The sequence below is a fragment of the Phyllobates terribilis genome, unplaced genomic scaffold, assembly GCF_046119375.1.
Source record: "Phyllobates terribilis strain yellow unplaced genomic scaffold, ASM4611937v1 Scaffold_7__3_contigs__length_470593459, whole genome shotgun sequence".
In the NCBI taxonomy this organism is placed as follows: domain Eukaryota; kingdom Metazoa; phylum Chordata; class Amphibia; order Anura; family Dendrobatidae; genus Phyllobates; species Phyllobates terribilis.
In genome coordinates this window covers 191,646,280-191,717,387 of record NW_027362767.1, presented here as the reverse complement: position 1 = coordinate 191,717,387, position 71,108 = coordinate 191,646,280, and the positions used below count along the sequence as shown (strand labels likewise).

General features: G+C 52.0%; 1 protein-coding gene across 4 annotated transcripts; it reads right to left on the bottom strand.

Annotated features, from left to right (window-relative positions):
- Window positions 1–26,718: 26,718 nt before the first annotated feature.
- Window positions 26,719–70,507, bottom strand: LOC141154139 (serine/threonine-protein kinase Nek1-like). Of its 4 annotated transcripts, none has more exons than XM_073639627.1 (4): window positions 70,389–70,507; window positions 45,021–46,165; window positions 36,552–36,737; window positions 26,719–27,791 (listed from the first exon to the last, which is right to left on the bottom strand). In XM_073639627.1, the coding sequence occupies exons 2-4, from the start codon at window positions 46,150–46,152 to the stop codon at window positions 27,619–27,621; spliced, it is 1,491 nt and encodes a 496-aa protein (XP_073495728.1). In that variant the 5' UTR covers window positions 46,153–46,165; window positions 70,389–70,507; the 3' UTR covers window positions 26,719–27,618. The 4 variants fall into 4 exon arrangements, with proteins under 4 accessions (XP_073495728.1, XP_073495727.1, XP_073495729.1 ...); XM_073639626.1 differs by lacking the exon at window positions 70,389–70,507 and adding an exon at window positions 55,113–55,461; XM_073639628.1 differs by lacking the exon at window positions 70,389–70,507 and adding an exon at window positions 54,941–55,078.
- Window positions 70,508–71,108: the final 601 nt, after the last annotated feature.

The following is a 71,108-nucleotide window of genomic DNA, read 5'->3' as shown; positions in this document are numbered from 1 at the left end:
CGGCCGCCCGCGTCTCCTGCGAGAACCCCATGAGGTCCTCTCCTGTCGGGTACCACTCATATTGGACCTCCTCAACCGGGAGCTGGGGAACTTCAACAGGCCGTAGATCAAGCGGGAGTGGAAGCAGAGGAGCTCCGGGTGTTTTCGGCAGTGCGTGGAAGCTTCAGCGGCTCCCGGGACTTCTGGCTCCACGGGGGGATCCTGGGGTAAGGCTACGGTGTCACGACCCGGGGCAAGGGTGTCCGCCTTACTTGCCTCTTCTGCAGCGTCGTCCTCGGCCTCCGGTCTCCTTTCTCCGTCCTCAGGGGCAGGCGCGCTGCCGGGTGCTGGCAGTGTCTCTTGCTGCCGGGTCGCGACCCGCCGGGCTATCTCCTCTCTCCACCCGGCGATGACATCCCTCTGCGCTCGGACCATCCTCCGGTCCAGCTCCTCCAGTGCAGTCCGCAGGAACTCAGGGTCTTCTGCGGGGAGCTGAGCCATCAGCTCTGTGAAGCTGCACGGGGCCGCCTCGGCCTGCAGCAGGCCGCTTGCCAGGGTGCTGGAGTTGACGCTCCTCTCCATCTCCGGGTGTGGTCTGGCGAAACTGATCCAAACCACACCCTGCCCCGCAGTTTTCTTCTCTTTCCGCCCCTGTTAGGGGTGGTCCTGGGGCAATCTGCTGACAATCACTCTCAGAGGCAGCCCCCCCACCTTGATGGACATCTCTACAGCCGCGCTCATGGCTGTTGGGGCGGGCTCCTTCTTTGGCGCCATTCTGGGACCTGGCCCACGATGGGAGGTGGCTTCCTGTTGTCTTTTGGCGCGCACATTATGGCGTTCGTTCTTCTGGGGGCGTGCGCCATTTTTAATACAGTGAAACAGTCTTTTTTCAGGCACACAATACCCGTTTGTGGCGGGTTGGTCACAATCCTGCCAACTACGCCAAAGCTGACTCGCCCCCTGGGAGTGGGGCACCCGGAACCGGGCTTCAGTGTAATGATGGGGGTAGTAGTGGCAACCCGATCCCGTGGCTCAGGGTGGTCAGACCAAATGCTGTGGCAGTCTATTTGTAGGGTTTTGAATGTCCGACTACGCCACCCGTGGATTGCGGTCAGGGATAACCGCCGCTGCAAGGCAGACCGCTGAGGCTGTTGTTAGGGTGCAGCACAGGGATAGGACAACTCCCCACGGGAAGAGTATAGCCTCAGGGCAGTGTAGGGGGATGCTGGGGGTTGTGGTGCCGGCGCAGCATAAATAACACAGAGTCCAATTATGCAGTCCAGGGTTTTTACTCACAGTTGTTATCCATGTCACTTCTGTCAGCAATGACTGCCCAAGCCGTGCTGCATAGACCAGTGGAGGGGCTTGGTCACCCCCCAGGCAATTCAGGAGTATCGCACAGGACCCCCTTCTGTCCTTTCTCTGGTCTCTCGTGCCCCACCAGTGACCAAACTTCTATCCAGCTGACGCGGATCTTTGCGGGCAAACGTTGGCCCCCATTTACCGCTATCCTATATGGTGCCTTCCTAGCAGGTTTGGCGGGGGGTCGCACCAATAGATGATCACGACCTCCGGTTTTTGGCTGAGGGATAATTTACCTCCACCAACTTGGGAATCCGGTACCCTTCCACGACCTGACCCTTCACCCGATATCACGCGGGTTTGCAACGGTTGCTGTCCATTCTGCTCTCTCTTAGGCTTTCTTCTGCCTTTTTGCTTCTGGAGCCTTTCTACTCCTCTGCCTCTCCTCTTTCCTTCCTTCTCCTTCTTCTCTTCTCTGACTCCGGCCTTCACCCCAGGGCTGCCTCGTGGAGCTGAGCTCAGGCTGAGCCCCAGCTCCCTGTCAGCCCTCTCTGGCTGAACTACTTCTCTCTCTGAACTCAACTCTCCTAAAATGGCCCCCACCTTTTATCTGCTTCTGTGTCTGAGCTCAGGTGACCTGCACCCAATGAGCTCCTTCCTATGCTCCAGAAACCGTCCCCTTCTGCTCCTACATCACTGGGTTCTCTCCCCCCTCCCCACTCCAGCCAGGGACATGGTCAGTTGTGCCTGCAATAAATGGGAGCACCGTCGAGCTGTCCCCCGGAAATGGGGTGAGTGTGTGTATGCAGCTACTGAGCCCTGGTCCATACTCCATCCTTACCTGGGAGTGGAATATCACACTTCTGGCAGAGGTGCAATACCCCTGTAGCAACCGAACCCTCGGGGCGCTACATATTCCCATACACCTCTTCACACCCACACATGGGTATATGCTTCCTGATTTTGGCTATTTGCTCGTGTCCTCCTCCTTCTCCTCATCCTCATCCTCCACCACCATATCACCAGGGTCACCGTGATCCGTGATGCAACACCAACATAATTATTTTAAAGGGTGTTTATTATGCCCGTAAAAAAATTTTTTATACAGTATGTTCATGTATACCCCCCAGGGGTAAATGTTTGTCAGCCCATACACTTAGTGCATGGGCATTACAAGTATAGGAGACCAGCTCCTTTCTAATGGGAACATGTCGTACTCGTTACTGTGACCCTGCTCTATGTGTCTTTAAATTGTTAGTGGGGTTTTTCCAAAATTTTGGCAGCCCTTGCAGTCACAGCATGGGCATTACCACTATAGGAGACCCACTCCTTTATAATGGGAACATTTTTTTTACTGAGACCCTCCTCTATGTCTCTTCAAAGGGGTATTGGGTTGTGTCCGAATTTTTGGCAGCCCGTGCAGTCACTGCATACGCAATAACAGTATAGGAGACCCACTCGTTAATAATGGGAACAACAAAGCATAGCCGGCTGATGGCTCTCTAACTATAGCAAGGGCCAACTGCTGGCCCTTTAAGAATAGCAAGGGTCGCCTGATGGCCCTATAAAAATAGGCTTTGTGACTTTCAGAGTCCCTCCATCATAAATGAAATAGGATGTGTCTGATGATGTGTCACACACCACATGGCCAGATAAGGTTGTAAAATGTTAAAATGACATTTCCCGGTAAATGCATTTGTCTTAAAAAATAACGTAAAAAAAAAACTGTAGGATCTTTCTTTAATATAAAAAACAGAGTCACCAATGTTACCTCAATGTAATCACATTGTTCAGCTCCTGCACCTCCTCCTCCATCTCCGAAATTACCACATCAGTCACAAGCTGGAAGCACTGCAGCACTGCCTTGGCCAGGCGGCAACAGGCTGTGCTGAAGATAACATGCTTAATTGACAAACCGCCCAGCGCTGCAGAGTTGTTGAAAGCTGTAACCAGCAGCCTGATCTGTGGCTCTCACCACTGAACATACAGCCAGGCATGGTCGTGTGTGACAATGGGCGGAACCTGGTGACGGAGAAATGACAGCTGAAGTAGATACGGTTTCCCTCTATGCCAGTCCTTTCACCGAGCTAAAGAATATGGCTGTGGTGAAATACAACTCCCACTGAGAAGCTGTTTCAGATTGAAAATCATTGGGCTCATCAGAGGATTTGATTCTGAGGGCTCACCTTTCTACCCCGCTCAAGAGCCCCATAGCAGCTGCAAAGTTAGCGCTATCATGAACTCTCCTGATGTACAAGCCAGGGCCCACCCGAGGATTCTCTGGTGGGACCGTCCAACCCTGCCGAGAAGCAGTCCTGGCTAAGAAAAGTGTGTGGGAAGGTTCCCGGACACTCTATGGCTGCTTTTTTACTGAAGAGGAAACCCACGCAAACACGGGGAGAACATACAAAGTGCTTGCAGATGTTGTCCTTGCTGGGATTTGAATCCAGGATCCCAGCGCTGCAAGTCTTCAGTGCTAACCACTGATCCACCGTGCTGCCGTTCACCCTCTGATATCTAAAAGGCTGGAGAAACTTGCACCTACTGCCACTCTATCTTCAGCTCCTTTGTGAGAAACTAATGTATTTGGGCAGCCACTCAGTCTACCAAATAAAATTCCTGAGAAGGAAATTGGGGATGGCTTCGCTACTGGTACTGGGGGCGGTGCTAATACCATTGCGTCGTACCATAGTTTACTGGAAATATTCCAGGCTGGTAGGAGGCAAGCAAATTCCCACAGAAAAGGCCCCATACTGCTCCATACAGTATATTGGTCCCATGCTGCTCCATACCGTATATGGCCCCCATATTGCTCCATACAGTATAATGGCCCCATACTGCTCCATACAGTATATGGCCCCATGCTGCTCCATACAGTATATTAGCCCCATACTGCTCCATACAATATATTGGCCCCATACAGCTCCATACAGTATATTGGCCCCATACTGCTCCATACAGTATATTGGTCCCATGCTGCTCCATACAGTATATAGGCCCCATGCTGCTCCATACAGTATATTGGCCCCATACTGCTCCATACAGTATATTGGTCCCATGCTGCTCCATACAGTATATGGACCTCATGTGGCTCCATACAGTATATTGGCCCCATGCTGCTCCATACAGTATATGGGCCCTCATGTTAAATGCTGCTGTCAGAGATTGACAGCAGCAATTAGTACGTTAATATCCGCGGGTGGATTGTGATTCCACGCTTGGCTGTTAGGGGCACATGTTGGCTATACAGATCAGCTGTCATGTGCCGGGAGAGATGCATCTCATAGCCGGAGCCCGCATCAAAGAGGAGGAGGCGACCTATGGCGTACCTATTCGTCATAAAGGGTTAAAAGTGATGGGCAAGGTTTATAAGGCGAAATTCTGGTGACAGGTTCCCTTTAAAAGCTGGCAGCCTTCCAAGAACAAGAAAAAAGTTTTTCCAGCTCACCAATGTGAAAGGAGCCCTCCGGCAGTGCAAGGATTCAGCTGTGTCGGCAGCAGGACGAAGCAATAGAGATGAGTATCCAGCCGCAGGTCTGGTAGCAATAGAGGTGAGTATCCAGCCACAGGTCTGGTAGCAATAGAGATGAGTATCCAGCCACAGGTCTGGTAGCAATAGAGGTGAGTATCCAGCCGCAGGTCTGGTAGCAATAGAGGTGAGTATCCAGCCGCAGGTCTGGTAGCAATAGAGGTGAGTATCCAGCCACAGGTCTGGTAGCAATAGAGGTGAGTATCCAGCCACAGGTCTGGTAGCAATAGAGGTGAGTATCCAGCCGCAGGTCTGGTAGCAATAGAGGTGAGTATCCAGCCGCAGGTCTGGTAGCAATAGAGGTGAGTATCCAGCCACAGGTCTGGTAGCAATAGAGGTGAGTATGCAGCCACAGGTCTGGTAGCAATAGAGGTGAGTATCCAGCCGCAGGTCTGGTAGCAATAGAGGTGAGTATCCAGCCACAGGTCTGGTAGCAATAGAGGTGAGTATCCAGCCGCAGGTCTGGTAGCAATAGAGGTGAGTATCCAGCCGCAGGTCTGGTAGCAATAGAGGTGAGTATCCAGCCACAGGTCTGGTAGCAATCGAGGTGAGTATGCAGCCACAGGTCTGGTAGCAATAGAGGTGAGTATCCAGCCGCAGGTCTGGTAGCAATAGAGGTGAGTATCCAGCCACAGGTCTGGTAGCAATAGAGGTGAGTATCCAGCCGCAGGTCTGGTAGCAATAGAGGTGAGTGTCCAGCCGCAGGTCTGGTAGCAATAGAGGTGAGTATCCAGCCACAGGTCTGGTAGCAATAGAGGTGAGTATCCAGCCGCAGGTCTGATAGCAATAGAGGTGAGTATGCAGCCACAGGTCTGGTAGCAATAGAGGTGAGTATCCAGCCGCAGGTCTGGTAGCAATAGAGGTGAGTATCCAGCCGCAGGTCTGGTAGCAATAGAGGTGAGTATCCAGCCGCAGGTCTGGTAGCAATAGAGGTGAGTATCCAGCCGCAGGTCTGGTAGGGCGTGATTAAAAACAACATTTTTTATTATAAATTCATTAAAGGGAAAAAAGAGAAAACATTTTTGAGACGGTCCCCGGGGATTGTACTCAGTTACTCCAGTAGATTTGAAGCGTGGCATGGTTCCATGTTACAAGTAAGTGCCCCTTAACGACCCTGGGATTTTCCGCTTTTGCGATTTCTTTTTTCGCTCTCCTTCTTCCCAGAGCCATAACTTTTTATTTTTTGGTCAATATGGCCATGTGAGGGCTTATTTTTTGCTGGACGAGTTGTACTTTTGAACGACATTACTGGTTTTACCAGTGCGGTGAAATTGCAAAAAAAAAAAATGCAATTCCACGGTTGTTTTTTTTTTACCACATTCACTGGATGCTAAAGCTGACCTGCCATCATTATTCTCCAGGTCATTACGAGTTTATAGACACCAAACATCTATAGGTTCTTTTATATTTAAGTGGTGAAAAAAATCCAAAGTTTGCTATAAAAAATAAAAAATAGCGCCATTTTCTGAGACCCGTAGAGTCTCCATTTTTCGGGATCTGGGGCCGGGTGAGGGCTTATTTTTTGTGTGTCGAGCTGATGTTTTTATTGATATCATATTGGGGTAGATCCGATGTTTTGATCGCCCGTTATTGCATTTTATTTCAATGTTGCGATGACCAAAAAAACTGTAATTCTGGCGTTTAGAATTTTTTTCTCAATACGCCATTTATCGATCAGATAATTTTTTTTTTTATATTGATGAATTTGGTGATTCTGAACGCAATGATACCAAATATGTATATGTGTTTTTTTTTATTATTTTATTTTGAATGGGGCGAAAGGGGGGGGATTTAAACTTTTATATATTTTTTATATTTTTAAAAACATTTTTTTCCACTTTCTGCTTGCTTCAATAGTTTCCATGGGAGACTACAAGCTGCAGTTATCTGATCGTATCTGTTACACACAGGCGATGAGCAGATCGCCCCTGTGTAGCAGAAATGCTCACTTGCTATGAGCGCCGACCACTGGGTGGCGCTCATAGCGAGTGAGACAGGACAACCACAGGGGTCTGCTGCAGACCCCGGGTTGTCATGCCCGCGCATTGGTGACTCGCGATCACATGACGTTGGTGGATGGAGCGAGACATGATGTCCCAGATGTGCTCAATCGGATTCAGGTCTGGGGAACGGGCGGCCAGTCCATAGCTTCAATGCCTTCATCTTGCAGGAACTGCTGACACACTGCAGCCACATGAGGTCTGGCATTGTCCTGCATTAGGAGGAACCCAGGGCCAACCGCACCAACATATGGTCTCACAAGGGGTCTGAGGATCTCATCTCGGTACCTAATGGCAGTCAGGCTACCTCTGGAGCGGACATGGAGGGCTGTGCGGCCCTCCAAAGAAATGCCACCCCACACCATTACTGACCCACTGCCAAACCGGTCATGCTGAAGGATGTTGCAGGCAGCAGATCGCTCTCCATGGCATCTCCAGACTCTGTCACGTCTGTCACATGTGCTCAGTGTAAAAGAAAGATGGAAGGTGTGGGTAATTCCGCGCTCCTCCGTTCATACAGATGATCCAGTACTTGTGTTGTGGATTTATTCTTTTAACAAGAAAACTAAAATGACTTAAGATGATGTCTGTCTGTTCAATTGGTTTCAATATTTATGAGCCATTCTTCAAAAAGCGTCTCCTGGGTCAGATGGGCACTTCAAGTACAGTTCACACCAGCCAGATGAAACCAATTGAACAGACAGACATCATCTTAAGTCATTTTAGTTTTCTTGCTAACCCCTTCGCGACCTTGGGATTTTCCGTTTTTGCATTTTCATTTTTTTGCCCTCCTTCTTCCCAGAGCCGTAGCCTTTTAAATTTTCCGGTCAATATGGCCGTGTGGGGGCTTATTTTTTGTGGGACGAGTTGTACATTTCAACGCCATCACTGGTTTTACCATATTGTGTACGGGAAAAGGGGAAAAAAATTCCAAGTGCGGTGAAATTGCAAAAAAAATGCAATTCCACAGTTGTTTATTTTTCTTTCCACGTTCACTAAATGCTAAAGCTGACCTGCCATTATTATTCTCCAGGTCATTATGAGTTCGTAGACACCAAACATCTATAGGTTCTTTTTTATTTAAGTGGTGAAAAAAAATCCAAAATTTGCTAAAAAAAAAAAAAAAAAAAAAAAAAAATGGCGCCATTTTCCAAGTCCTGTAGCGTCTCCATTTTTCGGGATCTGGGGCCGGGTGAGGGCTTATTTTTTGCGTGCCGAGCTGAAGTTTTTATTGATACCATTTTGGGGTAGATCCGATGTTTTGATCGCCTGTTATTGCATTTTATTGCAATGTTGCGGCGACCCCAAAAAAGTAATTCTGGCGTTTGGAATTTTTTTTTATCGTTACGTCGTTTACCGATTGGATTAATTCTTTTTTTATATTGATAGATCGGGCGATTCTGAACGCGGCGATACCAAATATGTCTATGTGGGGTTTATTTTTTATTTTATTTTGAATGGGGCGAAAGGGGGGGGATTTAAACTTTAATATATTTTTTTAATATTTTTAAAACATTTTTTTTAACTTTTTGCTTGCTTCTATAGTCTCCATAGGAGACTAGAAGCAGCAATTACCTGATCGCCTCTGCTACATAGAGATGATCAGCAGATCACCTCTATGTAGCAGAAATGGTCCTGTACTATGAGCGCCGACCACTAGGTGGCGCTCATAGTAATCTTTACATGACAACCACTGGGGTCTGCTGCAGACCCAGGGTTGTCATGACCACCCATCGGTGACCCGCGATCACGTGACGGGGTCACTGATGGGCGGGGTTAATGCCGCGCTTCCAACGTGGCGATGTTAAATGCCGCTGTCAGAGAGTGATAGCAGCATTTAACATGTTAACAGCCACGGGTGGATCGCGATTTTACCCGCGGCTGTTGTGGGCACATGTCAGCTGTAATAATCAGCTGACATGTGCCCGGTTCAGTGCAGGCTCAGCGCCGGAGCCCGCGCTGAACCGGGGGTGATGGCCTGGGGTGTACTATTACTGACCATGTCGGAAAGGGGTTAAGAGAATAAATCTACAACGCAAGTACTGGATTCTGTATCATCTGTACGAACGGAGGAGCGCGGAATTACCGACACCTTTCATCTTTCCTTTACATTGCGAACCACCAAGGTTTGGTGTCTCCAGCAGCCCTCTCTTACACTTAGTACAGTGGTGGCCAAAAGTATTGGCACCCCTGCAATTCTGTCAGATAATACTCAGTTTCTTCCTGAAAATGATTGCAATCACAAATTATTTGGTATTATTATCTTCATTTAATTTGTCTTCAATGAAAAAACACAAAAAGAATTGTCCTAAAGACAAATTGGATACAATTCCACACCAAACCTAAAAAAGGGGGTGGACAAAAGTATTGGCACTGTTTGAAAAATCATGTGATGCTTCTCTAATTCGTGTAATTAACAGCACCTGTAACTTACCTGTGGCACCTAACAGGTGTTGGCAATAACTAAATCACACTTGCAGCCAGTTAACATGGATTAAAGTTGACTCAACCTCTGTCCTGTGTCCTTGTATGTACCACATTGAGCATGGAGAAAAGAAAGAAGACCAAAGAACTGTCTGAGGACTTGAGAAACCAAATTGTGAGGAAGCATGAGCAATTTCAAGGCTACAAGTCCATCTCCAAAGATCTGAATGTTCCTGTGTCTTCCGTGCGCAGTGTCATCAAGAACTTTAAAGCCCATGGCACTGTGGCTAACCTCCCTAGATGTGGACGGAAAAGAAAAATTGACGAGAGATTTCAACGCAAGATTGTGCGGATGGTGGATAAAGAACCTCGACTAACATCCAAACAAGTTCAAACTGCCCTGCAGTCCGAGGGTACAACAGTGTCAACAAGTACTATCCGTCGGCGTCTGAATGAAAAGGGACTGTATGGTAGGATACCCAGGAAGACCCCACTTCTTACCCCAAGACATAAAAACGCCAGGCTGGAGTTTGCCAAAACTTACCTGAGAAAGCCGAAAACGTTTTGGAAGAATGTTCTCTGGTCAGATGAGACAAAAGTAGAGCTTTTTGGGAAAAAGCATCAACATAGAGTGTACAGGAAAAAAAAGAGGCATTCAAAGAAAAGAACACGGTCCCTACAGTCAAACATGGTGGAGGTTCCCTGATTTTTTGGGGTTGCTTTGCTGCCTCTGGCACTGGACTGCTTGACCGTGTGCATGGCATTATGAAGTCTGAAGACTACCAACAAATTTTGCAGCATAATGTAGGGCCCAGTGTGAGAAAGCTGGGTCTCCCTCAGAGGTCATGGGTCTTCCAGCAGGACAATGAGCCAAAACACACTTCCAAAAGCACTATAAAATGGTTTGAGAGAAAGCACTGGAGACTTCTAAGGTGGCCAGCAATGAGTCCAGACCTGAATCCCATAGAACAACTGTGCAGAGATCTCAAAATGGCAGTTTGGAGAAGGCACCCATCAAATATCAGGGACCTGGAGCAGTTTGCCAAAGAAGAATGGTCTACAATTCCAGCAGAGCATTGTAAGAAACTCATTGATGGTTACCGGAAGCGGTTGTTCGCAGTTATTTTGGCTAAAGGTTGTGCAACCAAGTATTAGGCTGAGGGTGCCAATACTTTTGTCTGGCCCATTTTTGGAGTTTTGTGTGAAATGATCAATGATTTGATTTTTGCTTCATTCTCTTTTGTGTTTTTTCCTTGCAAGCAAATTAAATGAAGATAATAAGACCAAAGAATTTGTGATTGCAATCATTTTCAGGAAGAAACTGAGCATTATCTGACAGAATTGCAGGGGTGCCAATACTATTGGCCACCACTGTATATGAGTTGTGCATGACACAACCCCGCAAGGTAAGCATATTTTCACTTATATAATATTGTTTGCCTGGGTAACAGCACTATTGCGCCCCCATTCTCATCCTTTTATAGAAACATGCGCTCAGTGTGAACCTGCTTTCATCTGTGAAGAGCACAGGGCGCCAGTGGCGACTTTGCCAATCCTGGTGTTCTGTGGTAAATGCCAAGCGTCCTGCATGGTGTTGGGCTGTGAGCACAACCCCCATCTGTGGACGTCGGGCCCTCATACCACCCTCATGGAGTTGTTTTCTAACCGTTTGTGCAGACACATGCACATTTGTGGCCTGCTGGAGGTCATTTTGCAGGGCTCTGGCAGTGCTCCTCCTGTTCTTCCTTGCACAAAGGCGGAGGTAGTGCTCCTGCTGCTGGGTTGTTGCCCTCCTACGGACCCCTCCACGTCTCCTGGTGTACTGACCTGTCTCCTGGTAGCGCCTCCAGCCTCTGGACACTACGATGACAGACACAGCAAACCTTCTTGCCACAGCTCGCATTGATGTGCTATCCTGGATGAGCTGCACTACCTGAGCAACTTCTGTGGGTTGTAGAGTCCTTCTCATGCTACCACGAGTGTGAAAGCACAACCAACATTCAAAAGTGACCAAAACATCAGCAGAAAGCATTGGTACTGAGATGTGGTCTGTGGTCCCCACCTGTAGAACCACTCCTTTATTGAGGGTGTCTTGATAATTGGCAATAATTTCCATCTATTGTCTATTCCATTTGCACAACAGCATGTGAAATTGATTGTCAATCAGTGTTGCTTCCTAAGTGGACAGTTTGATTTCACAGAAGTTTAATTTACTTGGAGTTATATTCTGTTGTTTAAGTGTTCCCTTTATTTTTTTGAGCAGTGTATTTGGCTCTAACAAAAGGAAGTTTGTTCGCCGAAGGTCTGGAGAGCGGCACTATGATGAGTGTCTGCAGGCAACAGTGAAGCATGATGGAAGGTGCTTGGAAGCTTTGAGCTGCATTTCAGCAAATGATGTTGAACATTTGGACAAGATTAGTGGTGTCTTAAGTACTGATAAATACAGTAAGATACTTACTTACCCATCATGCAATACCATCAGGAGGCGTCTGCGTGGCTCCAAATTTATTCTGCAGGAGGACAACGACTCCAAACATACAGTCTATGTCATTAAGAGCTATCTTTAGTGTAAAGATGAGTCCTGGAAGTGATGATCCGGAATTTATGCTTTCATGCAGTTCTGAAATTAAAGGCGCTCACACCAAATATTTAGTACAAAAGTCAGCTAACCGTATAATAAAGTCCAGTGTTCACAAACAATGCTCTGACCAGCGTGTAGACAATGAATGCGAAAAGGACTCCAGATTCTGATAGCATCATAAAAAAAAATCGCCTTTAATTCAAAAATGTTTTAAAATTCCATACAAATTGTGACACCAGGTGTGGGAAAGACTTAGTGCAACACAAAGGGAAGAGGGAAAGGGAGCCCAGACTCTAGGGAAAGGGGTGGAGTGGAGACCTCCTAGGTTGATTTAGCGTCACCCTGTCTCCCCTAACGTCCCTATATTGGCTCTTCACCAATCGCCACACGCGTGCCTCGCCCTATCTTTCCCTGGCGTATGGCTAAGGGGAGGAGATGAGCACTAGTCGATCTCCACTAAACACTAGTGTTGAGCGATACCTTCCGATATCAGGAAATATCGTATCGGATTGGATCGGACCAATACCCAAAAAGTATCGGATATCGCCGATTCCGATACCGGAAACCAATGCAAGTCAATGGGACAGAAATATCGGAATGAAAATAAACCCTTTCTTTCCTTGTAGGTTAATTCTACATGAAGGAAAACAACTAAGAATAATGTAGAATGTATTACGCGAAAAGCCGGCAATTCAGCAGCGGCATACACCGGTACCCGACAATTTACAACAGAAAGAATAGAGCATCACACATAGATTAGATAGAAACATGTCAGTCACATATATATGAAGTACAGTGACAGTGTTGATTACTGTACTTGTCATTTAGTGTTAAAATAAAGGATTTATTTAAAAAAAAATTGGCGTGGGGGTCCCCATAATTTTAGTCTCTAGCGGAGGTTAAGCGGACAGCTGGGGCAGATGTTTGAAGCCTGGGAAGGGGGTAATACCCACGGAGCTTCCCAGGCTACTAATATCAGCCCCCAGCTGAATACCTAGCCTTTACTAGCTATTAAAATGGGGGACCCCCCCAAAAAAATGACGTGGGGTACCGCCTATTTTAATAGCTAGCAAAGGCTAGGCAGACAGCTGGGGGCTGATATTAATAGCCCAGGAAGGGTGCCATGAATATTGGCCCCCTCCCAGGCTAGAAACACCAGCCGTCAGCCGCCCCAGAAATGGCGCATCCATAGGATGTGCCAATTCTGGCACTTAGCCTCGCTCTTCCCACTGCCCTGTAGCGGTGGCAGTGGGGTAATAGGGCTGGGGTTGATGTCAGCTTATAATGCCAGCTGACATCAAGCCCAGGTTAGTAATGGAGAGGCGTCTATAAGACACCCCCATTACTAACCCCATAGTCAAAGTTAAAAAAAACACAAACACCCAGAATAAAGTCCTTTAATTGAAATAAACACACAATTCTTTATTGTTCTAAATTAAACTCTACTTACCATCACGCCCATTCCAGCTGAAGCCAACGATCTCCTGCAATAAAAGAAAAATAATAAAGCAACCTCATCCTTACCTTTCCATGGTTCCCATGACGGCTCCAGCTCTGCTACATCGAGATGACAGGCTGGACCGCAGCAGAACGCTGCCATCCAGCCTGTCATCCCGCAGACACTGAGAAGCGCAGGCATGCTTGTGCTCCTCAGTGTCTCGCTGTGACGGCATAAAGATGAGCCGAGGTCATGTCCAATGAACTCAGCTGACCTCATGTACGTCACTGACAGCGTGGGAAAATTTGCACGCTGAAGCGCTGAGTGCAGGAGAATTTTCCGACGCTGTCAGTGACATACATGAGGTGAGCTGAGTTCATTGGACATGAACTCACCTCATGCACGTCACTGACAGCGTGGGAAAATTCTCACGCTGAAGCGCTGAGTGCAGGAGAATTTTCCCACGCTGTCAGTGACGTGCATGAGGTGAGCCGAGTTCATTGGACATGAACTCGGCTCATCTGGATGCCGTCACAGAGAGACACTGAGGAGCGCAAGCATGCCTGCGCTTCTCGGTGTCTACGGGATGACAGGCTGGATGGCAGCGTTCTGCTGCGGTCCAGCCTGTCATCTCGATGTAGCAGAGCTGAAGCTGTCGTGGGAACCATGGAAAGGTTAGGATGATGTTGGTTTATTATTTTTCTTTTATTGCCGGAGATCGTTGGCTTCAGCTGGAATGGGCGTGATGGTAAGTATGGTTTAATTTAGAACAATAAAGAATTGTGTGTTTATTTCAATTAAAGGACTTTTTTCTGGGTGTTGTGTTTTTTTTAAATACTTTACTAGAAATTCATGGCGGTCATGTCTAATATTGGCGTGACCCCATGAATTTCGGGCTTAGGGCCAGCTGATAATGCCAAGCTGGCCCTAACCCCTTTATTACCCAGTGAGCCACCGCACCAGGGCCCTGGATGAGTTGGGTACAGCGCCAGAAGATGGCGCTTCTATGAACGCGCCATTTTCCGGGGTGGCTGCGGACTGCAATTTGCAGCGGGGGTGGCCCAGAAAGCTTGGGCCTCCCTGCGCTGCAGATTCCAGCCCCCAGCTGCCTAGTTGTACCTGGCTGGACACAAAAACAGGGCGAAGCCCCACGTCAATTTTTTTTTAATTATTTCATGAAATAATTTTAAAAAAAGGGCTTCCCTATATTGTTGTGTCCGGCCAGGTACAAATAGGCACCTGGGAGTTGGGGGCAGCCCGTTCCTGGATGCTGTACCTGGCTGGCATACAAAAATATGGCAAAGCCCACGTCAAAATTTTTGGGAAAAATTAAAAAATAAATAATAATTTAGGGACTGCATCTTTATTAACTCCTCAAATGTCATTTAGTGTTAAAATAAATGATTTATTAAAAATAAAATTGGCGTGGGATCCCCCATAATTTTAGTCTCTAGCGGAGGTTAAGCAGACGGCTGGGGCAGATGTTTGAAGCCTGGGAAGGGGGTAATACCCACGGAGCTTCCCAGGCTACTAATATCAGCCCCCAGCTGAATACCTAGCCTTTACTAGCTATTAAAATGGGGGACCCCCCCAAAAAAATGACGTGGGGTACCGCCTATTTTAATAGCTAGCAAAGGCTAGGCAGACAGCTGGGGGCTGATATTAATAGCCCAGGAAGGGTGCCATGAATATTGGCCCCCTCCCAGGCTAGAAACACCAGCCGTCAGCCGCCCCAGAAATGGCGCATCCATAGGATGTGCCAATTCTGGCACTTAGCCTCGCTCTTCCCACTGCCCTGTAGCGGTGGCAGTGGGGTAATAGGGCTGGGGTTGATGTCAGCTTATAATGCCAGCTGACATCAAGCCCAGGTTAGTAATGGAGAGGCGTCTATAAGACACCCCCATTACTAACCCCATAGTCAAAGTTAAAAAAAACACAAACACCCAGAATAAAGTCCTTTAATTGAAATAAACACACAATTCTTTATTGTTCTAAATTAAACTCTACTTACCATCACGCCCATTCCAGCTGAAGCCAACGATCTCCTGCAATAAAAGAAAAATAATAAAGCAACCTCATCCTTACCTTTCCATGGTTCCCATGACGGCTCCAGCTCTGCTACATCGAGATGACAGGCTGGACCGCAGCAGAACGCTGCCATCCAGCCTGTCATCCCGCAGACACTGAGAAGCGCAGGCATGCTTGTGCTCCTCAGTGTCTCGCTGTGACGGCATAAAGATGAGCCGAGGTCATGTCCAATGAACTCAGCTGACCTCATGTACGTCACTGACAGCGTGGGAAAATTTGCACGCTGAAGCGCTGAGTGCAGGAGAATTTTCCGACGCTGTCAGTGACATACATGAGGTGAGCTGAGTTCATTGGACATGAACTCACCTCATGCACGTCACTGACAGCGTGGGAAAATTCTCACGCTGAAGCGCTGAGTGCAGGAGAATTTTCCCACGCTGTCAGTGACGTGCATGAGGTGAGCCGAGTTCATTGGACATGAACTCGGCTCATCTGGATGCCGTCACAGAGAGACACTGAAGAGCGCAAGCATGCCTGCGCTTCTCGGTGTCTACGGGATGACAGGCTGGATGGCAGCGTTCTGCTGCGGTCCAGCCTGTCATCTCGATGTAGCAGAGCTGAAGCTGTCGTGGGAACCATGGAAAGGTTAGGATGATGTTGGTTTATTATTTTTCTTTTATTGCCGGAGATCGTTGGCTTCAGCTGGAATGGGCGTGATGGTAAGTATGGTTTAATTTAGAACAATAAAGAATTGTGTGTTTATTTCAATTAAAGGACTTTTTTCTGGGTGTTGTGTTTTTTTTAAATACTTTACTAGAAATTCATGGCGGTCATGTCTAATATTGGCGTGACCCCATAAATTTCGGGCTTAGGGCCAGCTGATAATGCCAAGCTGGCCCTAACCCCTTTATTACCCAGTGAGCCACCGCACCAGGGCCCTGGATGAGTTGGGTACAGCGCCAGAAGATGGCGCTTCTATGAACGCGCCATTTTCCGGGGTGGCTGCGGACTGCAATTTGCAGCGGGGGTGGCCCAGAAAGCTTGGGCCTCCCTGCGCTGCAGATTCCAGCCCCCAGCTGCCTAGTTGTACCTGGCTGGACACAAAAACAGGGCGAAGCCCCACGTCAATTTTTTTTTAATTATTTCATGAAATAATTTTAAAAAAAGGGCTTCCCTATATTGTTGTGTCCGGCCAGGTACAAATAGGCACCTGGGAGTTGGGGGCAGCCCGTTCCTGGATGCTGTACCTGGCTGGCATACAAAAATATGGCAAAGCCCACGTCAAAATTTTTGGGAAAAATTAAAAAATAAATAATAATTTAGGGACTGCATCTTTATTAACTCCTCAAATGTCATTTAGTGTTAAAATAAATGATTTATTAAAAATAAAATTGGCGTGGGATCCCCCATAATTTTAGTCTCTAGCGGAGGTTAAGCAGACGGCTGGGGCAGATGTTTGAAGCCTGGGAAGGGGGTAATACCCACGGAGCTTCCCAGGCTACTAATATCAGCCCCCAGCTGAATACCTAGCCTTTACTAGCTATTAAAATGGGAACCCCCCCCCCCAAAAAATGACGTGGGGTCCCCCCCTATTTTAATAGCTAGCAAAGGCTAGGCAGACAGCTGGGGGCTGATATTAATAGCCCAGGAAGGGTGCCATGAATATTGGCCCCCTCCCAGGCTAGAAACACCAGCCGTCAGCCACCCCAGAAATGGCGCATCCATAGGATGCGCCAATTCTGGCGCTTAGCCTCGCTCTTCCACGCTGCCCTGGTGCGGTGGCAGTGGGGTAATAGTGGTGGGGTTCATGTCAGCGCCAGCTGCCATGAAGCCCAGGTTAGTAATGATGGGCGTCTATAAGACACCCCCATTACTAACCTACAAAGTGTTAAAAATAAAACACACACTACACCCAGAAAAAAAATTATTTATTTGAAATAAAACACACCATTTTATTTAATTCTTAGTTTACTAAAAAAAAATAGTTACCTGTCCACGTTCCTGCGCTGATCTCCCATGCACAGCTGTCACATCTGGAGATGGTGACAGCTGTGCATGGCTGCTGTAAGCTCACGCTGCCGGGAACACGTCCGCTCCCGGCAGCGGGAGCCACTGACTGAGGTCACCGGAGTGCATTCAGGCAGCGCAGCTCCGGAGACCTCCTTTACGGCACTGCTGTACCGTGGGAATTTCTCACGATACAGCAGGGCCGTAAAGGAGCTAACCGGAGCAGCGCTGCCTGAACTCCGGCGAACCAGCTTATGTAATGACGGGGCTGCTTTACGGCCCCGTCATTCTAGTGGCGGCAGCGGGAGCCACTGACTGAGGTCACCGGAGTGCATTCATTCAGGCAGCGCAGCTCCGGAGACCTCCTTTACGGCACTGCTGTATCGTGGGAATTTCTCTCGGTACAGCGGGGCTGTAAAGCAGCTAACCGGAGCAGCGCTGCCTGAACTCCGGCGAACCCGCTTATGCAATGACGGAGCTGCTTTACGGCCCCGTCATTGTAGCGGCGGCAGCGGTTCAGAGCGGTCACATTCTATGTGGCTGCTCTAAACTGGAGATCATCGTGGGACACTCGTGGACTACTACGGAGGGGTAAGGATAAGGTTGTGGTTTATTATTTTATATTTTATTACAGGAGATCGATGGCTTCGGGGAATTAGGTGTCTAGGTGAGTATAGGTGTATTTTTTTATTTTTTACTTTATTTTAGGTGGCGATCGGCGGGGACAGGTAATGTATGAACTAATTTATTTTAGGTAACCACTGGCCACCAATGACATGTATTTAAAATTTATTGGGGACCAAAAACAAAAAAAAAATATGGGGGCCTAAAAAAATAAAACATGTATAGGGCCAAAATAACATATGGGGCAGTTTAAATAGCAGGATCAGGCTGATGGGAACTACTGCTCCCATCAAGCTGATCCTGCTGGCACAAGTGGACGGGGGACAGACATAGGCGGATGGGAGTAGTAGTGTCACATCGGCCTATGTTTGCCTGCACGCACACACCCGCAGACATCGCACAGACACCGCGCACACCCGCACACATCGCACAGACACCACGCACACCGCACAGACACCCACACACACCAATCATGATGGGTCTGGGAGGTGAGGCTGACCTGTGCGGCCGTGGGAAAGTTCATGTGAGTTCATGCAATGCAGTCAAGCATGAACTCACGTGAACCCTCTGAGGGCACCGCGGCTACTTCAAATGAACAGCTGATCAGCATCACCTGATACCTCAGCTGTTCATTTGAAATAACCGGCGGGAAAGCGCAGCACAGAACGGGAAAGCCGGCGGTGAAGTCTTTTCACTGCCAGCTTCCCCGCCCGGGTCCTTCGCTCCCCGCTCCTTGGTGCTGCGCTCCCCGCCCGGTCCTAACTTACGATCGGGATGGGAGGTGGCGAGGGGAGCGGAGGATCGGGGTGGGAGGCTGCGGGGAAGCAGTATGGGGCTGTGTGATTGTTTAAAAGCCGGCGGCTTTTTACCGCCCGCCGGCTTTTAAACAATCAGGAGAATTCTCTCCCGCTGGGATGGCATTCTGATGACAGGCTGGATCTCAGCTGAGCTCTGCCATCCAGCTTGTCATCCTTCAGAGACACTGCAGAGCGCAGGCATTATGGGAACTTCCGATTCCGGTATTCGATATTCTAAAAGTATCGGAATTAAGTATCGGAATTCCGATACCGCGAATATCGGCCGATACCCGATATTTCAGTATCGGAATGCTCAACACTACTAAACACTATAGACAACAAGGGTACACAAACAGGGGGAAATTGCTTAGCTTTAGATGATTCCAGACAAATGTGCAAACGTTCTCCAGCTCCAGAGAGGGATAGGTACTGCTCTTGCTAAAGCCTTCTCAAGGAATAATTAATATTGCCAGCACCTCCCTCTGAAACATAGCAGGTATTTATACTCCCAGGCAGAGTGTTAATTAGCCAGAGGAAGGTAGCCGATGGGTCCTAGCGACAGTCTCTAAGAAGATGACTGCAATGCCAAACGTAGAGATCTCCTGCAACCATCTGCAGGGCGACTGTCTGTTACTTCTGACACACCCGTGACACAAATAGACTTTGGAGCAGGTAAGCACATGCCCGTGTGCTTTCCTGCTTCCCAAATCTATTTGTATGGAATTTTAACAATTTTTTTTAATTAAAGGGGATTTTTTTTATGATTCTACCAGAAGCAGGACTCATTTTCACATTCACACCAAATATTGATGGGATTTAGATTTCGCTTTTGTTCATTCATTTTACATTTTTTCATTGTACATTAAAGGGTTCTCCGAGAATACTAAAAGATAACTAAAGTAAAATGTAATCATACATAAAATCGGAAATATTTTCAATTAGAAAGTCACAATTATAAAGGTGGCTGCTTGATGACAATGAATGATGCATGTCTTTGAATATTAGGATAGGTGCAGTGCAGTAAGAAGATTGACCCCTCCCCCCCCCCCCCACATGTAGCTAGATGTGTACCTAATGGATATTTAATACTTGAGATACCTTAGAAGCTGAGGTAAGAAGAGCCCGCACACATTGCTGGCTTCCCTGTATATCTGATCTAATACTGGAGATACCAGGGGTGCTGAAGTAAGAAGAGGCTGTTCACACTGCTGTCCTCCCTGTCTATCTGATCTAATACTGGAGATACCAGGGGTGCTGAGGTAAGAAGAGGCTGTTCACACTGCTGTCCTCCCTGTCTATCTGATCTAATACTGGAGATACCAGGAGGGCTGAGGTAAGAAGAGGCTGCTCACACTGCTGTCCTCCCTGTATATCTGATCTAATACTGGAGATACCAGGAGGGCTGAGGTAAGAAGAGGCTGCTCACACTTAGTATTAGATCAGATAGATCTGATCTAATACTGGAGATACCAGGAGGGCTGAGGTAAGAAGAGGCTGCTCACACTTAGTATTAGATCAGATAGATCTGATCTAATACTGGAGATACCAGGAGTGCTGAGGTAAGACGATGCTGCTCACACTGCTGTCCACTCTATATATTTGATCTAATACTGGAGATACCAGGAGTGCTGAGGTAAGCAGAGGCTGCTCACTCTGCTGTCCAGCCTGTATTATATCTGACCCAATAATGGAGATACCAGAGGTACTGAGGTAGGAAGATGCTGCTCACACTCCTGTCCTCCCTGTCTATCTCATCTAATCCTGGAGATACCAGGAGTGCTGAGGTAAGAAGAGGCCGCTCACACTACTGTCCACCTTGTGTATCTGATCTAATGCTGGAGATACCAGGAGGGCTGAGGTAAGAAGAGGCTGCTCACAGTACTGTCCACCTTGTGTATCTGATCTAATGCTGGAGATACCAGGAGGGCTGAGGTAAGAAGGGGCTGCTCACACTACTTTTCACCCTATCTGATCAAATACTGGAGATCACAGGAGTGTTGAGGTTAATACAGGCTGCTCATACTGCTGTATAATATGTATATATGATCTAACACTGGAGATACCAGGAGTGCTGAGGTAAGAAGATGCTGCTCACACTGCTGTCCTCCCTGTCTATATGATCTAATACTGGAGATACCAGGGGTGCTGACGTAATAAGAGGCTGCTCACACTGCTGTCCGCCATGTCTATCTGATCTAATACTGGAGATACCAGAAGGGCTGAAGTAAGAAAAAGCTGCTCACACTGCTTCCACCTTGTCTATCTGATCTAATATTGGAGATACCGGGAGTGCTGAGGTAAGAAGAGGCCGCTCACACTGCTGTCCAGCCTGTATTATATCTGATCCAATAATGGAGATACCAGATGTACTGAGGTAGGAAGATGCTGCTCACACTGCTGTCCTCCCTGTCTTTCTAATCTAATACGGGAGATACCAGGAGTGCTGAGGTAAGAGGCTGCTCACACTGCTGTCCACCTTGTCTATCTGATTTAATATTGGAGATACCAGGAGTGCTGAGATAAGAGGCCGCTCACACTGCTGTCTACCATGTCTATCTGATCTAATACTGGAGATACTAGAGGTGCTGAAGTAAGAATAGACTACTCACACTGCTGTCCACCATGTCTATCTGATCTAATATTGGAGATACTAGAGGTGCTGAAGTAAGAAGAGACTGCTCACACTGCTGTCCACCATGTCTATCTGATCTAATACTGGAGATACTAGAGGTGCTGAAGTAAGAAGAGGCGGCTCACACTGCTGTCCTCCCTATCTATCTGATGTAATACTGGACATACCAGGAGTGCTGAGGTACGAAGAGGCTGCTCCCACTGCTGTCCACCCTGTATCTCTGATCTAATACTGGAGATACCAGGGGTGCTGAGGTAAGAAGAGGCTGCTCACTCTGCTGTTCATCCTGTATATCTGATCTAATACTGGAGATACCAGGGGTGCTGAGGTAAGAAGAGGCTGCTCACACTGCATCCACCTTGTCTATCTGATCTAATATTGGAGATTCCAGGGGTGCTGAGGTAAGAAGAGGCTGCTCACACAGTGATTTTCACTCTATCTGATCTAATGCTGGAGATCCCAAGAGTGTTGAGGTTAATAGATGCTTCTCATATTGCTGAATAACATGTTTATCTGATCTAACACTGGAGATAGCAGTGGTTCTGAAGTAAGAAGAAGCTGCACACACTGCGGTTCACCCTTATTATCTGATCTAATACTGGAGATACCAGAGGAGCTGATGTAAGAAGCTGCACACGTTGCTGTCTACCTTGTCTTTGTGAATGAAAGCTCGCTGCCTTGGGGTAACCCTGGACTCTGATCTCCTTCAAACCACATATCGAAGCTCTTTCCACTTCCTGCCGAGTCCAACTCAAAAATATCTCCCAGATCTGCACATTCCTCAACCACGAATCTGCATATACACTAGTGCAAGCCCTTCATCATCTCCCACCTCAACTACTGCAACCTCCTGTTCTGTGGCCTCCCTTCCAACACTCTCGCACCCCTCCAATCTATCCTAAGATCTGCTGCCCGACTTATCCACCTGTCCCCCCGTTATTCCCCAGCCTCTCTTCTCTGTCAATCTCTTCACTGGCTCCCTATTCGCCAGAGACTCCAGTTCAAAACCCTAACCATGGCATACAAAGCCATTCACAACCTGTCTCCTCCATACATCTGTGACCTAGTCTCCCGGTACTTACCTGTACGCAACTTCCGATCCTCACAAGATCTCCTTCTCTACTCCCCTCTTATCTCCTCTTCCCACAATCGCATACAAGATTTCTCCCGTGCATCCCCCCTACTCTGGAACTCTCTACCCCAACATATCAGACTCTCGCCTACCGTGGAAACCTCCAAAAAGAACCTGAAGACCCACCTCTTCCGACAAGCCTACAACCTGCAGTAACCACTGCTCCACCATACCGCTACATGACCAGCTCTATCCTCTCCTACTGTATCCTCACCCATCCCCTGTAGCCTGTGAGCCCTCGCGGGCAGTGTCCTCGCTCCACCATACCCCTGCATGACCAGCTCTATCCTCACCTACTGTATCCTCATCCATCCCCTGTAGACTGTGAGCCCTCGCGGGCAGGGTCTTCGCTCCACCATACCCCTGCATGACCAGCTCTATCCTCACCTACTGTATCCTCACCCATCCCCTGTAGACTGTGAGCCCTCGCGGGCAGGGTCCTCGCTCCACCATACCCCTGCACGACCAGCTCTATCCTCACTTATTGTATCCTCACCCATCCCCTGTAGACTGTGAGCCCTCGCGGGCAGGGTCTTCGCTCCACTATACCCCTGCATGACCAGCTCTATCCTCACCTATTGTATCCTCACCCATCCCCTGTAGACTGTGAGCCCTCGCGGGCAGGGTCCTCGCTCCACCATACCCCTGCACGACCAGCTCTATCCTCACCTACTGTATCCTCACCCATCCCCTGTAGACTGTGAGCCCTCGCGGGCAGGGTCCTCGCTCCACCATACCGCTGCATGACCAGCTCTATCCTCACCTACTGTATCCTCATCCATCCCCTGTAGACTGTGAGCCCTCGCGGGCAGGGTCCTCGCTCCACCATACCCCTGCACGACCAGCTCTATCCTCACCTACTGTATCCTCACCCATCCCCTGTAGACTGTGAGCCCTCACGGGCAGGGTCCTCGCTCCACCATACCCCTGCATGACCAGCTCTATCCTCACCTACTGTATCCTCACCCATCCCCTGTAGACTGTGAGCCCTCGCGGGCAGGGTCCTTGCTCCACCATACCCCTGCATGACCAGCTCTACCCTCACCTACTGTATCCTCACCCATCCCCTGTAGACTGTGAGCCCTCGCGGGCAGGGTCCTCGCTCCTCCTGTACCAGTCGCCGTCACCCTTTGTTCAAGAATATTGTAATTGTTTTTGTATGTATACCCCTCTTTCACATGTAAAGAGCAATTGGAATAAATGTCACTATAACAATAAATAATAATTATAATAATATAGCTTCTCAGTATGAGGTGTAAGTTAACTCCGGCTCACAACAGTGGAGTTTCCTCCTGCACACACTCACAGGCAACCGTCCTCGGCAGCATACGCACATCAGTGATGCATACGCAGTACATGCACTCAGCACTGCTGTATATACACACACACAACACTACTACACTCTCACACACATTGTGTATACGCTGCAAGATTAAAGTTCCTGCTAGGCATGTGACTGATCACATAATCTGAAAGCTACAGTACTTTAGCTAGCCAGGACCAGCAGTATCAATGCTGCTTTAGCGATGTGCAGGTGCTAGTAGCTTGCTCTCTTGCAAACCTTCCAACTTTTACATAACAGAAAAATGTGCACATTTTGACCATGCCCTTAGCCACATCCCCAAGCCAGACCCATTTACCATTTCTTTCTACCCTGGCAGGAGGAGATGTCAGACGGGCACTAATAATAATAATCTTTTTATTAATATAGCGCCAACATATTCCGCAGCACTTCACAATTCAGACAATTTACAGAGATTATGGGCGCTGTCCCCATTGGGGCTCACAATCTACATTCCCTATCAGTCTTTGGAGTGTGGGAAGAAACCAGAGAACCTGGAGGAAACCCAAGCAAACACGGGGAGAACATACAAACTTCTTGCAGATGTTGTCCTTGCTGGGATTTGAACCCAGGACCCTAGTGCTGCAAGGCTGCAGTGCTAACCACTGATCCACCGTGTAAAGTGCTGACCACTGAGCCACCGTGTACAGTGCTGACCACTGAGCCACCGTGTACAGTGCTGACCACTGAGTCACCGTGTACAGTGCTAACCACTGAGCCACCGTGTACAGTGCTGACCACTGAGCCACCGTGTACAGTGCTGACCACTGAGCCACCGTGTACAGTGCTAACCACTGAGCCACCGTGCCGTCCAGTGAGGGATATTCAGCAGACCTGCACAGGATTGTATCAGGGACGGGTGGGACTACAGAGGAGCGGATCGATTTGCAGGACTCCAATCCAGCATCCAGGTCAGTGGTAGGTGGCGGCTGGACGGAGGTGCGTGAATCTTACTTTCTGGCATCCCTGGGTGGCTTTAGATTAGTCAAGGCTGGAGGAAGGTCATCTGTGCATCATGGGACGTGTAGTGCGCATGTGTGACCAGTGCTCCCATACAGTAGGAGGTGGTCACCAACGCACACTTCTGCAACATTTTTACAAGGATCCCTGTTTGTTGTATTTTTGTTCTCGTGTGAAACTTGCCTTATGTTTTCAGAGATGACAGCGCTAAGTTTTCACTAAAAATTTTACATACAGTATTTTGTTGGTGTCCCAACCTTTCAGGACAATTTAACAAGTGCCTAGAAAAGCACTGGGGGGATATACTGGGGGGCTTCAGTTCCCAGTTAATCTGCATACATCTTCAGAGCTTGATTTCTCCGTGTTTGGGACATTGGATTACTACATAGCAGGTAGAGTTTTTTAGTGTTGTACCTATACAGCCACACTACTAGTTTTATTAGTGAAATTGTCCGGACAGGTTCCATTTAAAGAGACACTGTGACGCCTCTACTCAGAAAGCCCGTGTTTTACCCTGGGTGTTGGGGGACTCGGTGTCGGGCCCTGCGTTGAAGAGATGGGATGCAGCCGTGGCCCGGGCCCGACCCGTGCTCAGGGCCGTCACATTAGAAAGAGATGGTGTGGGCAATTACGGGTTGAGTGGCTGATTAACGACTACGCCACCTGTGGTGTCTGGTGAAGGGCCACCAGCGCCGCTAGCAGTCCGCTGAGGCCTAGTGTCATGGCGGCCAAGGTTCTCACTGCTCCCCACAGGCGGAGCAGGGCCTCAGGGCAGGCAAGGCAGGATGAAGGGGGGTAGCAGTAGCGCGGGGAGTACGGGCACCGCGTCGCGTGGTATGGCATGTAATGAACAGTCCCGAGGCCAAAGGGGTGAACTTCCAAGGCTTTACTCACTCAGAGACGTTAGCGTGAAGGCGACTCCCTGCTCCTCGCGGAGTCCTGCGGCCACCAGGGACGGGGGTCCGACTACCTCCGAGGAAGTCCCGTGTCCAGCAGCGTCCCTACACCAGAGTGTTCCTGCACTACAGACTTTACCCCTTCCCGTCTGTGCGTGTGTGGATAGGCCGGGTCTCCCTCTGAGCTCCTCTCAGGTGTACGGCTCGGGTGGAAATTCCTCTCCATCCGACGCCCGGTGGGATCCTCAGGGCCTAACCGGGCTTTCCCGTCCTGGACGTAGAGTACAAGGTCGGGTGTCGGAGACCGGTACCCCTCTTGCAGCCGGAATCCCTCTGAATAGATCAGGTAGGCGAGGACAGGTGGCGTGCTCCGCTCCGTCTGCATCCTCCCCGGAACCCATTGGCTAGGGAGCCACACTCTAAAGCTCCCCGGCCTTCTTGATCCTGGTCCTCGGCCGGGTTGAGACATTCCTTGTCTGCAACCTTCCTCTCGTCCCAAGATCAGGGTATGAGGGCTGTGTCCCTTCTCGGAGCATGCCCACACAGGATCTGCGCTCCCGGAGGGAAGTCACAATAATACACAGTACATGACAGCACACAGCAACCAAAAGAACCACCAGAAGAACCAACCAAAAAGGACCAAGATCAAAGATGGCATTCTATTAAATATGAAGTGTCACTAACTAGTTGTTCCTCCACCCACACCCACTAACTGGTTCCTACCACTTTGTGTTCCCCAGTCTCCCTGTAACCAGGGGAGCAGCACTAGTGCATACTAGCTCTCTCTGGTGGAAATGTGGTGTTGGATGCAAAAGGCTAGATCACTACCATCACACTGGGCTTACCTCAGAGGAGGAACACCACACTTCATTGAAGAAGTGCAGCATTCCTGTGGCGGTCGAACCCTCAGGGGCGCCACAACATTACTCAACAATGAATGACGGCCATGCTGCATATTACATCATCATTTAAGCCTCGTGACTACAATGGTACAAGAACAGCAGAAGAACTAGATGTAAGGAGAGAAAGCCTTAGGAGTCAGAAATATAAATGGGAAAAGTAACAGTCGGCTATTTATATTAGTTTACATTTCAGTAGAACATAAGAAACCATTACAACAGAAGATCTTCAGCCTTATACTGAGCAGATAAAGCAGGCGGCACGTGTGGCCTCCAGGCACAGCCCTTCACGCGCAACCGGCCCATCATACGCGATCAGCCCCACCATACGCGATCAGCTCCACGCAGAGCGGCCCATCACACGCGACCGGCCCATCACGCGCGACCGGCCCATCACGCGCGACCGGCCCATCACGCGCGACCGGCCCATCATGCGCGACTGGCCCTACGCAGAGCGGCCCATCACACGCGACCGGCCCATCACGCGCAATCAGCCCTACACAGAGCAGCCCATCACGCGCGATCAGCCCTACACAGAGCGGCTCTTCACGCGCGACCGGCCCATCATACGCGATCAGCCCCACGCAGAGCGGCCCATCACGCGCGACCGGCCCATCATACGCGATCAGCCCCACGCAGAGCGGCCCATCACGCGCGACCGGCCCATCATGCGCGATCAGCCCTATGCAGAGCGGCCCATCACGCAGAGTAGCCCATCACACGCGATCAGTCCCATGCAGAGCGGCCCATCACGCGCGATCAGCCCATCACACGCGATCAGTCCCATGCAGAGCGGCCCATCACACGTGATCGGCCCATCACACGCAGAGCGGTGACCGTCTAATCAGATCCTACGTGACAGCTCATGAAAGCTAAGGCAAATGTGCAGAAGATATCCGCTGATAGAAGAACAATATATTCTATGATTTCCCCTGCTTTTCATGGTCTCCATCTTGACGTCGTTGCAGTAGTGTAGCGGGTCATTAGTAATGGTCGCTTCTTAGGATACAGACATCGGATATCTTCACACTGAAAAGCCTCTGTGTATTTAACATGCCGACGTCTCCTTAGAAGAGTCCTGGTCCATATTGAAGAGAATATAACAAGTTTCCAGTCTTTCTGGGCCAATTCTATGCTCAAACTGTGGCTGGAGGTCTTCTGGTTTTAACCCCTTCAGGAAATGGTTGGAGATTTCATTGTACAGAGTGTTCCCCACGTCACCTAAGCAAAGGCAAGACACAGCAAGGAGAGAAGGGACAGTCATTTTGTGTAATAAGACAAGCGGCGCCGCGCTGAGACATGGACTGCGCTGACCACCGTCTCACTGACGGCTTATCTACACTCAACGGCTTCATAAAGGGAACCGGTCACGTCCTATCTACTATCTACACTCCCCCATGGCTTTGTTAGTGATGTAATGTGCATCACTATGAAGCTTTTTTCATTGAAATCGGTGATAACATAATGATTTTATAACTTTGAATACGAGCAGGTAGGACAAATCATAGGGGTGTGATTGTCTCATTCAGTCATGGGCAGCCCCGCATTCAGTCACTGCTGACGTTTCCCATGTCTACCGGTTGTGTCTACATCGGAGGGGATTACCGAGACCCTCACTCCAGCAACTACGATCTCCTCTCCTCTAGATCGGAGGCTAAAGTGAGGAGCACAACAAATCATCTCCGATCTACAGGCAACCCTACCAGGAGCAGGATTCAAATACATGGGTACGTAAAGTATTCACACCCCCTTAAATGTTTCTTTGTTTCATTGCAGCCATTTGGTAAATTCTAAAAAGTTCATTTTTTTTTCTCATTAAAGTCCACTCTGCACCCCATCTTCACTGAAAAAAACAGAAATGTAGAAATTTTTGAAAATTTATTAAAAAAGAAAAACTGAACTATCACATGGTCATAAGTATTCAGACCCTTTGCTCAGACACTCGTATTTAAGTCACATGCTGTCCATTTCCTTGTGATCCTCCTTGAGATGGTTCTACTCCTTCATTGGAGTCCAGCTGTGTTTAATTAAACTGATAGGACTTGATTTGGAAAGGTGCACACCTGTCTATATAAGACCTCACAGCTCACAGTGCATGTCAGACCAAATGAGAATCATGAGCTCAAAGGAACTGCCCAAGGAGCTCAGAGACAGAATTGTGGCAAGGCACAGATCTGGCCAAGGTTACAAAAGAATTTCTGCATTAGTCAAGGTTGCTAAGATCACAGTGGCCTTTATAATCCTTAAATGGAAGAAGTTTGGGACCACCAGAAGTCTTCCTAGACCTGGCCATCCAGCCAAACTGAGCAATAGTGAGAGAAGAGCCTTGGTGAGAGAGGTAAAGAAGAACCCCAAGATCACTGTGGCTGAGCTCCAGAGATGCAGTAGGGAGATGAGAGAAAGTTCCACAAAGTCAACTATCAATACAGCCCTCCATCAGTTGGGCATTTATGGCAGAGTGGCCCGACGGAAGCCTCTCCTCAGTGCATGACATATGAAAGCCTTCATACAATTTGCTCAAAAACACATGAAGGACTCCCAAACTATGAGAAATAATATTCTCTGGTCTGATAAGACGAAGATAGAACTTTTTGGTGATAATTCTAAGCGGTATGTATGGAGAAAACCAGGCACTGCTCAGCACCTGCCCAATACAATCCCAACAATGAAACATGGTGGTGGCAGCATCATGCTATGGGGGTGATTTTCAGCTGCAGAGACAGGACGACTGGTTGCAATTAAAGGAAACATGAATGCGGCCAAGTACAGAGATATCCTGGATGAAAACCTCTTCCAGAGTGCTCTGGACCTCAGACTTGGCCAAAGGTTCACCTTTCAACAAGACAATGACCCTAATCACACAGCTAAAATAACAAAGCAGTGGCTTCAGAACAACTCTGTGACCATTCTTGACTGGCCCAGCCAGAGCCCTGACCTAAACCCAATTGAGCATCTCTGGAGAGACCTGAAAATGGCTGTCCACCAACGTTCACCATCCAACCTGACGGAACTGGAGAGGATCTGCAAGGAAGAATGGCGAGGACCCCCAAATCCAGGGGTGAAAAACTTGTTGCATCATTCCTAAGAAGACTCATGGCTGTACTAGCTCAAAAGGGGGCTTCTACTCAATACTGAGCAAAGGGTCTGAATACTTATGACCATGTGATATTTCAGTTTTTCAGTTTTTAATAAATTTGCAAACATTTCTACATTTGTTTTTTTCAGTCAAGATGGGGTGCAGAGTGTACTTTAATGAGAAAAACAATGAACGTTTTAGAATTTACCAAATGGCTGCAATGAAACAACAAGTGAAAAATTTAAAAGGGTCTGAATACTTTCCGTACCCACCGTACATGGGCGGCGCCAGCAGTGACTGAATGAGAGAATGACACCCCTATGACTGAATACGGACAGGTAGGAGAAAGTGTATATAAAGTTATAAAATCAGTATACTACCAGCGATTTTAATGGAAAAAGCTTGTTAGTGATGCACATTTCATCACTAACAAAGCAATGGAGACAGTGTACATAGCAACTAGGACGTGACAGGTTCCTTTTAAACCCTGAAGTGTGGCTACATTTAGTGACCTTACCTAAACGCCATCACCTTAAGGCAGCATCGATAGTAAAAAAAAAATTAAAATGTACTTGTGCTCAATAATATGTCAATGTAAAATCATCCGACCCAAACTCCCATTCCTGACTCTGACTTTTCTCGTGCTGCACCAATTCTCTTGAATGTGATACCTCGAACAATCAGCTTTATTTTCAAAGACTTGCACAGTTTTTCAGCATGCAATATAAGCCTATAATGTTAGTAACCCAATAGATAGCGGTCAGTAAAAAATAATTGCTCGGCTGATAGCCCCCCAACACTCTGTAACGGGCTGTGTTCTCTACAATTCCTCTGGCAAAGGCTGATCATCAGGGAGAACAAAGGGACCTGCTGTTAAAACTCAACCGGATGGATCCTTCTCTCCTTCTAGGTTACAGTCACAAGCCCCCAAAACACATTATAGTGTGGACAGATACCACCAGTACCAGCAGACTTTACGTGTTCGGGGACTTTACTCCTTTCCACCCATTAACATTATTCATCCACCAGTATCCCACAAATAGCCTTCAGCCTCAAGCCCTTCATATCTGTGCACAGACATGAGATATCATTTTCTACAAGATGGCTGCAGCATTGTATAAAACACACATTTCACCTGTGACAGTCATCTCTATTTCCCTGCAGATTGTAAGCTCTTGTGAGCAGGCCCCTCGCTCCTTGTTTCAATGGCTGAGTAGCTTAGACCAGGGGTCTTTTCTCTACCAGGGGCCATTTGGATATTTACCATCCTTCGGGGTTCGTACAAATCATGCGCTAATTCCTCCCACAAAGTAGGTCCTGCCACTGGCACCGGTGTCAGGACTTAGCCTTTTATTGCACGCGCCTCAGTATTCAGTAGAGAACATAGTGAGCTCACAGAGCAAGAAGAAACTAATGGGCCAGCGGCCATCAAAATACAGCTGCCGGTCCTGCTCGGGGGCCGGGTAAAAGATCATGGAGGGCCATGCACGGCCAGGGGGCCCCCCACCTCTGACTGCCGGTATAATGATGGCAATCTGGCCATGGACCCCCCCCCGGAGCTCCGGGGCCCCGGGCGGTAGCCCAGATTGCCCCCATTATAATCCGCCTATGTATGTATTACATATACATATTCCTCAACATTGAAATTGCAACACCAAGAAAAAAAAAAGCTGTGGTTTTATGGAGAGCGCAGGAATAATAGCTATATTAATGATATGCAAATGAAGAAAAAAAACGAAACAAAATCATGGGGGTAGGAGCAATGTGACGTTCCCTCATGAAGTAGATGGCGGGAACGGAAGTTGTTCTGCGCTCTCTGGAGTCACGACAAACCAGTACTAAGATACTAAGAATAAAAATAGGTTTATTGTCTACACGTTTCAGAGTCCATCAACTCCTTCCTTGGTACAACCATACATAATGTATGGTAATGTATGTATATTATGTAAGGGTGTCCTGAGGAAGGAGTCGGTGGACTCTGAAACGCGTAGAGAATAAACCTATTTTTTATCCTTAGTACTGGTTTGTGGTGACTCTGGAGAGCGCAGAAACAACTTCTATTCCCGGCATCTATCTCTGACATATCCATAGGAAGCGGCAGCATCTGATTACCAGGCTTCATAGGTGTCCCACACAACTCTATTAGGTGAGCACTTCTAATGCTTCTCTACCAATTATATTACATTGGATAAGACCTTATGGCGCGCTTGCATTTTCTCATCAGCTCCCTCCTGAAGGCCTTTTCATGGCTTTGCCCACATGGTCTCTAGATGGCAACAATAAGCTGAAATGGAAGTCTATCCTCTTCAGCGATCAGTCACACTTTTGTCTTGGACGCAAAGATATTCGGATATTGGCCTGAAGATCATGTTGATAACACCATGAAGAGGACTTCATGAGGGAACATTATACTAGTCCTAAATCCTACAACATTGGTCGACAATCGCAAAATAAGCTGCCAGCAGGGATCTTGATGATTTGTCCAAGTGCATCCAGCGGCATAACATTCCTCAGATGAGCATTAATAACCTCACTGATACACACCTTTTCTGCTAAGTGCAGGGATTTCAGCACATAGTGCTCATACTCCATACTAAATAAATCAAGATGCTTTGAAACTTTTGTATCCATTTTTCAGCATTTGTGTATCATTAACATGACTATTCATACTGGGATTTACATAATTAAATGGCTTTCTTTCTACTGGGTGTTGCAACTTTAAAGGGAACCTGTCAGCAGGATTTTGCTAAGTAAACTCCAGGCAGTGTCATGTTGGGGCTGCTGCACTGATTAATAGGATACCTAGGGAACCTGTCAGCAGGATTTTGCTAAGTAAACTCCAGGCAGTGTCATGTTGGGGCTGCTGCACTGATTAATAGGATACCTAGGGAACCTGTCAGCAGGATTTTGCTAAGTAAACTCCAGGCAGTGTCATGTTGGGGCTGCTGCACTGATTAATAGGATACCTAGGGAACCTGTCAGCAGGATTTTGCTAAGTAAACTCCAGGCAGTGTCATGTTGGGGCTGCTGCACTGATTAATAGGATACCTAGGGAACCTGTCAGCAGGATTTTGCTAAGTAAACTCCAGGCAGTGTCATGTTGGGGCTGCTGCATTGATTAATAGGATACCTAGGGAACCTGTCAGCAGGATTTTGCTAAGTAAACTCCAGGCAGTGTCATGTTGGGGCTGCTGCACTGATTAATAGGATACCTGAGGTGAAGAAATCCGTCTTGTGTAATCAGTGTTTGCAGTTGTGAGTTAATGATCTGCCCGTGCTCTGGGGTGGACTATAGGCCGGATCAGCAAAAATAGACAGGCCGCCCCCATCTGTCTCTCTGTGTCTGTCTGTACGATGAGGAACATACTTATGCTTTGAGGCGGTCTGTGGACTGGTCTTATCTTGCTGATCTGGCCTAGAGCCCTCTACTTGAAGTTAGTTTTCCATAGCGCCCATCTAATGAGGGATTTAGGAAGTAAATTGTTCCTAAGAGCATAAGCTAGTTCAAAAGAGTTATTTGTGGAAGTTTTTGGAACGATTTTCATACGAATATATGTGGAAAATAATCCCTTTAAGACAACAGCCCCTCCCAACAGGGGTCAGAGTGGTCTGGAAAAATGTCCTTACGTTTTACGGGTATGGAAAAATGTGTAAGGGTCCCGCATGTTCCAAGTAGAGTCCGAGGATAGATTATCGAATAATGTGACTAAGGCTCTTGGAAGGGTTAAAAGAAGTTTACCTTTTTTTCTTAAGTACTCTCTTAGATGCAGTAAGTTAAGCAGTTCCTCATCTGGAAGGTTAGGAGATATCTTTAAAGCTTGGAAATTAGTGACGACATTTTTATTTGTAGCAGTAATTAGAAAGGAGCAATTGTTTATTCTTAGTTTTATCCATTTTGTGAATGGAAAATTAGGAAAAGTTGGCTGAAATATAGTAATAAGGATTTTCTCCGCGAAAAAAAATAAATATATCAAAACAGACATATTGTTAGAGGTCATTTTAAATTTTTTTTTCCCATATTAATTCGGGGGACGCCAAGCCAACCCCCTCTATCTGCTTATTATACACGTAATTCACCGCCTCATTTGGAAATTAACATATTCTCCCCGTCACGTGACAGGGCGCTGTGACAGGTCCTTTTCTACACCCTGTATGCCCATAGTAGTGGTCTGATATCGCCCAGGGGGTGACACATTCCCTTTAAGGGGATTTGTGATTTAGATAGGGTGTTTTTCAATCTTCCCAAATTAATGGGAATTATTTTTTAATAGAAAGCAGGAGGCTCTGATCCAGAAAAAAGAAAATTAAGATTTTTTTGTCATTTATAGGGTACCATAGAGAATTTTATTATATTATATTCCTCACGTAAGGAACTAATGGGGTTTGTTATTGTTATTAAATACATTTTTCAGCTTCTTACGGTCATGTAGATACCTCGTAGGGGGAGTTCATTACTGTCATAAAGATTAAGAAACAATGACATGAAATGAGATGGTGTTTAGCGGATGTATATAGCAACGCTCATCCTGTTATTAATCCTGTACGTCAAAACTCACAACAGCCACATTTATATCCAATCTGCGACACTATCCCATCCGTTACTGAGGACATCATTTCTGGTTTCCTTATTATTTTACTGCCATTAAACCATTACTGCTTAATTTTAAACTTATTCAAGCAATTTATGCCATTTTCTGGTGTTTCTATGCCAGTATACGCCAACTTATTAAGAAGTGGGCACAGTTCTGGTGGGAGGGAGTGTGGCCATACGCACTCGACTAATTTATAATTTGAGCCATAAAGGTGGAATAAAGGACGACATAAATGTACTCTAGACGCTCAGAGAGTCCATTTTTTACACTAACAAAGAAAATGACAATGACGGCACTTCCACTATAAGAAATAGGTGTGAACAGATGCTTACTAAGAGGAGCTACCTCCGTATACAATGAACAAACAAAGTAGCACTCTGTAACGCTGAGTATGTGAATATGAAGTATGAAATGTGAATAGCATTACTGCTGTAGAAAATAGAAATAAATCATTGCATCAGGATCTTACTTTCCCACACATAAGCAGACGGATGTCCCTTAGAGAGTTCACATTGTTAGGTCCTGACATCGAGAATCGCCTTATCGCGGCTGTCAGGTTCACATGAATTGGCCAATTTATGCGCTAAGATTTCTCATTTATTTCTATATTCTACAGCAATAATGCTGTTCATATTTCATACTTCATATTTACATACTCAGCATTACAGTCTGCTACTTTATTTGTTTATTGTACATGGAGGTAGCTCCTCTTAGAAGGCACCTGTTCACACTTAATTCTTGTAGTGGAAGTGCCGTCATTTTCTTTGTTACTAGATTTAAGCGTTGACTGAGCACTCCACCCCCATGCCGCAGATGGTTTTAATTGCATCAGGATCTTACTTTCCCACACATAAGCAGACGGATGTCTCTTAGAGAGGTATTCACATTGTTAGGTCCTGACATCGAGAAACGCCTTATCGCGGCTGTCAGATACACATGAATTGGCCAATTTATGCGCTAAGATTTCTCAGTTATTTCTATTTTCTACAGCAGTAATGCTATTCACATTTCATACTTCATATTCACATACTCAGTGTTACAGTGTGCTACTTTGTTTTTTCATTTTTTACACTAGCCCACGACAGCTAAAAGTGCCACGAAGTTAAAAGTATATCTAACTCCTGTACAGAAGCATGACATCCACAATGCCAGTCTTGATGAATCGGGGCCATCTTTTTCTTTGTGTACTCTTGTATGATAATGCCTGATATTCCAGCTCTGTATACTGTGCACATCTGGTCCGTATACTGTGCACGTCTGGTCCGTATACTGTGCACGTCTGGTCCGTATACTGTGCACGTCTGGTCCGTATACTGTGCACGTCTGGTCCGTATACTGTGCACGTCTGGTCCGTATACTGTGCACGTCTGGTCCGTATACTGTGCACGTCTGGTCCGTATACTGTACACATCTGATCTGTATACTGTGTATGTCTGGTCTGTATACTGTGTATGTCTGGTCTGTATACTGTGTATATCTGGTCCGTATACTGTGTATGTCTGGTCCGTATACTGTGTATGTCTGGTCCGTATACTGTGTATGTCTGGTCCGTATACTGTGCACGTCTGGTCCGTATACTGTGCACGTCTGGTCCGTATACTGTGCACGTCTGGTCCGTATACTGTGTACGTCTGGTCCGTATACTGTGTACGTCTGGTCTGTATACTGTGTACGTCTGGTCTGTATACTGTACACATCTGATCTGTATACTGTGTATGTCTGGTCTGTATACTGTGTATATCTGGTCGGTATACTGTGTATGTCTGGTCTGTATACTGTGTATATCTGGTCTGTATACTGTGTATATCTGGTCTGTATACTGTGTATATCTGGTCTGTATACTGTGTGTATCTGGTCTGTATACTGTGTATGTCTGGTCCGTATACTGTGTATGTCTGGTCTGTATACTGTGTATATCTGGTCCGTATACTGTGTATATCTGGTCCGTATACTGTGTATGTCTGGTCCGTATACTGTGTATGTCTGGTCCGTATACTGTGTATGTCTGGTCCGTATACTGTGTATGTCTGGTCCGTATACTGTGTATGTCTGGTCCGTATACGGTGTATATCTGGTCCCTGCAGAAGCTGGAAGCAGGTGATCAGTGCAGGTGCCCGTCCCCCACAATCTGATATACTTACGACCTATCCAGGGCATAGCTCATCACTATACAAGTCCTGACAGCCCCTATAGTCATCTGTGAATGATATAATACATATAATATAATATTCTGTTTTAGGTCCCATGATTCTCCAGCAGATTTCTAATGGCCCGCGCTGCCTGATGCCCAGAATATACCGTCTTCTCTCATACCTATATACTGCTGACGCATGGTCTTCAGCGTTTTGGTCAGTGAGTTTGTATCTTCATCTTGGAAGGTTTCATTATCAGCAGATACATCCATGGCTGACCTGGCGTGACTCACAACCATCTCCAGAGTGTTTCCTTCAACCTCCTCAAAATCATCAGGGTAATCGGGCACCTCCTCATCACTGGAACCTGAGTGGGTGATAAGAAGACGCCATTCACTGACTGGTAACAGTCCGCTCTTCCGCGTTCTTCCGTGATCAATGCTTTCTAGACTGAGATCCACGGTCCGGCATGACCCTTCATTGGTCTGATGGTCTTCCCTGCAGTGGTGACGTGTCCACCACACACACCTGACTGCTGGTCTCAGTGGCCACGTGCTGTCGGTGACATGTTCAGACCAGTAGAAGTCACGTGTCCACGGCTGACATGTCATCACCGCAGTAGGATTTTGTTATTTGAACATTCCCTGTTTTGTGGTCTCTTGGCTAACCTGTGTAAACTCTTCAGTGGTACAGACATATCTTATAGGTCCTTGCAGGGGTGAGATGCCGTCTGACTACTGAGGTCTAGATCTCAGGCTCGGTCACAGCTAAGAATCTCATCACAACCGCTTCTCCAGATCCAGCCCAAGCTAAAATCAGAGCGAGCTGTGTGTCCGCAGCTCTCCGTTCCGGCTTGATTTTATCCCCTTCTTCCCAGAGCCATAGCCTTTTTATTTTTCCATCAATATGGTGTTTTTTGAGCACCGAGTTGACGTTTTCATTGATACCATTTTGGGGTAGATCCGATGTTTTGATCGCCTCTTATTGCATTTTATTGCAATGTTGCAGCGACAAAAAAAACATAATTCTGGCGTTTAGATTTTTTTTTATTGTTATGCCGTTTACCGATCTGATTAATTTTTTTTTTTATATTGATAGATCGGGCGATTCTGAATATGAGTATATTTGATTTTTTTTTTATACTTTTATTTTGAAGGGGGCGAAAGGGGGATAACACAACCTGCTATGTGTAACAATAGTGCTCATCTGCTATGAATGCTGACTACTGGGAGGCGCTCATAGCAGATCGGCTATGACAACCACAGGGGTCTCATCCAGACCCCAGCTTGTCATGTCAACCCATCGGTGAACCGGGGTCGCCAATGGGCGGAGCCAACAACGCGCTTCCCGGAAGCTCGAGTTACATGCCGCTTTCATTGTTTGACAGCAGCATGTAACTAGTTAACATCCACGGGTGGATGGGACAGAAGCGCACACAAAATAGGGCAATACCGTCTGGTAAGGGACAGGTATAATCGATGCTAGCATTCACCTAAAATGCCTAAGAAACAGGCCTTCCTCACAAGTATTAAAGCTGTCAAACAGTCACAAATCATGCGCACGGACATATCACCGAGCACGCTGAAGATACTCGCGAGCACCCGAGCATGCTCGCCAAAAGGGTTAACAGAACATGCTCGCTCATCACTAGTAGGGAGGAGAGAGGTGGATTAGTCATGTAGCAGAGTAAAGGACACAGAGGCCACAGGAGGATGTTGCAGTAGTCAAGGCGGGAGATGATGAGGGCATGCACTAACATTTTAGTAGATTCAAGGTTGAGGAAAGAACAGATTTGGGAAATATTTTGGAGGCGGCAAAAGTTGGATGTGCGGTTTGAAGGACAGGGCAGAGTTGAGAGTTACTCTGAGACAGCGGATTGTCGGTACAGGGGAATGCGTGATATAATTTATTGTGGGGGGTTAGGTGAGATGGAGGACAGATGAGCAGTTCTTTTTTGTCCACGTTGAGCTTTAGGAAGCGTGATGAGAAGACGGAGGATATGGCTGATAGACATGCTGGGATTCTAGACAGCAGAGAGGCGACGTCTGGGCCAGAGAGGTAGATCTGGGTGTCATCAGCATTTGGATGGTCCTGAAAGCTATGGGACTTTATGAGTTGCCCCTGGCCAAAAGGTATCGATTGAGAAAAGTAAGGGTCCAAAATCAGAGCCTTGAGGGACACGAACAGAGAGAAGGTGGGATAATAATTTTTATGGCGCCAACATATTCTGCAGCAATTTACAATTTTGGAGGGGACTCGTACAGACAATAAAGACATTACAGAATAAGAATAAGTCAGATACCAAAATAGTGAGGGTCCTGTTCGCAAGCTTACAATCTATAAATGAGGAGGTAGTGTGGGAGTGGGAGACGCTCAATGTGCGGTGGGAGAGGTAGAAGGAGATCCAGGAACAGGGCAAGGTCTTTGACACCAAGGGAGGAGAGGATTTGTAGTAGGAGGGAGTTGTTGATTGTGTCGAAGACAGAGGACCGGTCTAGAAGGAAGAGGAGTATGGAGAATTTTCTGTCAGATTTCTTGTCATTAGTCATTTTGGTCAGGGCAGTTTCGGTGTAGTGGTGGGGACGGAAGCCAGATTATAGGTTGTCAAAGAGTGAGTTAGATGAGATGGTAAGAAAGTTCAGCATGGCCATGCTGTTCGAGGAGTTTGAAGGACAACAGGAGAAGTGATATGGGGCGATAGAAGGATGTAGAGGATCGGTCGAGGGATGGCTTCTTCAGGATAGATGTGATTGTAGCATGTTTGAAAGCAGAAGGGAAGTTACTAGAGGTTAACAATAGGTTGAAAAAATGGGGTAGGGCCAGGATAAGCGTGGGGTGTGGTTGTGGAGGAGGTGGGATGGGGTCAAGTACACAAGTGGTGAGGTGCGATTTGGAGAAGAGATGAGTGAGTTCTCCTTCAGTGATGGTGGGGAGGGAGGTTATTGGGGAGGGGAAGTGGTCTTTTATACATAAGGGTTGTGATGGATGGGCAGTAAATACTTGCCTTGTTTGGTCGACCTTATTTTTGAAATGAGCAGCAAAGTCTTCTGCAGAGATAAAGGAGGTCAGAGGGGGCAGAGGAGGGAGTTAAAAGTGTTGAATAACTAGGGTTGTGGGCATATGCGGATTATAATGAGGGCAATCTGGGCTACCGACCGGGGCCCCGGGGAATCCATGGCCAGATTGCCCTCATTATAATATGTGCGGCGCCACGGCACATACCGGCAGACAGTGGTGGGGGGGGGGGGGGGGGGCCCGGACAGCTCCGCCAGCAGCTGCGCATGGTCGCTGCTTCTTCTTCGGCCGCGCCAGCACTGCACCTGTTAACTTCCCTGTTTGCTGGCCCGGCCGCGTCACAGCTAGGAGACACGGCCCTGTGCGCGGCCGTGTCTGCTAGTATGACGTCACGCAGTGCGTGCCCGGCCTGCACTGCTGCACCGGAGAGAAGCAGGAGGACTGAAGCCGGGGGATGGTGAGTGTGTGTGTGTGATTGAGTGGGTGTGTGTGCAGGCAGACATCATTGTGTGATGTCTGTTTATATGTATTTTTGTGTTTCAAATGTGTTTATGCATGTATGTATATGTCTGTATATGTTTGTGTGTGTGCGTGACTGCGTGCGGCCTCCCGCTGTGTATAGAAGACTACGTGTGGCCTCCTGCTGTGTATAGATGGCTACGTGCGGCCTCCCGCTGTGTATAGATGGCTACGTGCGGCCTCCCGCTGTGTATAGAAGGCTACGTGCGGCCTCCTGCAGTGTATAGATTGCTATATGTGGCCTCCTGCTGTGTATAGATGGCTACGTGCGGCCTCCTGCTGTGTATAGATGGCTACATGTGGCCTCCTGCTGTGTATAGATGGGTACGTGCGGCCTCCTGCCGTGTATAGATGGGTACGTGCGGCCTCCTGCTGTGTATAGATGTCTACGTGCGGTCTCCTGCTGTGTATAGATGTCTACGTGCGGCCTCCTCCTGTGTATAGATGGCTAGGTGTGGCCTCCTGCTGTGTAGAGATGGCTACGTGTGGCCTCCTGCTGTGTAGAGATGGCTACGTGTGGCCTCCTGCTGTGTAGAGATGGCTACATGTGCTCAATATTAAGCCATACTATTAAAGTAAGGCTATGTGCCCACGATGTAGAAATGCTCCGGATTTTTTTTGAGCATTTCTGCATCTCCCTGACAGAAAAAACGCATGCGGATTGTCCATGCAGACTGTACATGCGTTTTTCCAGCCAGGGACAAGCGGATGTGAAGCGTTCTTCACTTGCATTTCCGCATGCGGGTTGACAAGCGATTTTAGCATCACTTGGAAAGTGCTTGACAACTTGGTCACACTATATAAATCCATGCAACCGGCATATATAGTGTGACCGAAAGAATGGTAAAAAATAAATATATACTTACCTTCTGATGACCTGCCAATGTCAGCGGTCACGTGACCCGTCACATGACTAAATGACGTAATGGCAGGTCCTTTAGTCTACCGCGAGCAGCCGGCAAGCCAGGACGCATCGGTTAAAGACACCGGGGGCCATCAGAAGGTAAGTATAATATTTATTTTTTATTTTATTCTTTTTTTACAGGTTCTATGGTACCCGGGTCCGGAGGAGAGTCTCCTCTTCTCCAGATCCAGGTACCATCCGCACATTGAAAAGCATGATATCCGCATGTACAGATGCAGTGATGCGGATTCCATGCGGTCTAATGCAAGTCAATGGCGGCGAAAACGCCGCGCTTCCGCAAAATAATTGGTAATGCTGCGGATTTTTCCGCAATGATAATCCGCATTGGAAGTTTCCGCAGCATGTGCACAGCACATGTGGATTATCATTGGGGAACATGGCAGACCTTCTACCAAGCGTTTTTTAAGCATTTCTGCAGCGGAATAACCTCTGCAGAAACGCTTAAAAAACGCATCGTGGGCACACAGCCTAAAAAAAATTATTATAATTAATATATTCATATTGTGCCAAATTAATTTCACGTGAACTATCACATGATCTATCACAGGGGATCATGTGACATGTGATACATCAGGTGTGTGTGGGGGGGGGCCGCGCCCTCTAAACCGCCCAGGGCCCTTGCTACTCTTAATCCACCTCTGGTTGTGGGATAAAAAAAAGATATGGCGGTTGTGACATACCGTATTTTTCGGACTATAAGACACACCTTTTTCCTCCAAAATTTTGGAGGAAAATGGGGGGTGCGTCTTATAGTCTGAATGTTGGGGGGGTGTATATTTATGTGTGGTGTGGGGGGAGCGGTAGCGGTGGGGGAGCGGGGCACAGGAGGTAGCAGCTGCCTGCTGCAGCCTACACTGTCCTCACTGCTAAAGAAGATGAATATTCACTGCTCCCCACGCCCATGGCTGTGGGGAGCACTGAATATTCATGCTCCTTAATAGCGGTACACAGTGTAGCCGCGCTGCAGCTCCTGCCGGGCTATAGCGTGTGCCCGCTGTTAAAGGGCATGAGTATTCAACCTCTCTCTACGCCCATGGGCGTGGGGAGGGGGTGAATACGCATGCCCTTTCATTAGCGGGCACACGCTATAGCCCGGCAGCAGCAGGAGCCGCAGCCCGGCTCCGCTGTGTGCCGGCTATGGAGGAGAGTGAAGTCACTGCTCCCCGCGCACACAGTCCCGGCGTGGGGAGCAGTGACTTCCGGCAGCTGATCTCTCCTTGTGAGCCGCGCATGGCAGTGACGTCATGCGCAGCTCACATGGAGAGATCAGTGCGGAAAGACAGGATGCTGCACTGGAGGAGAGAAGAAAGATGAGTAGGAGTGTTTATTTTTTTTTTAATGTGCAGCCTGATGGGGGTTAGGGGTGCCATGTATACCAGGACAGGGATTAGGGGTGCCATGCATACCAGGATAGGGATGAGGGGTGCCATGCTTACCAGGATAAGGATGAGGGGTGCCATGCATACCAAGATAAGGATGAGGGGTGCCATGCATACCAGGATAGGGATGAGGGGTGCCATGCATACCAGGATAGGGATGAGGGATGCCATGCATACCAGGATAGGGATGAGGGATGCCATGCATACCAGGATAGGGATGAGGGATGCCATGCATACCAGGATAGGGATGAGGGGTGCCATGCATACCAGGATAGGGATGAGGGGTGCCATGCATACCAGGATAAGGATGAGGGGTACCATGCATAGCAGGATAAGGCTGAGGGGTGCCATGCATACCAGGATAAGGATGAGGGGGTCATGCATACCAGGATAGGGATGAGGGGTGCCATGCATACCAGGATAGGGATGAGGGGTGCCATGCATACCAGGATAGGGATGAGGAGTGCCATGCATACCAGGATAGGGATGAGGAGTGCCATGCATACCAGAATAAGGCTGAGGGGTGCCATGCATACCAGGATAAGGATGAGGGGGTCATGCATAACAGGATAGGGATGAGGGGTGCCATGCATACCAGGATAGGGATGAGGGGTGCCATGCATACCAGGATAGGGATGAGGAGTGCCATGCATACCAGAATAAGAATGAGGGGTGCCATGCATACCAGGATAAGGATGAGGGGTGCCACGCATACCAGGATGGAGGGATGCCAGACATACCAGGATGGGGATGGGGACCACATATAAAAGGAAGGGGGGGGGTATATATACAAGGATGGGGGATATTGTCAGAATTGGGGGACATTACCCCTATACCAGTGTCAGCAGAAGACCCCCCCCCCCTTAAAAGTGCATCATGACCACATTTTTTGCTTACATTTTTTTTATTTTCCTCTTCTAAAACCTATGTGCGTCTTATAGTCCGGAAAATACGGTAGATCTATTTAGCAGCGGTGAGGTCCGCTTTGAATGTGAAAGTTGCGGTTTTGAATGCGGTGAAATCTCCTTGTGAGTGCGTTTTCTTCCAGTGCCGCTCTGTGACCCTGGACACTTGCTGGAGCTTTTTAGCGAGGTTGTTGTGTCAAGGTTGTCTATTGATCTGTTGCACTCTGCCATGCACAAGGGGGTGATTGAGTCAATAGGTGATGTCAGTATGGTGTTGTAGACAACGGGGGGCGCTGTCTGTGTTGTGGAGTGAAGATATGGAGTAGCGTGGTAGAATAGTCAGAGCGTGTGTGAAAGTGTAGGTGTGTGAGGTTTCTGCAGCGGTGTGCTAGTTTCTGAACATGGTGGGGGGGCAGGTGAGGTGGACCAGGGATGGGAAAGTGAGTAAATGATGATCAGATAGGGGGAGAGGTGAGATTGATGAGGAGCAGAGTAGGTGAAGGTAAGGCCTAGTGTGTGTCCATCTGTGTGTGTGGCTGAGGAGGACCACTGAGTAAGCCCAAAGGATGAAGCAAGGGACAGGAGTTTGGAGGCCATGATGATGGGGGGGAATATCAGCAGAGAGAAAAACACATTTCTACAGTGTTTTACCTGTACAAATCTTGTCAAAAATCACGTCACAAAACTGTGGCAATTAGCAGTAAAAACGTGTGTGTTTTAAGTACATAGGAAAAAAATGTCAAAATCCTGATAAAAGCAGGATTGAGGGGCTGTTTTTTTTTTTTTTTTTTACTATGTTCACTAAATGCTAAAGCTGACCTGCCATTATTATTCTCCAGGTCATTACGAGTTCGTAGACACCAAACATCTATAGGTTCTTTTTTATTTAAGTGGTGAAAAAAATCCAAAGTTTGTTAAAAAAAAAAAAAAAAAATATGGCACCATTTTCCGAGACCCGTAGCGTCTCCATTTTTCGTGATCTGGGGCCGGGTGAGGGCTTATTTTTTGCGCACCGAGCTGATGTTTTTATTGATACCATTTTGGGGTAAATATGATGTTTTAATTGCCTGTTACTGCATATTATTGCAATGTTACGGCAACCAAAAAAAGTTTTCAATTTTTTCTCGTTACGCCGTTTACCGATCAGATTAATTATTTTTCTATATTGATAGATTGGGCGATACTGAACGCAGCGATACCAAATATGTGTATATTTGATTTTTTTATTGTTTTATTTTGAATAGGATGAAAGGGGGTGATTTGAACTTTTATATTTTTTAAATATTTTTAAAAACATTTTATTTTACTTTTCACTTGCTTCAATAGTCTCCATGGGAGACTAGAAGCTGCGATCATCCGATCACATGTGCTACACACAGCATATTCAGCCCTGCTGGGTGTAGCAATAATGCTCACTTGCTATGAGCACCGACCACTGGGCGTCACTCATAGCATGAGCCCTGAGGAAGTGGCAGTGTAGCCACGAAACGCGTAGGCCAAGTAATAAAGAAAGTTTTGGTTTATCATTAACCCTTTTGTGTCTCTGGACCAGCACGAAGGATCAGCCCAGCTTCTTATCTCCTCTCATTTGTTTACTCATAGCATCCCGGCAATGACAAGCTGGTCTCCTGTAGAACCCGGGTTATCATGCCAACCCATCGGTGACCCATGGTCATGTGATACGGGCACTGATGTGCGGAACTAGTTCTTATATTTCTGTACCCAGCTAGTTATATTTTCTTCTTCACACCATAACCCATATAGCACTAGAAGCCCTGCATTTACTGCTGATCCCCACAACCTTGTCACGTGCCACATCTTATGCATTATTCCATACAGACAGCAGGAATAGTCCGAGCCTTGCCAATTACACAGGCACCATCCCATTACCGTGCTGCCGGACTTACCGATCTCCTCCGGAATGTCGTCATTCTGATGCAGAAGGCAAGTTTCACCCTCAAGATCTTCTTCTATGGAAGAACTACTGTCTTTATCAAAGTCTTCTGAATAATCGGATCTATCCCCGGTACCTGATAACTCATCGTGATCCCACAACTCACAAGAACCAACATCTGGCTTATAGGAGGTTGGTGGGGTAGATTTACACCGCGCCTCCACTTTATTTACCCCATGACAAGCCAGTGAGGTTTTGCTCCGATTTTCTGGAGGATAGACCTCCCGGATGTGTTTCTGTTCCAAGCTCTGTCTGTACAGGTGAAATTCGTGTTTTTGGATAAACTGTTTTAGATGTTCCTGCACAAACCCCAGGCTCAGTATGCCGTTTGCACTAGGCCGCGATTCTGGAGACTTGTCTAAAATGGTTTCCACCAAGGATTGTAACTCGGCTGAGTAGCTGTCAGGCAGTGGAGGATAGTCGCATTTGACAATCTTGTAAAAAAGGCTTATTAAATTGGTTGCATTAAATGCTGGCTTTAGGGCACACATTTCATAAAGTAAACAACCGAGGGCCCAAATGTCAGATTTCGAGCTATATGGAATATCTTGGCACAGCTCTGGACTGAGGTAGTAAGGTGTGCCCACACATGTACTCGCCATATCCAAGGTGTTGTTCATTACCTTGGAAATGCCAAAATCCCCAAGACGAATCATGCCCTTTTTGGTAAGAAAGACATTTGAAGTCTTGATATCTCTGTGGAGGATTTTCATGGAATGGATGTACTGAACAGCCAACGTCAACTGAAGAAACCAGTCCATGATGACGGCTTCTGAGTAGAAAACTCCTTTCCTCTGTTTGATGTGATCATCCAGGGTTCCTCCATCACAATAGTCCTGGACAATAAAAACATGCTCCTGGTCTGGGTCACAGAAGTGCTCATAGCACACTACAATGTTAGGGTGTAGAAGTTTACGTAGGATGGTGGCTTCTCGTAGCACACACTCCTTGGTTCGCAGTCGTTTGGATGCATCTACTTTGATCTTCTTCACTGCGTAAATCTTCTTACTGTGAGTATTTCTCATGAGAAACACTTCTGCCGTAGCACCTCGCCCAATTTTCAATATGTTCTCATAATTCTCCATGATAAGTCCTCACCTATGTACAATAAAAACACTGTGAAAATATCTAAACATATGTAGTCTACGTGGAAAGACCTTCCAGGGAGGGCCTCGCTCTAACGTCTGATTATAGGACAGCAAAAATGGCATTCAAGAAATAAATCCCCGGCCAACTACAGGACAAGTCACACAATGTGTATGTATGTATGGTGATGTCACAGAGGGGCACTGCTCAGTCGTGTATGTATGTATGGTGATGTCACAGAGGGGCACTGCTCAGTCGTGTATGTGTGGTGATGTCACAGAGGGGCACTGCTCAGTCGTGTATGTACGTATGGTGATGTCACAGAGGGGCACTGCTCAGTCGTGTATGTATGTATGGTGATGTCACAGAGGAGCACTGCTCAGTCGTGTATGTATGTATGGTGATGTCACAGAGGGGCACTGCTCAGTCGTGTATGTATCTATGGCGATGTCACAGAGGGGCACTGCTCAGTTGTGTATGTATGTATGGTGATGTCACAGAGGGGCACTGCTCAGTCGTGTATGTATGGTGATGTCACAGAGGGGCACTGCTCAGTCGTGTATGTATGTATGGTGATGTCACAGAGGGGCACTGCTCAGTCGTGTATGTATGTATGGTGATGTCACAGAGGAGCACTGCTCAGTCGTGTATGTATGGTGATGTCACAGAGGGGCACTGCTCAGTCGTGTATGTATGTATGGTGATGTCACAGAGGGGCACTGCTCAGTCGTGTATGTATGGTGATGTCACAGAGGGGGACTACTCAGTCGTGTATGTATGGTGATGTCACAGAGGGGCACTGCTCAGTCGTGTATGTATGTATGTATGGTGATGTCACAGAGGAGCACTGCTCAGTCGTGTGTGTATGTATGGTGATGTCACAGAGGGGCACTGCTCAATCGTGTATGTATGTATGGTGATGTCACAGAGGAGCACTGCTCAGTCGTGTATGTATGGTGATGTCACAGAGGGGCACTGCTCAGTCGTGTATGTATGTATGGTGATGTCACAGAGGGGCACTGCTCAGTCGTGTATGTATGTATGGTGATGTCACAGAGGGGCACTGCTCAGTCGTGTATGTATGGTGATGTCACAGAGGGGCACTGCTCAGTCGTGTATGTATGTATGGTGATGTCACAGAGGGGCACTGCTCAGTCGTGTATGTATGGTGATGTCACAGAGGGGGACTACTCAGTCGTGTATGTATGGTGATGTCACAGAGGGGCACTGCTCAGTCGTGTATGTATGTATGGTGATGTCACAGAGGAGCACTGCTCAGTCGTGTATGTATGGTGATGTCACAGAGGGGCACTGCTCAGTCGTGTATGTATGTATGGTGATGTCACAGAGGGGCACTGCTCAGTCGTGTATGTATGTATGGTGATGTCACAGAGGGGCACTGCTCAGTCGTGTATGTATGGTGATGTCACAGAGGGGCACTGCTCAGTCGTGTATGTATGTATGGTGATGTCACAGAGGGGCACTGCTCAGTCGTGTATGTATCTATGGCGATGTCACAGAGGGGCACTGCTCAGTTGTGTATGTATGTATGGTGATGTCACAGAGGGGCACTGCTCAGTCGTGTATGTATGGTGATGTCACAGAGGGGCACTGCTCAGTCGTGTATGTATGTATGGTGATGTCACAGAGGGGCACTGCTCAGTCGTGTATGTATGTATGGTGATGTCACAGAGAAGCACTGCTCAGTCGTGTATGTATGGTGATGTCACAGAGGGGCACTGCTCAGTCGTGTATGTATGTATGGTGATGTCACAGAGGGGCACTGCTCAGTCGTGTATGTATGGTGATGTCACAGAGGGGGACTACTCAGTCGTGTATGTATGTATGGTGATGTCACAGAGGGGCACTGCTCAGTCGTGTATGTATGTATGGTGATGTCACAGAGGGGCACTGCTCAGTCGTGTATGTATGGTGATGTCACAGAGGAGCACTGCTCAGTCGTGTATGTATGGTGATGTCACAGAGGGGCACTGCTCAGTCGTGTATGTATGTATGGTGATGTCACAGAGGGGCACTGCTCAGTCGTGTATGTATGGTGATGTCACAGAGGGGCACTGCTCAGTCGTGTATGTATGTATGGTGATGTCACAGAGGGGCACTGCTCAGTCGTGTATGTATGGTGATGTCACAGAGGGGGACTACTCAGTCGTGTATGTATGGTGATGTCACAGAGGGGCACTGCTCAGTCGTGTATGTATGTATGTATGGTGATGTCACAGAGGAGCACTGCTCAGTCGTGTGTGTATGTATGGTGATGTCACAGAGGGGCACTGCTCAATCGTGTATGTATGTATGGTGATGTCACAGAGGAGCACTGCTCAGTCGTGTATGTATGGTGATGTCACAGAGGGGCACTGCTCAGTCGTGTATGTATGTATGGTGATGTCACAGAGGGGCACTGCTCAGTCGTGTATGTATGTATGGTGATGTCACAGAGGGGCACTGCTCAGTCGTGTATGTATGTATGGTGATGTCACAGAGGGGCACTGCTCAGTCGTGTATGTATGGTGATATCACAGAGGGGCACTGCTCAGTCATGTATGTATGTATGGTGATGTCACAGAGGGGCACTGCTCAGTCGTGTATGTATGGTGATATCACAGAGGGGCACTGCTCAGTCATGTATGTATGTATGGTGATGTCACAGAGGGGCACTGCTCAGTCGTGTATGTATGTATGGTGATGTCACAGAGGGGCACTGCTCAGTCGTGTATGTATGTATGGTGATGTCACAGAGGGGCACTGCTCAGTCGTGTATGTATGTATGGTGATGTCACAGAGGGGCACTGCTCAATCGTGTATGCATGGTGATGTCACAGAGGGGCACTGCTCAGTTGTGTATGTATGGTGATGTCACAGAGGGGCACTGCTCAGTTGTGTATGTATGTATGGTGATGTCACAGAGGGGCACTGCTCAGTCGTGTATGTATGTATGGTGATGTCACAGAGGGGCACTGCTCAGTCGTGTATGTATGGTGATGTCACAGAGGGGCACTGCTCAGTCGTGTATGTATGGTGATGTCACAGAGGGGCACTGCTCAGTCGTGTATGTATGTATGGTGATGTCACAGAGGGGCACTGCTCAGTGGTGTATGTATGTATGGTGATGTCACAGAGGGGCACTGCTCAGTGGTGTATGTATGTATGGTGATGTCACAGAGGGGCACTGCTCAGTCGTGTATGTATGGTGATGTCACAGAGGGGCACTGCTCAGTCGTGTATGTATGTATGGTGATGTCACAGAGGGGCACTGCTCAGTCGTGTATGTATGTATGGTGATGTCACAGAGGGGCACTGCTCAGTCGTGTATGTATGTATGGTGATGTCACAGAGGGGCACTGCTCAGTGGTGTATATCACAGAGGGGAACTGCTCAGTCATGTATGTATGTATGGTGATGTCACAGAGGGGCACTGCTCAGTCGTGTATGTATGGTGATATCACAGAGGGGCACTGCTCAGTCATGTATGTATGTATGGTGATGTCACAGAGGGGCACTGCTCAGTCGTGTATGTATGGTGATATCACAGAGGGGCACTGCTCAGTCATGTATGTATGTATGGTGATGTCACAGAGGGGCACTGCTCAGTCGTGTATGTATGTATGGTGATGTCACAGAGGGGCACTGCTCAGTCGTGTATGTATGTATGGTGATGTCACAGAGGGGCACTGCTCAGTCGTGTATGTATGTATGGTGATGTCACAGAGGGGCACTGCTCAATCGTGTATGCATGGTGATGTCACAGAGGGGCACTGCTCAGTCGTGTATGTATGGTGATGTCACAGAGGGGCACTGCTCAGTTGTGTATGTATGTATGGTGATGTCACAGAGGGGCACTGCTCAGTCGTGTATGTATGTATGGTGATGTCACAGAGGGGCACTGCTCAGTCGTGTATGTATGGTGATGTCACAGAGGGGCACTGCTCAGTCGTGTATGTATGTATGGTGATGTCACAGAGGGGCACTGCTCAGTCGTGTATGTATGTATGGTGATGTCACAGAGGGGCACTGCTCAGTCGTGTATGTATGTATGGTGATGTCACAGAGGGGCACTGCTCAGTCGTGTATGTATGTATGGTGATGTCACAGAGGGGCACTGCTCAGTCGTGTATGTATGTATGGTGATGTCACAGAGGGGCACTGCTCAGTCGTGTATGTATGTATGGTGATGTCACAGAGGGACACTGCTCAGTCGTGTATGTATGTATGGTGATGTCACAGAGGGACACTGCTCAGTCGTGTATGTATGTATGGTGATGTCACAGAGGGGCTCTGCTCAGTCGTGTCTGTTTGTATGGTGATGTCACAGAGGGGCACTGCTCAGTCGTGTATGTATGTATGGTGATGTCACAGAGGGGCTCTGCTCAGTCGTGTCTGTTTGTATGGTGATGTCACAGAGGGGCACTGCTCAGTCGTGTATGCATGTATGGTGATGTCACAGAGGGGCACTGTTCAGTCGTGTATGTATGTATGGTGATGTCACAGAGGGGCACTGCTCAGTCGTGTATGTTTGTATGGTGATGTCACAGAGGGGCACTGCTCAGTCGAGCAGTCTATGAAGAAGTTTGCACGATGAGCGCAGCGCCGGCGTCTCTGCCTCCTGCCGGGCAGAGACGCCGCTCCCCTCACCGCTGCGGTTCTGGCCCGGTGTCCTCCAGCTCTCTTGCTGCTGTTGCGCGCACAGCTTCCCGGGCACTGTGTTTAGGGCGCGCGCGAGGGATTCCTCCCTCTTAAAGGGGCCGCGCGCGCCATCCTAAAGAGTCCCCGGCCAATGGCCGGAGGACCTCTCCTATTTAAAGCACCTCCTTAAAAATGCAAGGTTGTTGTTTGTGTGCTAACACTCTCCTCAGCCCTCAGGTTCCAATGCCCGCCAGCCTGTCTGTCAGCCGTGCTCGCCAGCCTGTCTATCAGCCGTGCTCGCCAGCCTGTCTGTCAACCGTGCTCGCCAGCCTGTCAATCAGCCGTGCCCGCCGGCTTGCCTACCCGGATCACCTGTCAGGTTACCTGCTGTGTCCGCCTGCTTGTCTACCCGGATCACCTGTCTGGCTACCAGCCGTACCCGCCTGCTTGCCTACCCGGATCACTCGTCAAGCTACCTGCCGCTGTACCTGTCAGCCTCAGCCACCTGACCCGTGGGAGTCACCTGCTCTCACACAAGGTCGGTCCCAGAGTGGCACCTGGTTCACCTGCAAGGTCCCTCCTTGGTTCACGGAGTCGACTAAGCCGCCGTGTGGCCAGGGTCGGTCCGAGTAGGCGCTTAGTTACGCCCCTCTGGTCCCTCCTTGCTTACCAGCACAGAGGTTCCACCACCCGGACCTGTAACAATGAGGTTATAGATCACTGCTGGGGATCTCTGTAAGGCCGCATTCACACATGTTTCCACTTTTCCATCAGTGTAAAAAAAGCATCATGTTTCTCTCATGTTTTTGCTTCTTATGGCATCTGGGTTGCATTTTTTTAACCCTTTAAAGGGAATCTGTCAGGTGATTTTTTTAGTACGACACTAATGGCCTCCTGAAATAGTGCTGGGCCGCCCTTCCAGAATATGGAACTTTTATTGCTGCAGCTTCTCTGGTTTTCTTGCTCTCAGCCCTGGATAATTTACAGTCGCGTCTGCTGGTGAAGCATGTGTAAATGCAAAATGAATATGCACCGCTCCCTGCACCCATAATCCTGCCCATCCCTCCGTACTGCCGTCAGCGGTAGTAAAAATCCGCCCATCCACAGGTGAAAGATACTGCTGCTCTGACCGGGCCCCAATGCAGCGATCCCCTGCACAGCGCTGCTGTCCCCCGCGTGCACAGCGCTGCTGTCCACCGCGTGCACAGCGCTGCTGTCCACCGCGTGCACAGCGCTGCTGTCCCCCGCGTGCACAGCGCTGCTGTCCCCCGGGTGCACAGTGCTGCTGTTCCCTGGGTGCACAGTGCTCCTGTCCCCCATTGTGCACAGTGTTCCTGTCCCCTGTGTACAGTGCTGCTGTTCCCCGTGTGCACAGTGCTGCTGTTCCCCGTGTGCACAGTGCTGCTGTTCCCCATGTGCACAGTGCTCCTGTCCCCCATTGTGCACAGTGCTCCTGTCCCCTGTGCGCAGTGCTGCTGTTCCCCGCGTGCACAGCGCTGTAGTTCCCCGCGTGCACAGCGCTGCTGTCCCCCGCGTGCACAGCGCTGCTGTCCCCCGCGTGCACAGCGCTGCTGTCCCCCGCGTGCACAGCGCTGCTGTCCCCCGCGTGCAACAGTGCTGCTGTCCCCCGCGTGCAACAGTGCTGCTGTCCCCCGCGTGCAACAGTGCTGCTGTCCCCCGCGTGCAACAGTGCTGCTGTCCCCCGCGTGCAACAGTGCTGCTGTCCCCCGGGTGCACAGTGCCTCTGTCCCCCGCGTGCACAGTGCTGCTGTTCCCCGCGTGCACAGTGCTGCTGTTCCCCGCGTGCACAGTGCTGCTGTCCATGCGTCTCCCCATACACTGTGCGCTACCTACAGCCACAGTCGGAAGCTGCAGGGTCTACATGGCTGACACTATTCATTTTAATGACACTATTCAATGTACTGATACATGGGAAAAAACTTCTGAGTGTGGTGAAATGGGTAAAAAAATTCAATTACCCAAGAGAGATAGAACAATTAGGCTATGTTCACACACGTTGTGTTTAGTTGCGGATTTTGCAGCTGATTTTTATGCACATTTTCAGCTGCGTCCAGCAGTACCAGCAAAGTCTAGAAACCAGAATTCTCCGTTCACACATGTTGCTTTTTGTTTACTGAGTATTTTCTGCCTTGCTTGCGTTTTAGGAACATGGAGCATGTCACTTCTTTCAGCATTTTTTCACCTATAGGAAGTAATGGGTGGTGGAAAAAATGCTGTAAAAAAGCCGCAAAAAACTCAGGAAAACCTGCATTTATGACACAGCTGTTTTCCTGCCAGAGAAAAAAAAACACAACATGTGTGAACATAGACTTAGAGTATGTGCCCACAATCAGGAATAGCAGCTCACCTGTCCTGTGTCCAAAACGCTGCATTAGAAAGCAGCAAAAATACACTGCTATTCCTGATCGTGGGGATGTAGCCTGAGGCTACATTCCCACTATCAGCTTTTGGTGAGATTTTTATGCTGCGTATTTTAAAAAATGCAAGTAACCTATTTTGCTTAATAAGTGCAGAAATGATGCAGAAAATCTGCAACATTAGAAGTTCACCAAAACCTCATTATGGGAACGTAACCTAAGCCACATTTGGGGATTGTTGTTGGTGCCGTGTCTTGAAAGTACTAGGATATGCTGCTTCGGTCAGGTCCTGGTACTAGTGTATGGACTATTAGAGGACCTGCAACCGGCTGCTACACACTGAATGGAGCTGAGGGCCCAGGACCGGCTGCTACACACTGAATGGAGCTGAGGACCCGGGACCGGCTGCTACATACTGAATGGAGCTGAGGACTCGGGACCGGCTGCTACATACTGAATGGAGCTGAGGACCCAGGAGCGGCTGCTACACACTGAATGGAGCTGAGGACTCGGGAGCGGCTGCTACACACTGAATGGAGCTGAGGACCCGGGAGCGGCTGCTACACACTGAATGGAGCTGAGGACCCGGGAGCGGCTGCTACACACTGAATGGAGCTGAGGACCCGGGAGAGGCTGCTACACACTGAATGGAGCGGAGGACTCGGGAGCGGCTGCTACACACTGAATGGAGCTGAGGACCCGGGACCGGCTGCTACACACCGAATGGAGCTGAGGACCCGGGACCGGCTGCTACACACCGAATGGAGCTGAGGACTTGGGAGCGGCTGCTACACACCGAATGTAGCTGAGGACCCGGGAGCGGCAGCTATACACTGAATGGAGCTGAGGACTTGGGAGCGGCTGCTACACACTGTATGGAGCTGAGGACTTGGGAGCGGCTGCTACACACTGAATGGAGCTGAGGACTTGGGAGCGGCTGCTACACACTGAATGGAGCTGAGGACTTGGGAGCGGCTGCTACACACTGAATGGAGCTGAGGACCCAGGAGCGGCAGCTACAGAGGGTGGAGGTTTCCTGGTAAGCTCAGGATAATATGCATAATAGACGGATCTGTGAGGATTTCCTGCAGAATTTATCAGGGATTTGACGCCTTTAGGCTGTGTGCCCACGTAGCGTTTTACAAGCGTTTTTGATGCGGAATTTCCGCAGCGGAAACGCTTGTAAAACGCTTGGTAATCCGCACCCCATGATCCCCAATGGGTTTCCGCAACTTCTATGCACATGCTGCGGATTTTTCCGCAGCGTTTATGCTACGTACAAAAATCCGCAGCATGTCATTTAATTTTGCGTTTCCGCAAGCGGAATTGCCTTTGTCCAATGCATAAAAAACGCAAGGCAATTCCGCATGCGTTTTTCCGGGAGAGGACTTGCATTTATGCAGCAGAAATTTTCTGCTTCATAAATGCAACGTGGGCACATAGCCTTACACTGCGGCGGTGGACCGTGCAGGAAGCGCTGAGCGGCTGCAGATCTACAGCACAATGTCCGTGTCATCCACCGCACTGTGCAGAATCCACGCAGAAAAGCTGCAGCTCATGTGCACGACGCCTTACAAAGGAAAATGCCTGACCGGGGGGAACAGACATGGCGTCCTGGCGTGTGGTGTGCCCCGCGCATTCCGCAGATCTACTGTGGGCACAGTCATACTTTCCCTCCAGAACAGTCAGTGGGGGGCGCTGTTTATTTACGTCTTCTGCTGGAATGGTGACGTCATACACGTGGTAGTGACGTCACAGGGTGATATACCTTACTGCCGGGCAGGACAGTGCCCTCTGCAGGCTGATCTCCCGGGCCGTGTGCGGCTGGGACCAGTGCCCGGCCCCGGACCCAGTGTGACCGGTCACTGGCGGGACACGCACCGTCGGCCTCGTCTTGTCCTCCCAGCTGCCCCGGTATGCGGTCACCTCCTCGGCCATACCTGTGCCCGGCGCCCCGCACTCCTCCGGTCACATCACCCTGCTCGGCCCCGGGTCACGTCACATCTAGGCCGCACTGTTGTTATCGTGCTCCGCGCGGTTTCCAGGGTAACGGCGTCTACAGGGCAGCGGCTAGAATGGAGATGATTTTCTGGGAGAAAGCTGTCACCGGAAAGGGCGGGGCCTCCTGTAGACCGGTGAAGAGCAGACCCGATAGCTGGAAGCGGAGAGCTGACGGAGGAGAGGAGAGGACTGAGGGGCTGAGGAGTGGAGGAGAGGGGAGGACTGAGGGGCTGAGGAGTGGAGGAGAGGGGAGGACTGAGGAGGAGAGGAGAGGACTGAGGCTACTGAGGAGGAGAGGACTGAGGGGCTGAGGCTGCTGAGGAGGAGAGGACTGAGGGGCTGAGGCTGCTGGGGAGGAGAGGACTGAGGGGCTGAGGCTGCTGGGGAGGAGAGGGCTGAGGCTGCTGAGGAGGAGAGGACTGAGGGGCTGAGGCTGCTGAGGAGGAGAGGACTGAGGCTGCTGAGGAGGAGAGGACTGAGGGGCTGAGGCTGCCGGGGAGGAGAGGACTGAGGGGCTGAGGCTGCTGGGGAGGAGTGAGGGGCTGAGGCTGCTTGGTAGGAGAGGACTGAGGGGCTGAGGCTGCTTGGTAGGAGAGGACTGAGGGGCTGAGGCTGCTTGGTAGGAGAGGACTGAGGGGCTGAGGCTGCTGGGGAGGAGAGGACTGAGGGGCTGAGGCTGCTGGGGAGGAGAGGACTGAGGGGCTGAGGCTGCTGGGGAGGAGAGGACTGAGGGGCTGAGGCTGCTGGGGAGGAGAGGACTGAGGGGCTGAGGCTGCTGGGGAGGAGAGGACTGTGGGGCTGAGGCTGCTGGGGAGGAGAGGTCTGAGGCTGCTGGGGAGGACTTTGGGGCTGAGGCTGCTGAGGAGGAGAGGACTGAGGGGCTGGGGAGGAGAGGAGAGGGCTGAGGCTGCGGAGGAGGAGAGGACTGAGGGGCTGAGGCTACTGAGGAGGAGAGGACTGAGGGGCTGAGGTTGCTGAGGAGGAGAGGGGAGGACTGAGGGGCTGAGGAGGAGAGGGGAGGACTGAGGGGCTGAGGAGGAGAGGGGAGGGCTGAGGCTGCTGAGGAGGAGAGGACTGAGGGGCTGAGGCTGCTGAGGAGGAGACGGGAGGACTGAGGAGAAGAGGGGAGGACTGAGGCTGCTGAGGAGAGGGGAGGACTGAGGCTGCTGGGGAGGAGAGGACTGAGGGTTGAGGCCGCTGGGGAGGAGAGGACTGAGGGCCTTCGGCTGCTGAGGTGGAGAGGACTGAGGGGCTGAGGCTACTGAGGAGGAGAGGACTGAGGGGCTGAGGCTACTGAGGAGGAGAGGACTGAGGGGCTGGGGCTGAGGAGGAGAGGGGAGGACTGAGGGGCTGAGGAGGAGAGGGGAGGACTGAGGGGCTGAAGCTGCTGAGGAGAGGGGAGGACTGAGGGGGGGAGGACTGAGAAGGAGAGGGGAGGACTGAGGGGCTGAGGCTGCTGAGGAGAGGAGGAGAGGGGAGGACTGAGGGGCTGAGGCTGCTGAGGAGAGGACTGAGGGGCTGAGGCTGCTGAGGAGAGGGGAGGACTGAGGGGCTGAGGCTGCTGGGGAGGAGAGGACTGAGGGACTGAGGCTACTGGGGAGGGGAGGGCTGAGGGAGGAGAGGGGAGGACTGAGGGGCTGAGGCTGCTGAGGGAGGAGAGGGGAGGACTGAAGGGCTGAGGCTGCTGGAGAGGGGAGGACTGAAGGACTGAGGCTGCTGGTGAGGGGCTGAGGCTGCTGGGGAGTAGAAGGGAGGACTGAGGGGCTGAGGCTGCTGGGGAGGAGAGGACTGAGGAGGGGAGGACTGAGGGGCTGAGGCTGCTGGGGAGGAGAGGACTGAGGGGCTGAGGCTGTTGGGGAGGAGAAGGGAGGACTGAGGGGCTGAGGCTACTGGGGAGGAGAAGACTGAGGGGCTGATGCTGCTGAGTAGGAGAGGGGAGGACAGGGGCTGAGGAGGACTGAGGCTGCTGGGGAGGACTGAGGGGCTGAGGCTGCTGGGGAGGACGGAGGGGCTGAGGGAGGAGAGGACTGAGGCTGCTGGGGAGGACTTTGGGGCTGAGGCTGCTGAGGAGGAGAGGACTGAGGGGCTGAGGCTGCTGGAGAGGAGAGGACTGAGGGGCTGAGGCTGCTGGAGAGGAGAGGACTGAGGGGCTGAGGCTGCTGGAGAGGAGAGGACTGAGGGGCTGAGGCTGCTGAGGAGGAGAGGACTGAGGGGCTGAGGCTACTGAGGAGGAGAGGACTGGGGCTGAGGTTGCTGAGGAGGAGAGGGGAGGACTGAGGGGCTGAGGAGGAGAGGGGAGGACTGAGGGGCTGAGGCTTCTGAGGAGGAGAGGACTGAGGGGCTGTGGCTGCTGAGGAGGAGAGGGAAGGACTGAGGCTGCTGAGGATAGGGGAGGACTGAGGCTGCTGAGGAGAGGGGAGGACTGAGGCTGCTGGGGAGGGGAGGACTGAGGGGCTGAGGCTGCTGGGGAGGAGAGGAGAGGACTGTGGGGCTGAGGCTGCTGAGGAGGAGAGGACTGAGGGGCTGAGGAGGAGAGGACTGAGGGGCTGAGGCTGCTGAGGGGAGGACTGAGGGGCTGAGGAGGAGAGGGGAGGACTGAGGGGCTGAGGCTGCGGAGGAGAGGACTGAGGGGGGGAGGACTGAGGAGGAGAGGGGAGGACTGAGGGGCTGAGGCTGCTGAGGAGAGGGGGGAGGACTGAGGCTGCTGAGGAGAGGACTGAGGGGCTGAGGCTGCTGAGGAGAGGGGAGGACTGAGGGGCTGAGGCTGCTGGGGAGGAGAGGACTGAGGGGCTGAGGCTACTGTGGAGGAGAGGGCTGAGGGAGGAGAGGGGAGGACTGAGGGGCTCAGGCTGCTGAGGGAGGAGAGGGGAGGACTGAAGGGCTGAGGATGCTGGAGAGGGGAGGACTGAAGGGCTGAGGCTGCTGGGGAGGAGAGGACTGAGGGGCTGAGGCTGCTGGGGAGGAGAGGACTGAGGGGCTGAGGCTGCTGGGGAGGAGAGGACTGAGGGGCTGAGGCTGCTGGGGAGTAGAAGGGAGGACTGAGGGGCTGAGGCTGCTGAGGAGAGGACTGAGGGGCTGAGGCTGCTGAGGAGAGCGGAGGACTGAGGGGCTGAGGCTGCTGGGGAGGAGAGGACTGAGGGGCTGAGGCTACTGTGGAGGAGAGGGCTGAGGGAGGAGAGGGGAGGACTGAGGGGCTGAGGCTGCTGAGGGAGGAGAGGGGAGGACTGAGGCTGCTGAGGAGAGGGGAGGACTGAGGCTGCTGAGGAGAGGGGAGGACTGAGGCTGCTGAGGAGAGGGGAGGACTGAGGCTGCTGGGGAGGGGAGGACTGAGGGGCTGAGGCTGCTGGGGAGGAGAGGAGAGGACTGAGGGTCTGAGGCTGCTGAGGAGGAGAGGACTGAGGGGCTGAGGAGGAGAGGACTGAGGCTGCTGAGGAGAAGGGAGGACTGAGGGGCTGAGGAGGAGAGGGGAGGACTGAGGGGCTGAGGCTGCGGAGGAGAGGGGAGGACTGAGGAGGAGAGAGGAGGACTGAGGGGCTGAGGCTGCTGAGGAGAGGGGGGAGGACTGAGGGGCTGAGGCTGCTGAGGAGAGGACTGAGGGGCTGAGGCTGCTGAGGAGAGGGGAGGACTGAGGGGCTGAGGCTGCTGGGGAGGAGAGGACTGAGGGGCTGAGGCTACTGTGGAGGAGAGGGCTGAGGGAGGAGAGGGGAGGACTGAGGGGCTGAGGCTGCTGAGGGAGGAGAGGGGAGGACTGAAGGGCTGAGGCTGCTGGAGAGGGGAGGACTGAAGGGCTGAGGCTGCTGGGGAGGAGAGGACTGAGGGGCTGAGGCTGCTGGGGAGGAGAGGACTGAGGGGCTGAGGCTGCTGGGGAGGAGAGGACTGAGGGGCTGAGGCTGCTGGGGAGGAGAGGACTGAGGCTGCTGAGGAGGAGAGGACTGAGGGGCTGAGGCTGCTGGGGAGGAGAGGACTGAGGCTGCTGAGGGGCAGAAGCTGCTGGGGAGGACTGAGGCTGCTGAGGAGAGGACTGAGGGGCTGAGAGAGGAGAGGACTGAGGGGCTGAGTAAGGAGAGGACTGAGGGGCTGAGGCTGCTGGGGAGGAGAGGGCTGAGTCTGCTGGGGAGGAGAGGACTGAGTGGCTGAGTCTGCTGGGGAGGAGAGGACTGAGGGGCTGAGGCTGCTGGGGAGGGGAGGACTGAGGCTGCTGGGGAGGAGAGGACTGAGGGGCTGAGGCTGCTGGGGAGGAGAGGACTGAGGGGCTGAGGCTGCTGGGGAGGAGAGGACTGAGGGGCTGAGGCTGCTGGGGAGGAGAGGACTGAGGCTGCTGAGGAGGAGAGGACTGAGGGGCTGAGGCTGCTGGGGAGGAGAGGACTGAGGCTGCTGAGGGGCAGAAGCTGCTGGGGAGGACTGAGGCTGCTGAGGAGAGGACTGAGGGGCTGAGAGAGGAGAGGACTGAGGGGCTGAGTAAGGAGAGGACTGAGGGGCTGAGGCTGCTGGGGAGGAGAGGGCTGAGGCTGCTGGGGAGGAGAGGGCTGAGGCTGCTGGGGAGGAGAGGACTGAGGCTGCTGGGGAGGACTTTTGGTCTGAGGCTGCTGAGGAGAGGACTGAGGCTGCTGAGGGTTGAAGCTACTGAGGAGGAGAGGACTGAGGCTGCTGGGAGGACTGAGGGGCTGAGGCTACTGAGGAGGAGAGGGCTGAGGGGCTGAGGCTACTGAGGAGGAGAGGGCTGAGGCTGCTGGAGAGGAGAGGACTGAGCGGCAGAGGCTGCTGGGGAAGAGAGGACTGAGCGGCAGAGGCTGCTGGGGAGGAGAGGACTGAGGCTGCTGGGGAGGCGAGGACTGAGGGGCTGAGGCTGCTGGGGAGGAGAGGACTGAGGGGCTGAGGCTGCTGGGGAGGAGAGGACTGAGGGGCTGAGGCTGCTGGGGAGGAGAGGACTGAGGCTGCTGGGGAGGAGAGGACTGAGGGGCTGAGGCTGCTGGGGAGGAGAGGACTGAGGGGCTGAGGCTGCTGGGGAGGAGAGGACTGAGGGGCTGAGGCTGCTGGGGAGGAGAGGACTGAGGGGCTGAGGCTGCTGGAGAGGAGAGGACTGAGGGGCTGAGGCTGCTGGGGAGGTGAGGACTGAGGGGCTGAGGCTGCTGGGGAGGAGAGGACTGAGGGGCTGAGGCTGCTGGGGAGGAGAGGACTGAGGGGCTGAGGCTGCTGGGGAGGGGAGGACTGAGGGGCTGAGGCTGCTGGGGAGGGGAGGACTGAGGGGCTGAGGCTGCTGGGGAGGGGAGGACTGAGGGGCTGAGGCTGCTGGGGAGGGGAGGACTGAGGGGCTGAGGCTGCTGGGGAGGGGAGGACTGAGGGGCTGAGGCTGCTGGGGAGGAGAGGACTGAGGGGCTGAGGCTGCTGGGGAGGAGAGGACTGAGGGGCTGAGGCTGCTGGGGAGGAGAGGACTGAGGGGCTGAGGCTGCTGGGGAGGAGAGGACTGAGGGGCTGAGGCTGCTGGGGAGGAGAGGGCTGAGGCTGCTGAGGAGGAGTGGACTGAGGGGCTGAGGCTGCTGGGGAGGAGAGGACTGAGGCTGCTGAGGGGCAGAAGCTGCTGGGGAGGACTGAGGCTGCCGAGGAGAGGACTGAGGGGCTGAGAGAGGAGAGGACTGAGGGGCTGAGAGAGGAGAGGACTGAGGGGCTGAGAGAGGAGAGGACTGAGGGGCTGAGAGAGGAGGGGGCTGAGAAAGGAGAGGACTGAGGGGCTGAGGCTGCTGGGGAGGAGAGGACTGAGGCTGCTGGGGAGGAGAGGACTGAGGGGCTGAGGCTGCTGAGGAGGAGAGGACTGAGGTTGCTGAGAGTTGAAGCTGCTGAGGAGGAGAGGACTGAGGCTGCTGGGAGGACTGAGGGGCTGAGGCTACTGAGGAGGAGAGGGCTGAGGGGCTGAGGCTGCTGGGGAGGAGAGGACTGAGCGGCAGAGGCTGCTGGGGAGGAGAGGACTGAGGGGCCGAGGCTGCTGGGGAGGAGAGGACTGAGCGGCAGAGGCTGCTGGGGAAGAGAGGACTGAGCGGCAGAGGCTGCTGGGGAGGAGAGGACTGAGGCTGCTGGGGAGGGGAGGACTGAGGGGCTGAGGCTGCTGGGGAGGAGAGGACTGAGGGGCTGAGGCTGCTGGGGAGGAGAGGACTGAGGGGCTGAGGCTGCTGGGGAGGAGAGGACTGAGGGGCTGAGGCTGCTGGGGAAGAGAGGACTGAGGGGCTGAGGCTGCTGGGGAGGAGAGGACTGAGGGGCTGAGGCTGCTGGGGAGGAGAGGACTGAGGGGCTGAGGCTGCTGGAGAGGAGAGGACTGGGGGGCTGAGGCTGCTGGGGAGGAGAGGACTGAGGGGCTGAGGCTGCTGGGGAGGAGAGGACTGAGGGGCTGAAGCTGCTGGGGAGGAGAGGACTGAGGGGCTGAGGCTGCTGGGGAGGAGAGGACTGAGGGGCTGAGGCTGCTGGGGAGGGGAGGACTGAGGGGCTGAGGCTGCTGGGGAGGGGAGGACTGAGGGGCTGAGGCTGCTGGGGAGGGGAGGACTGAGGCGCTGAGGCTGCTGGGGAGGGGAGGACTGAGGGGCTGAGGCTGCTGGGGAGGAGAGGACTGAGGGGCTGAGGCTGCTGGGGAGGAGAGGACTGAGGGGCTGAGGCTGCTGGGGAGGAGAGGACTGAGGGGCTGAGGCTGCTGGGGAGGAGAGGACTGAGGGGCTGAGGCTGCTGGGGAGGAGAGGACTGAGGGGCTGAGGCTGCTGGGGAGGAGAGGACTGAGGGGCTGAGGCTGCTGGGGAGGAGAGGACTGAGGGGCTGAGGCTGCTGTGGAGGAGAGGACTGAGGGGCTGAGGCTGCTGGGGAGGAGAGGACTGAGGGGCTGAGGCTGCTGGGGAGGAGAGGACTGAGGCTGCTGAGGGGCAGAAGCTGCTGAGGAGGACTGAGGCTGCTGAGGAGAGGACTGAGAGAGGAGAGGACTGAGGGGCTGAGAGAGGAGAGGACTGAGGGACTGAGAGAGGAGAGGACTGAGGGGCTGAGAGAGGAGAGGACTGAGGGGCTGAGAGAGGAGAGGACTGAGGGGCTGAGAGAGGAGAGGACTGAGGGGCTGAGAGAGGAGAGGACTGAGGGGCTGAGAGGAGAGGACTGAGGGGCTGAGAAAGGAGAGGACTGAGGCTGCTGGGGAGGAGAGGACTGAGGCTGCTGGGGAGGACTTTGGGGCTGAGGCTGCTGAGGAGGAGAGGACTGAGGTTGCTGAGGGTTGAAGCTGCTGAGGAGGAGAGGACTGAGACTGCTGGGAGGACTGAGGGGCTGAGGCTACTGAGGAGGAGAGGGCTGAGGGGCTGAGGCTGCTGGGGAGGAGAGGACTGAGCGGCAGAGGCTGCTGGGGAGGAGAGGACTGAGGGGCTGAGGCTGCTGGGGAGGAGAGGACTGAGGGGCTGAGGCTGCTGGGGAGGAGAGGACTGAGGGGCTGAGGCTGCTGGGGAGGAGAGGACTGAGGGGCTGAGGCTGCTGGGGAGGGGAGGACTGAGGGGCTGAGGCTGCTGGGGAGGGGAGGACTGAGGGGCTGATGCTGCTGGGGAGGGAAGGACTGAGGGGCTGAGGCTGCTGGGGAGGAGAGGACTGAGGGGCTGAGGCTGCTGGGGAGGAGAGGACTGAGGGGCTGAGGCTGCTGGGGAGGAGAGGACTGAGGGGCTGAGGCTGCTGGGGAGGAGAGGACTGAGGGGCTGAGGCTGCTGGGGAGGAGAGGACTGAGGGGCTGAGGCTGCTGGGGAGGAGAGGACTGAGGGGCTGAGGCTGCTGGGGAGGAGAGGACTGAGGGGCTGAGGCTGCTGGGGAGGAGAGGACTGAGGGGCTGAGGCTGCTGGGGAGGAGAGGACTGAGGCTGCTGAGGGGCAGAAGCTGCTGGGGAGGACTGAGGCTGCTGAGGAGAGGACTGAGGGGCTGAGAGAGGAGAGGACTGAGGGGCTGAGAGAGGAGAGGACTGAGGGGCTGAGAGAGGAGAGGACTGAGGGGCTGAGAAAGGAGAGGGCTGAGGCTGCTGGGGAGGAGAGGACTGAGGCTGCTGGGGAGGACTGAGGCTGCTGAGGAGAGGACTGAGGGGCTGAGAAAGGAGAGGACTGAGGGGCTGAGGCTGCTGGGGAGGAGAGGACTGAGGCTGCTGGGGAGGACTTTGGGGCTGAGGCTGCTGAGGAGGAGAGGACTGAGGTTGCTGAGGGTTGAAGCTGCTGAGGAGGAGAGGACTGAGGCTGCTGGGAGGACTGAGGGGCTGAGGCTACTGAGGAGGAGAGGGCTGAGGCTGCTGGGGAGGAGAGGACTGAGCGGCAGAGGCTGCTGGGGAGGAGAGGACTGAGGGGCTGAGGCTGCTGGGTAGGAGAGGACTGAGGGGCTGAGGCTGCTGGGGAGGAGAGGACTGAGGGGCTGAGGCTGCTGGGGAGGAGAGGACTGAGGGGCTGAAGCTGCTGGGGAGGAGAGGACTGAGGGGCTGAGGCTGCTGGGGAGGAGAGGACTGAGGGGCTGAGGCTGCTGGGGTGGAAAGGACTGAGGGGCTGAGGCTGCTGGGGAGGAGAGGACTGAGGGGCTGAGGCTGCTGGGGAGGAGAGGACTGAGGCTGCTGAGGTGCAGAAGCTGCTGGGGAGGACTGAGGCTGCTGAGAAGAGTACTGGGTGGCAGAAGCTGCTGAGGAGAAGAGGACTGAGGCTGCTGGGGAGGACTGAGGGGCTGAGGCTGCTGGGAGGAGAGGACTGAGGCTGCTTGGGCGGACTGAGGGGCTGAGGCTGCTAAGGAAAGGACTGAGGGGCAGAAGCTGCTGAGGAGGAGAGGACTGAGGCTGCTGGGGAAGAGAGGACTGAGGCTGCTGAGGAGGAGAGGAGAGGACTGAGGGGCTGAGGAGGAGAGGGGAGGACTGAGGGTCTGAGGAGGAGAGGGGAGGACTGAGGGGCTGAGGCTGCTGAGGATGAGAGGACTGAGGGGCTGAGGCTGCTGAGGAGGAGAGGGGAGGACTGAGGAGGAGAGGGGAGGACTGAGGCTGCTGAGGAGATGGGAGGACTGAGGCTGCTGGGGAGGGGAGGACTGAGGGGCTGAGGCTGCTGGGGAGGAGAGGAGAGGACTGAGGGGCTGAGGCTGCTGAGGAGGAGAGGACTGAGCGGCTGAGGCTACTGAGGAGGAGAGGACTGAGGCTGCTGAGGAGAGGGGAGGACTGAGGAGGAGAGGGGAGGACTGAGGGGCTGAGGAGGAGAGGGGAGGACTGAGGGGCTGAGGCTTCGGAGAAGAGGGGAGGACTGAGGGGGGGAGGACTGAGGAGGAGAGGGGAGGACTGAGGGGGGGAGGACTGAGAAGGAGAGGGGAGGACTGAGGGGCTGAGGCTGCTGAGGAGAGGGGGGAGGACTGAGGGGCTGAGGCTGCTGAGGAGAGGACTGAGGGGCTGAGGCTGCTGAGGAGAGGACTGAGGCTGCTGAGGAGAGGACTGAGGGGCTGAGGCTGCTGAGGAGAGGGGAGGACTGAGGGGCTGAGGCTGCTGAGGAGAGGGGAGGACTGAGGGGCTGAGGCTGCTGAGGAGAGGGGAGGACTGAGGGGCTGAGGCTGCTGGGGAGGAGAGTACTGGGGCTGAGGCTACTGTGGAGGAGAGGGGAGGACTGAGGGGCTGAGGCTGCTGAGGGAGGATAGGGGAGGACTGAACGGCTGAGGCTGCTAGAGAGGGGAGGACTGAAGGGCTGAGGCTGCTGGGGAGGAGAGGGCTGAGGCTGCTGGGGAGGAGAGGACTGAGGGGCTGAGGCTGCTGGGGAGGAGAGGACTGAGTGGCAGAGGCTGCTGGGGAGGAGAGGACTGAGTGGCAGAGGCTGCTGGGGAGGAGAGGACTGAGGGGCAGAGGCTGCTGGGGAGGAGAGGACTGAGGGGCTGAGGCTGCTGGGGAGGAGAGGACTGAGGGGCTGAGGCTGCTGGGGAGGAGAGGACTGAGGGGCTGAGGCTGCTGGGGAGGAGAGGACTGAGAGGCTGAGGCTGCTGGGGAGGAGAGGGCTGAGGGGCTGAGGCTGCTGGGGAGGTGAGGACTGAAGGGCTGAGGCTGCTGGGGAGGTGAGGACTGAAGGGCTGAGGCTGCTGGGAAGGAGAGGACTGAGGGGCTGAGGCTGCTGGGGAGGGGAGGACTGAGGCTGCTGGGGAGGAGAGGACTGAGGGGCTGAGGCTGCTGGGGAGGAGAGGACTGAGGGGCTGAGGCTGCTGGGGAGGAGAGGACTGAGGGGCTGAGGCTGCTGGGGAGGAGAGGACTGAGGGGCTGAGGCTGCTGTGGAGGAGAGGACTGAGGGGCTGAGGCTGCTGGGGAGGAGAGGACTGAGGCTGCTGAGGGGCTGAAGCTGCTGGGGAGGACTGAGGCTGCTGAGGAGAGGACTGAGGGGCTGAGAGAGGAGAGGACTGAGGGGCTGAGAAAGGAGAGGACTGAGGGGCTGAGGCTGCTGGGGAGGAGAGGACCGAGGCTGCTGGGGAGGACTTTGGGGCTGAGGACGAGAGGACTGAGGGGCTGAGGCTGCTGAGGGTTGAAGCTGCTGAGGAGCAGAGGACTGAGGCTGCTGGGAGGACTGAGGGGCTGAGGCTACTGAGGAGGAGAGGGCTGAGGGGCTGAGGCTGCTGGGGAGGAGAGGATTGAGCGGCAGAGGCTGCTGGGGAGGAGAGGACTTAGGGGCTGAGAGAGGAGAGGACTGAGGGGCTGAGAGAGGAGAGGACTGAGGGGCTGAGAGAGGAGAGGACTGAGGGGCTGAGAGAGGAGAAGACTGAGGGGCTGAGAGAGGAGAAGACTGAGGGGCTGAGAGAGGAGAAGACTGAGGGGCTGAGAGAGGAGAAGACTGAGGGGCTGAGAGAGGAGAAGACTGAGGGGCTGAGAGATGAGAAGACTGAGGGGCTGAGAGAGGAGAAGACTGAGGGGCTGAGAGAGGAGAAGACTGAGGGGCTGAGAGAGGAGAAGACTGAGGGGCTGAGAGAGGAGAAGACTGAGGGGCTGAGAGAGGAGAAGACTGAGGGGCTGAGAGAGGAGAAGACTGAGGGGCTGAGAGAGGAGAGGACTGAGGGGCTGAGAGAGGAGAGGACTGAGGGGCTGAGAGAGGAGAGGACTGAGGGGCTGAGAGAGGAGAGGACTGAGGGGCTGAGAGAGGAGAGGACTGAGGGGCTGAGGCTGCTGGGGAGGAGAGGACTGAGGGGCTGAGGCTGCTGGGGAGGAGAGGACTGAGGGGCTGAGGCTGCTGGGGAGGAGAGGACTGAGGGGCTGAGGCTGCTGGGGAGGAGAGGACTGAGGGGCTGAGGCTGCTGGGGAGGAGAGGACTGAGGGGCTGAGGCTGCTGGGGAGGAGAGGACTGAGGGGCTGAGGCTGCTGGGGAGGAGAGGACTGAGGCTGCTGAGGTGCAGAAGCTGCTGGGGAGGACTGAGGCTGCTGAGAAGAGTACTGGGGGGCAGAAGCTGCTGAGGAGAAGAGGACTGAGGCTGCTGGGGAGGACTGAGGGGCTGAGGCTGCTGGGGAGGACTGAGGGGCTGAGGCTGCTTGGGCGGACTGAGGGGCTGAGGCTGCTAAGGAAAGGACTGAGGGGCAGAAGCTGCTGAGGAGGAGAGGACTGAGGCTGCTGGGGAAGAGAGGACTGAGGCTGCTGAGGAGGAGAGGACTGAGGGGCTGAGGAGGAGAGGGGAGGACTGAGGGTCTGAGGAGGAGAGGGGAGGACTGAGGGGCTGAGGCTGCTGAGGATGAGAGGACTGAGGGGCTGAGGCTGCTGAGGAGGAGAGGGGAGGACTGAGGCTGCTGAGGAGAGGGGAGGACTGAGGCTGCTGGGGAAGGGAGGACTGAGGGGCTGGGGAGGAGAGGAGAGGACTGAGGCTGCTGAGGAGGAGAGGACTGAGCGGCTGAGGCTACTGAGGAGGAGAGGACTGAGGCTGCTGAGGAGAGGGGAGGACTGAGGAGGAGAGGGGAGGACTGAGGGGCTGAGGCTTCGGAGAAGAGGGGAGGACTGAGGGGGGGAGGACTGAGGAGGAGAGGGGAGGACTGAGGGGGGGAGGACTGAGGAGGAGAGGGGAGGACTGAGGGGCTGAGGCTGCTGAGGAGAGGGGGGAGGACTGAGGGGCTGAGGCTGCTGAGGAGAGGACTGAGGGGCTGAGGCTGCTGAGGAGAGGACTGAGGCTGCTGAGGAGAGGACTGAGGGGCTGAGGCTGCTGAGGAGAGGGGAGGACTGAGGGGCTGAGGCTGCTGGGGAGGAGAGGACTGAGGGGCTGAGGCTACTGTGGAGGAGAGGGCTGAGGGAGGAGAGGGGAGGACTGAGGGGCTGAGGCTGCTGAGGGAGGATAGGGGAGGACTGAAGGGCTGAGGCTGCTGGAGAGGGGAGGACTGAAGGGCTGAGGCTGCTGGGGAGGAGAGGGCTGAGGCTGCTGGGGAGGAGAGGACTGAGGGGCTGAGGCTGCTGGGGAGTAGAAGGGAGGACTGAGGGTCTGAGGCTGCTGGGGAGGAGAGGACTGAGGAGGGGAGGACTGAGGGGCTGAGGCTGCTGGGGAGGAGAGGGCTGAGGGGCTGAGGCTGTTGGGGAGGAGAAGGGAGGACTGAGGGGCTGAGGCTACTGGGGAGGAGAAGACTGAGGGGCTGAATCTGCTGAGGAGGAGAGGAGGACAGGGGCTGAGGAGGACTGAGGCTGCTGGGGAGGACTGGGGCTGAGGCTGCTGGGGAGGACGGAGGGGCTGAGGGAGGAGAGGACTGAGTGGCTGAGAGAGAAGAGGACTGAGGGGCTGAGAGAGGAGAGGACTGGGGCTGAGAGAGGAGAGGACTGAGGGGCTGAGAGAGGAGAGGACTGAGGGGCTGAGAGAGGAGAGGACTGAGGGGCTGAGAGAGGAGAGGACTGAGGGGCTGAGAGAGGAGAGGACTGAGGGGCTGAGAGAGGAGAGGAATGAGGGGCTGAGAGAGGAGAGGAATGAGGGGCTGAGAGAGGAGAGGACTGAGGGGCTGAGAGAGGAGAGGACTGAGGGGCTGAGAGAGGAGAGGACTGAGGGGCTGAGAGAGGAGAGGACTGAGGGGCTGAGAGAGGAGAGGACTGAGGGGCTGAGAGAGGAGAGGACTGAGGGGCTGAGAGAGGAGAGGACTGAGGGGCTGAGAGAGGAGAGGACTGAGGGGCTGAGAGAGGAGAGGACTGAGGGGCTGAGAGAGGAGAGGACTGAGGGGCTGAGAAAGGAGAGGACTGAGGGGCTGAGAAAGGAGAGGACTGAGGGGCTGAGAAAGGAGAGGACTGAGGGGCTGAGAAAGGAGAGGACTGAGGGGCTGAGGCTGCTGGGGAGGAGAGGACTGAGGGGCTGAGGCTGCTGAGGAGGGGAGGACTGAGGCTGCTGGGGAGGACTTTGGGGCTGAGGCTGCTGAGGAGGAGAGGACTAAGGGGCTGAGGCTGCTGAGGGTTGAAGCTGCTGAGGAGGAGAGGACTGAGGCTGCTGGGAGGACTGAGGGGCTGAGGCTACTGAGGAGAAGAGGGCTGAGGGGCTGAGGCTTCTGGGGAGCAGAGGACTGAGGGGCTGAGGCTGCTGGGGAGGAGAGGACCGAGGCTGCTGGTGAGGACTTTGGGGCTGAGGCTGCTGAGGAGGAGAGGACTGAGGGGCTGAGGCTGCTGAGGGTTGAAGCTGCTGAGGAGCAGAGGACTGAGGCTGCTGGGAGGACTGAGGGGCTGAGGCTACTGAGGAGGAGAGGGCTGAGGGGCTGAGGCTGCTGGGGAGGAGAGGACTGAGCGGCAGAGGCTGCTGGGGAGGAGAGGACTTAGGGGCTGAGAGAGGAGAGGACTGAGGGGCTGAGAGAGGAGAAGACTGAGGGGCTGAGAGAGGAGAGGACTGAGGGGCTGAGAGAGGAGAGGACTGAGGGGCTGAGAGAGGAGAGGACTGAGGGGCTGAGAGAGGAGAGGACTGAGGGGCTGAGGCTGCTGGGGAGGAGAGGACTGAGGGGCTGAGGCTGCTGGGGAGGAGAGGACTGAGGGGCTGAGGCTGCTGGGGAGGAGAGGACTGAGGGGCTGAGGCTGCTGCGGAGGAGAGGGCTGAGGCTGCTGAGGGAAGAGAGGACTGAGGCTGCTGAGGGAGGAGAGGACTGAGGCTGCTGGGGAGGAGAGGGCTGAGGGAGGAGAGGACTGAGGGGCTGAGGCTGCTGGGGAGGAGAGGACTGAGGGGCTGAGGCTGCTGCGGAGGAGAGGGCTGAGGCTGCTGAGGGAGGAGAGGACTGAGGCTGCTGAGGGAGGAGAGGACTGAGGCTGCTGGGGAGGAGAGGGCTGAGGGAGGAGAGGACTGAGGGGCTGAGGCTGCTGGGAGGAGAGGTCTGAGGGGCTGAGGCTGCTGGGGAGGAGAGGACTGAGGGGCTGAGGCTGCTGGGGAGGAGAGGACTGAGGGGCTGAGGCTGCTGGGGAGGAGAGGACTGAGGGGCTGAGGCTGCTGGGGAGGATAGGGGAGGACAGAGGGGCTGAGGCTGCTGGGGAGGACAGAGGGGCTGAGGCTGCTGGGGAGGACTGAGGGGCTGAGGCTGCTGCGGAGGAGAGGGCTGAGGCTGCTGAGGGAGGAGAGGACTGAGGCTGCTGGGGAGGAGAGGACTGAGGGGCTGAGGGAGGAGAGGACTGAGGGGCTGAGTTGACTGGGGAGGAGAGGACTGAGGGGCTGAGGCTACTGGGGAGGAGAGGAGTGAGGGGCTGAGGCTGCTGGGGAGGAGTGAGGGGCTGAGGCTGCTGGGGAGGAGAGGAGTGAGGGGCTGAGGCTGCTGGGGAGGGGATGACTGAGAGCCTGAGGCTTCTTGGGAGGAGAGGAGTGAGTGGCTGATGCTCTTGGGGAGGAGAGGACTGAGGGGCTGAGGCTTCTTGGGAGGAGAGAACTGAGGGGCTGATGCTGTTGGGGCGAGAGGACTAAGGGGCTAAAGCTACTGGGAAGGAGGGGACTGGGGCTGCTGGGGAGGAGAGGAGATGACTGAGGGGCTGCACCATGAAGTCTGTGTGTTTGCAGATGTGAATTGGGACACAGGTCTCAGTGTGAGGAATCTGCTCTGAGGATGTATTTTGGGGGTTTTCATCGATCGGAGCTGCCACTAGGATTTTCCGGGCCCCATACTGTTAACATTTTGGGGTCCCCTTGAGACTCCACAGCCAGAAACAGCCCCCTCACCGGGCCAGAAACCCCCCCTAGCAGCCTCCCCCAGTCCTCATGCATACACTGCCGCTGTGGCCTCCTCACTGAGACACGCAGACAGACACTGACACACAGTCTACCTGCCTGTCCTGGGTTCCAATGCACATGTGGCATGCTGCTGCTCTGCTCCAAAATGAAAGTGAGTGCACAGCGTGTCATATGACCAGCATCCAAATCATGAGGCACCCGGCGACGGTTTAAAGGTATAGCGCTCATTTCCGGTCGCAGGGTGCATTAAGGTCTTGACTGTTGCCCTGACTCCCTGAGGCCCGGTGAGTAGAGTCAAAGAGAGGTGGGGTCCCGGGCTGGCCAGGGGCATGGGACTGGGCTGTCCGGGTCCCCCCTTTTTGCTTCTGTTCACCGGGCCCCATACAGTAGTAAGGGAAGTAATGCCCTGATGGTGGCCCTGGTTGTCATCGCCACATAATGTGAAACGTTCTGAGATGTTGTGCCTGTTCCAAATGAAATTGTAAAATTCCAAAATTCAGTGTAGATCTGTGTCTATTACGTCATTATATATATATATATATATATATATATATATATATATATATATATATATATATACACATATACATATACACACACACTTAGGTCCATACATATTTGGACAGAGACAACATTTTTCTAATTTTGGTTCTAGACATTACCACAATGAATTTTAAACAAAACAATTCAGATGCAGTTGAAGTTCAGACTTTCAGCTTTCATTTGAGGGTGTCCACATTAAAAGTGGATGAAGGGTTTAGGAGTTTCAGCTCCTTAACATGTGCCACCCTGTTTTTAAAGGGACCAAAAGT

Coding starts and splice junctions, on each gene's coding strand:
- LOC141154139 (XM_073639627.1), bottom strand. CDS start 46,152: ATGGAGAATTATGAGAACATATTGAAAATTGGGCGAGGTGCTACGGCA. Junction 36,738..45,020: donor CGACATTCCGGAGGAGATCG/GTAAGTCCGGCA, acceptor TCACCCACTCAG/GTTCCAGTGATGAGGAGGTG. Junction 27,792..36,551: donor CATGCGTCAGCAGTATATAG/GTATGAGAGAAG, acceptor GCCTTTGCTTAG/GTGACGTGGGGAACACTCTG.